The sequence below is a fragment of the Typopeltis vanoorti genome, chromosome 11 (assembly GCF_054136105.1).
Source record: "Typopeltis vanoorti isolate ZY-2024b chromosome 11, IOZ_Tvanoo_1.0, whole genome shotgun sequence".
Classification (NCBI taxonomy): Eukaryota; Metazoa; Arthropoda; class Arachnida; order Uropygi; family Thelyphonidae; genus Typopeltis; species Typopeltis vanoorti.
Window position 1 is genome coordinate 110,023,833 of NC_143559.1, and position 60,948 is coordinate 110,084,780.

The 60,948-nt window shown below is 35.0% G+C and overlaps 2 protein-coding genes and 1 non-coding gene across 3 annotated transcripts in view; 2 read left to right on the top strand and 1 right to left on the bottom strand.

The window, feature by feature from the left end:
• The window catches only part of LOC150101930 (potassium channel subfamily K member 18-like), a 104,055-nt gene extending 85,668 nt beyond the window's left edge, over positions 1–18,387 (top strand). The window contains exon 2 of the mRNA XM_090400449.1: positions 16,587–18,387. Within this exon, the coding sequence (XP_090256575.1) occupies positions 16,587–17,440 (854 nt within the window). The 3' untranslated portion in view covers positions 17,441–18,387. The remainder of the gene's footprint in view (positions 1–16,586) is intronic.
• Positions 12,801–12,882, bottom strand: TRNAS-GCU (transfer RNA serine (anticodon GCU)). Its single transcript has one exon. It is a non-coding gene; the product is annotated as a tRNA-Ser (tRNA).
• Positions 18,388–28,026: 9,639 nt separating the features above from the next.
• On the top strand, positions 28,027–48,498 carry LOC150101932 (potassium channel subfamily K member 18-like). Its single transcript, XM_090401033.1, has 2 exons — positions 28,027–28,660; positions 47,040–48,498. Exons 1-2 carry the CDS (start codon positions 28,228–28,230, stop codon positions 48,035–48,037), a joined length of 1,431 nt encoding a protein of 476 aa, XP_090257159.1. The 5' UTR covers positions 28,027–28,227; the 3' UTR covers positions 48,038–48,498.
• The last annotated feature ends 12,450 nt before the right edge of the window (positions 48,499–60,948 follow it).

The following is a 60,948-nucleotide window of genomic DNA, read 5'->3' on the forward strand; positions in this document are numbered from 1 at the left end:
TTTCACTGTTGGAAGTTCATCAAGTGTACTGCAGTCACCAGCCAACGAAGAACAAAGGACGTCGCCATTTTAAAAGTCGCACTATAGTCGCTAAACGGGAAGAAAGTCTAAAAGTCACCGAGACAGCGAAGGTCGAGCACAATGAGCTGTAACAAGTACAATAAGCCATTAAGAGATGAAGGGGACGGGCCGGATGAAACAAAAAACAACACTTCCACTGTTCAGGGATCTCAGAAAGCACGTGGAAAGCAAAAGGAGTCGCGAAACGGACCGAATGGCATGTCAACTGTGCCGTGAGAAAATGAAGAACAAAGACCAGACACCAAAGAAAAGTAACGATGCACATCAAGGTAAGCCGTTTCCGGATCCTAAAATTACAGATAACTTTGATTCATTTAAACTCATGGTGAAAGACTTGCTAAATACACACACGAAACAAATCAACAAAACATTTGAGGAGTATGAACGTTACATACAGTTCAATAGCGAGACCTCTGAAAAAATGTTAGGAACCGTGAGAGAAATAAAGACAAAATTAACGGTAGCGATAGAAACGCAAGAAACACTCCAGCGCGAAAATCAAGAATTGCGGAAAGAAGTAAACACACTCAAGTGTCAAATGGAGCACATGCTACAAAAAGAAAGAAAAAAATAACTTTTAATTGAGGAAATAACGAAAGAAAATACAGAAGACTTAAGCAACATAATGCAACTGATCGGCAGCAAAATTGGAATTCAAATCGCAACCACTATTAACCGAGACCCACAAAAAAATAAAGAGAGACCGCCACCAATCATCGCTCGTTTTACCAACAGAAGTCTGAGAGACTCCATTCTTGTTGCAAGCAAGAAAACAAGGCCGACAACAACGATCCTAACTGATAAGAAACTCCAACTCTGTATAACGGAACACTGGACTCCATACTTCAAAAATCTTTTATATCAAGCAAGGAAGACAAAAACAGAGAAAAACTACAAGTTCCTGTGGACTAAGAATTCGCAGATATTTATGAGAAACAATGAAAACACTCGAGTATACATAATTGCAAGTGAATCCGACTTACACATCCTACCAATATAAAACACAATTTTTCGCATCTTTAAGAACAAGATTAAAAATCACTTAAAAACTATATAATGGAGATCTCAAACATAGGCGAACATATCCAATCAGACAACATAAACTTCAAGGTCTTTGACTCTTTTGAAGAAATGTCAGACAACATTTCCACCAATCCCAACTTCACTATCGTACACACAAACATAAGAAGTATATATATATATATATATATATATATAAAACTGGCTTACATTGATTACACAGCTCAATTATACCATGATAAACATAGATGCGCTAATACTGACCGACGTTGCAATAAACGACACAGAAATTTACTCATACAACATTAATAATTACCAAACCTACAACTCATGTAGACCAAACAAAAGAGGAGGTGGCATTGTGGCATTTATCAAAGAAAAATACAATGTGACTGAAAAATAAACTCATTTCGAACATGTGGAAACACTAATTTTGAAAATCACAAATAGCCACAATAGCATCAAATACACAATAAACACAATATACAGATCCCCAGATAATAATTCACTCAGTTTTCTTCACGAGTTAGAAACATGGCTAAGCGGCATCGAACCGCGTACAACACACAGGCTCATCCTAATAAGAGACATTAACATAAATACTCTTGACCACGCTTCTTCAACTACTAACACATATCTTGATATACCAAGTCAGTACAACATAAACCCTACCATTAACTCCCCAACAAGAGAAGAAATACTCAATAACTCACTAACACAATCATGCATTGATCATATCAACATACGGGCTCCCATCCATACATATACATCATCAGTAATTAACGTAAAAATTGCCGATCACTACTTTGTCTCAACTTCGTTTTATTAGGTTTCCTACCCCCTCCTCCCCCTAACCACCACAAAAGTCAACAAAACTCGATCATATTAAAGAGTATTGTCGACAACCTTGCAAAAAATACAAACTGAAAAAGTGTACTTAAAATAAACGATCCTGTAACATTATACAAGAATTTTCAAATAAAGTTCACAGAAATATACAAAAAAGCAACAAAACCTACACAAACGAGGCGACAAACAGACAACAATCCATGGATAAATGACGACACACTAAATACTATTACTGTAAAAGAAAATCTATGGAAAAAACTTAAAAAGTCACCCAGTAGCACACATTTACAAACCTTATACAAAAACACAAGAAATAAACTAACAACAAAAATTCGTAGGGCAAAAAGACGCTACTACTTCCAAAAATTCATGGAATATAACGACATTAAGCAAACATGGGCTACACTCAACGAATTAGTAACCCGAAAAAAGAAAACTTCAGCACAAGACTGTATTGCAAAAAGCTTCGGTCAGGACACAAACCAAAAGGAACTAGCAGACTCATTCAACCATGCTTTCACAAACAACATCACACAACTCAAAAAAGACAAACTACTAACGATCAACAAAAAACTACCGACACAAAGTCAACAACAAACGATGTATTTTCCACCCATAACAAAACAGGAACTGAAAGAAGCAATCCTACAACTAAAACCAAAGACCACTCCAGGAATAGACAAAATAAGACTCACAGACCTTATAACACACTTTGAACAAATAAATGCAATACTTTTGAAACTCGTGAACATAATATTCGACACAGGCATTATTTCACAACAACTAAAAACTGCAGTAATTACGCCAATATACAAACACGACAAAAGAAACGATACTCAGAACTACAGACCTATAGCTACCCTACCTGTCATTTCAAAAATTCTAGAAAAAATAACACACAGAACTATTTACAGAAGTACAACATCATCTCGTAAAACCAATCCGGCTTTCAGAAACCAAAAACCACCGTCACTTTATTAGAAGACATCGCCGACACAATAAACAAAGCTCTCGACAAAAACAAGAACGCCGTCCTTATACTGCTGGACCTAACCAAAGCATTTGCTACACTTGAACATGACATACTACTCACCAAACTATGCTCAATAGGTATAAGAGGAACACTGCATACATGGTTCAAGAACTACTACCTTTCAAACAGAACACACGTAACAAAAATAGGTACATGTCACAGTCGGGGTATACAAATAAAACACGGTGTACCTCAAGGTGCCATATTATCACCCACTCTCTTCAACATATACATTAACGATGTTCATAACATATCCATAAGAAGTCAAATATTTCATACGCAGATGACACTGCACTACTAGCAATCCACACAGACATCAACACGGCTCTCTGCAAAGCACAACAAGATCTAAATGAAATCACAACATACTTCCACCAAAACGCAGATGTTGATAATACACAACCCCAGAATCATACGCCCCGCATCACTATCGATACATTTTTACACATACCGCTGCATTAACAACAAAAATACCTGCCAATGTTCCGAAATCAAACAGCACATGCAAAATACCTCGGTCTGTATATTGATTCCCACCTTAAATGGACAAAACATATAGAATACCTAGACACCAAACTCCGGATCATCGCAGCAAAACTCTTCGAAGTTAAAGACATTATTCCATCCAACATAAAAAAAAAAAAACTCCTACCTCACGGTATCTGGGAATCCTTACTCAGATACGGAGTAACAGTCTATGCAAACACATCAAACAGCCACCTAACAAAATTAGAAACACTACACAGGAAAATCGTGTCAACAGTGATCTGGGCACCTTACACGCAACAACTAATATCCGACAAGCACATGGCGATACTCTGAGCATTAAAAAAACTTAAACCCTACATGATAACAAGGAATTACTTCAACATCACCTATCGAAACAACAGAGACACATATCCTATAATACGACCCACAACAACTCTCTACATCCCCACACCCTTCAACAACTGATACGGTCCTTTTGTGAGATCGCATCAGATACCTACGCAACTCAACAACCTACCAAGAAACTTAAAACACATAAATAACTACAGAACATTAAAACACTATCTATCTATCTATCTATCTATCTATCTATTCCCTTCTGCCATACGGCCGGGGGAGGGGTAGCTATATGCTACCATACTAGGGAGATGATTATGCGCAAGGTGGTTCCCGTTGCCTTCCTTGCCGTAAGTATTTATGACTGTAGCCTGTGTGTTCACGGGGCCGGTTTGCCGGCTTGCGGGATGAAAAACCCCAGATAAACTGGCGGAAAAAACCCTACTGTCCACGCCCAAGACCTGCTAACTTGGCTATGGCTGAGGAAGATCCTTAAGCTCCTCACGTCGTGGACGGGAATCGAACCTAGGAAACTCCTTCCCCAGGCATATGGTAGCGAAGCAGAAAGCCACTAGGCTAACCGCGCGACCATTAAAACACTAACTCTGGAAAATATACCAACAAAGTTAATATACCATTAACACTAATATACACATCACAAATCACCAGCATCCAATGCCAACATCCCATACATAAACAGTAGTAACAACATAAATAGTGAAGCCTAAATCACACTCTCTTCACAAAAGCTAACCCAAGCTTCGAAGTAGGTGTGATTAACTCCCCTCACTCAACCGCACGTAATCCTTATAACCAAAGAAGCAGATTATGTAATAAAACAGTTAGTAAAGTATACAACAATAAAGACGATACTGAAGATACTGATTATTATGTGATAATATCATTAATACAATATTCTTATGTATGAAAATGAAAAAATAATGTAATAAATTATTCTTATAATTAAAAAATTACATAAACAAAAAAAAATTATTATACAAAAAATTCTGAATAATCTTCATTGTTAACATTAGAAGAACATGTGTTGTAAATACATAATATAGAGGCAAAAAATACTATTAAAAATTTTAGTTGAAATCAACGTAGAAAATGCAGCACTTAGAGCTGAATTCTGTAAAATTACAAGTTGAAACTTGTAATTTTACAGAATTCAGTAAACTTGATTAAAAAAATTGATTGCTAAAATATTTACACATACAATAGACATCTTGAGTTGTCACTCAAGATGTCTATTGTATGTGTAAATATTTTAGAAATCAATGAATTACTATTACTATTAAAAATTATTATTATTATTATTATTATTATTGTTATTATTATTATTATTATTATTATTATTATTATTATTATTATTATTATTATTTCGTATCATCTTTATGAAGTCCTGTAATTCATTGCAGGAGTGTACTCCATACAACTGCTGTATATACTACTTAATCCACTAAATGCTATGCCATCTACCGCCCGCTAATATTAATTAGTCTGTTTATTATTTGTGTGTACTCTAGTTAATTTGCACTATGATTCTATACTGTTTATTATGTTTCTATTTGAAATAGTTCTTTAAATTCATTAACTGAGGTATAATTTAAATAATTAAAATAATTTACGAAATATAAAAATATATATATGATTACTGAAATTAATTTACTATTCAAAAAGATTTGTTTCCTGTTAGCAGCGTATTTGTGTCTCAACTTATTATAATAGCAATAACAAATGACCTTAATGTAACGAACACATCCTGATAAACAGAGGGGAAAAACTATCCGAGTTTCTAAACATAGATGCACAATATATTTAATTATATTGTTGAAATACGAAGTGCTATTTTTTCACTCTAGGATATCTCAACAAGCATTCTGTCACTTTCGTGTCACTCTTCGCTAGGTTCTGGCGCAAGTTCTCTCACCCTTATTTCGTCGCCTTTGACTTCACCTTGTTGAGAGCAATCAGATAATGGTGAAGTGAGTGTACGCCCCTGTCATTCATTCTGGGTTGTCTTTATTTAAAAGAAGAGACGACCACTATTAGAATACGACTGTAAATGCATTTTAAAAGAAAACATCTTTGTGAAACAAATGTTTAGGACATATTTTTTTCCGAAATAATCATACGTTAATCAAAGATTCACAACAGATTTATGAAATGTAAACTATTGTTTGATCTGAAACGTGTGATCCCATACGAAATATATATTTTTAAAATTTTTATATTTCTATAATCAGCTTATTCTAATAAGTTGTTTACACCATATTTCTAAATGAACTTAAAATGAAAATGGGTTTCATTCAATTCTAAGATATTCGTAACCTTTTCCCACATCTTTTATGGTAAGTCCAATGCCGTGTTACTATACAATAGCTTAGTTCTATTTCTAAATGTCATATTTGTAATCATGGACAGCTAATCGCATCTCCATAGCGTGTTGAACAGGTCTAAATGATGTATCGTGACGTAAACATTCCTAACTTCTCTCTGGTTCTGGATACAGTGTAAGTGTAATTGGTTTTCTTTGAACATGGTTTACGCCTAGAAAGCTTAATCTTCCGATTCTCTCAAAACATAAAAGCTAATTAGTATGTACTGTCCTACCACAGATCCGAGATCCGCGGCTGGCAAAGTGCCAAAAAGAATCAATTCATTTGGAAGGGGAGAAAGAAATAAAGAATGCACGAATTCGTCACCAATACGCGAAATCACGTGATTTTACGTAAAATTTTGCAACTGTTGTACAAGCGAAATAGTTACCACTTAGAAAAGTAGAATTTTCTTGAAAGAAAAGGCTAATTTTCGGACGTATAATAATAAACACTCATCCCACGAAACGCATTGATTACCTTATTATCGGAATGGATTCGCCTTCTTTTGCCATGCGCAAAAGTCTCGAAGGGGTCTCGCATCTGTGGTCGCACAGTAAATACATTTATTTATGATTATTTCGTTAGCATGAGATGTCTTGAAATTTTAAAATTCTTCGGGTTCTCATGTGACTGTCGCTCTTATTTATTCAGTCATGAATAAATATTCCAAATGACCAGTGTATCAGTGATATCCGTGTAACAGCATGTTATGTGAATTATTAGAATAGCCTCACTGCGTGGGACACGACTCCACAGGTATCCTTTCAAGGTGGACATGATGAATTCCATCAGCTGTCATAGCTCTGGGCCCCCTGTTATGAATATTTCTCTTTTACTATATCCTGATGATGCACAATGACTCAATGGAATTGAGATCTAAATTGCTTTATCATTAAGGAAATCTTAAGCTCAATCCCACGTTGCCTAAATAATTATGATAATACCTTTATTTATAGGCAATTCCTTTCAGGAATCATAAATCGAGTTTTTTTTTTTTTTATGGTAATCCCATTCACCAGAGAGTGTTCAGTCTAATACAATCTACAGTGGATGAGCAGAACGGTGAGAGAAAGAAAGAAAGAGAGAGAGAGAGAAAGAGAGAGAGAGAGAGAGAGAGAGCAGAAACTTGTTAATATTGGATTTGCAGAAGCTAAAAGGGCTCTTTAGGAAATACAGAAGAGGGAAGATTGTTTTTTAAATGACAGCAGCGCCAGAAAATATGGAGAAATGAATAGCTGCTGTACGTGTTTTAATATTTTTACAGGAGAGAGAGAGAGAGAGAGAGAGAGAGAGAGAGAGAGAGAGAGAGAGAGAGAGAGAGAGAGAGAGAGAAGAATTATTGATGGCAATTCTGATGAACAATGACTATGGAAATTTTTGTGGGAAATGTTGCCAGCAGCAGAAAATGATCTGTGTGAAAGAGAGTAGAAAGAACTGGTGAGTGATGGGTCATCATTCAACCTAATTGCTCGCTTCTGCACCCCGACAAGCATTTTTAATGCACTCTTAAGGTCACTACCCCAAATGTGAGATAGTATTCAGTGATTAGACAGATTTGTGTGTAGTAAAGAGTTCATAGCTGTTCAGCTTGAAGGAAAGAAAAAAAAAAGCTTTTTTTTTTAAATGCCGAGGAGACAATATTTGCAATATGTGTAAGCTAACACGTAACATATTTAAGTCATTTTCTTCTAGCTGTACTTTTTTGTCAGACTTGGGTTCTTTACTTCTGGTCTATTCGTGAGATATAAACAATATTGTTTTACTGGGATTTAAATGAACAACGTCTTCAGAAACCCATTAAATAATGGCCTGGACGTCAGATTTTAGAATTGTAGAACTTGATGTGCTGAAAGTTTTTGTTATTTGCGTTAAATGGAACAGCGAAGTGTAGTGTATGGGCATCAGCAAAACCTTGTGATGTATCTGTAGTTACTCGGAGAAGATCGCTGAAATACAAAAGGAAAAGAGTAGGTGAGAAAAAAAAACAAAAAAAAAACAGAGCCCTATGGAACACCATCATTACTTTCAGGACAAAGTTCTATTCACCAGCACATGCGATGAAGCGGTAGTTGTTTGGAATTACTTCCGTAGTAACTTAGACTATGAGACCAATATGTTTCAAATTTGATGTTCTGGCTGGTTTGCCGGTTCTGCGGGATGAGCAACCCTAGTTTCCTGGAGAAAAGACTATGTCACTCCTCCATGAGATCGACTAACTCACTTACGTTATACTCCAATGAGTTACATTATATACCAATGGTGTATAACGTAAGGTAGAAAAGAGCAGTTGATCGACAATGGCGGTGTCTATACTGACGATCGTTTATTTGCTGGTAGGATTCAAGGTAGGATAGAAGTTTTTTTTTTTATTACTTTAGAAAGAATTGAAGTGAGATTTATAGTTCATTCTAAATTATTAGACGTTTAGAAAGTGAGATCAGATTTATTGCTTTCCTAAGGAATCGGTTGAGTATAAACCGCCTTCCAGGTTAGATGTTGGTCGAATAGATGAGAATAAAATGGCGACATGGAACAGGATTCGACTCTGGAGCACAAACTTTGAGAACAGTTGGAACAATGGCAGTAGAGTACCAAAAGTTTCGACTTCCTTCTGGCAGGACAGGAAAACAAAAAGATAGCATTGAATGTTTTATGTTTGGAACGGTAGGAGGACATTTAACAAATGCAAGTATAATTTAATCTATAAGAGTGACCTTTCCTGTAGGTAGTAATGCCATCGTATTATCCCGTAGCTTTTGTAACAGACCAACTAACTTGATTTTCATTTGGATACGAAGCAACTTCCTGTTTCAAAATCAGTTTGGAATATGTTAGCCTTTGCTAGCAGTTATTCCAGGCTTTGGGTATAAGCTGTAAGAAGGGGGATAAAAACGAAGACGAGAATATGGATTGAAGATAAGTGCAATGTTTGAGCTCTCACTCTTATTTTTATAATAATAAAAATGGTGAGATATGAATCAAAGGAAGAATGTAAGATGAGCGATACTCACAAGCTAGTGATGAATTTCGTAGTTGGTGTATCAGTTTGACTAGATCGATGATTATTCAGTATATGGGTCACCTTTAATTCCTGCTGTTGCTATGTGGATCTTTTTTTAAGATCCACATAGCAACAGCAATCCGGAGTATCAACTTTGATAGTTGATACTCCGGATTTCACCTCGCAGACATGAAAACAACCTTCAACTCTGGTATTCATTATATTTATATTCAGGAATATAAATGCATGTAGTACATACACGTATAAATATGAATTCGGATAATTTTGAATATGGTAATTGGTGGAGTCTATGCTGTTATCACCTTAGATGGATTTATGTCTCCTTGTTGAAGGTCGAAAATAAATATAATAAAAATAATAATAATAATAATAATAATAATAATAATAATAATAATATAACGTAGACGTCGGTTATAATGAAAAATCTGTACCACAGTCAAGAAATAATGTTATAACCAACTCTTGTTATATACTTTTAACTAAGAGATTGAAAACTAGTCCGCTGAGAATATTTGCTAAAGAACATTAATTTGGCGACTTGGACTGCACAAATGAAAAGAGTACATGTTAATGAACAGTCTCAAATAAACATTTTAAACTTCAGTTAATTAATGTGATCGCGATCAGTGTTCAATTGGTCGCCACTCTCGTATGACTAGTTATCGCAGCTGTGTGTGGTGTGTGTGTGTGTGTGTGTGTGTGTGTGTGTGTGTGTGTGTGTGTGTGTGTGTGTGTGTGTGTGTGTGTGTGTGTGTGTGTGTGTGTGTGTGTGTGTGTGTGTACGCGCTGTAACCTACAACTTTATTTTCACTTTCCTTTTGCAGTATTAGTCACTTGTATTGAAAAATGAATGACGCAAAATTGTGGCGATCACTATTGCGAACCCCAGTAAAGGTACCGGGTTGTCAGTAGAACTGTATACGAGTAGTTTCTCTTGAAATCTCTCCTGTTTGCACAATTTACTTCAATAACTCCATGATCTAGTCAAAACATTGTGTCCAACTCTTTATTTCACAATTAGTCGCTCCACCCCGCCAAATTTCGCTTTTAAAATGGTGAAAGCCAGTATACATGATTCTGGAGGTGTACCTACTGTTCATCACAACTTGCTGATCGACATGGACAAAGGACGTGATCTCTCTGTCTTCAAAACAGCCATGATTGTATTTTCTTCTCTGAAGATGATATTCAAGAATATTGCCATCTTCATACTTGGATTTGCATACTCTCAGTACTTATTCAAGTCCACTCGTTTATTCCATACTTCATCTACGTAAAATGATGGCATATGGAATTCAAGCATATCTGGCTTTAAAAAGAAAAACTCTTTTAAGACGATACTTTCGGGGAAAAAAAAACCTCAGGAAAAGTTCCTCTAGTCCACGACCGTAGCCCAATCTATAACCGTCTTCCTTCTGACGGTAGAATGTTAAAACGTTATCACAAATCATACAACGATGGCAATTATGATGCCATTAATAAAATAAAATTCTAACTCCTGTTCCTAAAGGGAATAAACGAATGTTTTAGTGATAATTCATTCTTGTATTCCCTGATGTGTTGCGATAATAATAATAATAATAATAATAATAATAATAATAATAATAATAATAATAAATCAGCTAATGCCTTTTATTCCTATATAGGGAGTGGGCGAGACCATTTTAGCCCTATTTAACTTTTGGAGATTGAGGGGGAAGTTAAGTCACCACCGGTATCTGACCCAAGACTATCACTAATTATACAAGTGCCACCATCTTGTGGTCCCTAATCCTGACATTATGTTTAATGTATGAAAAATAGCGTGGGTGCTACGGTTAATTTTCTTTAGTTTACTGGACGAAATAATAATAATAATAATAGGAACAGTCTGAGAATATACTGAACATATGGACTGAACATATTTCGAAGTAATGAAACTCTTGGGCTCTATCAATTATTTGATACACAGCTCACAAATTATATGTGACAGAATAAGAATGTCTAGAAAACTTGTCCATGAAGACCAACTCGAAAACTAAATCGGCTGCATCTATCAAGAAGAATGGGTAAACGGGATCTTTTGCAAGCGAGACAAATTATTGAAGAATAAATTATTATTATTATTATTATTATTATTTCCACCATCTCCCCTACCACTTAATTCTACTACACACAGCGAGCATCAACGCCATCTACCGCCCATCCCCACTATTATTATTATTATTATTATTATTATTATTATTATTATTATTATTATTATTATTATTATTACGGGCAACTCCAGGGAGTCATTAGACTCATCGAGGGAGGCCCCAAATCATTTTCATCACAACTATTCGACATTCATACAGTATCTATCATACCTCGCCTTAAACTCATTCACTGTCACAGCATCCACCACAGACTCAGGGAGCGCATTCCACTCATTCACTACTCTAAAAGTAAAGAACCCAGCTCTAACACCTTTACTAACCACACTTTTGCCCAGTTTCCATGGATGTCCCCTAGTCCTCCCACAACCAGCCCTGTTCTCAAAAATATCTTCTGAATTAATTTTATAGAAACCCTTCAGTAATTTGAATGTCTCAATCATATCTCCCCTCCTCCGCCTATCAACCAATTTTTGCAACCCACAAATCCTCAACCTGTTCTCATACGGTTCATTCCACAGACCTGCTATCATCTTGGTCACTCGCCTCTGGATCCTCTCCACCTCCTCCCCATCAAGAAGAAACCTAGGTGACCAAATCTGAGCACAGTAGTCGAGATGAGGTCTTATCAAGGCTCGATACAGAGGAACAATAACCTGCTTGTCTCTGCTTGTCAACGTATTCTTCAGCAACCAAGTGATTTGATGAGCTGATTTGGCCACTTTTGCAATGTGTCCCCTAAATTTCAATTCCTTATCCACCAACACTCCTAAATCTCGTGCCTCATCAATTTCCTGGAGCACGGTTCCACCAATGCAGTAAACTGCCTCCCATCTTTTCACCCCAAAATGCATAACCTTACATTTTGCCACATTAAATTGACATCCATTCTCCCTAGCCCAGACCTCCAATCTATCCAAATCATCCTGCAAAATTTTGACATCATCTGCATTCACTATTGCCCTACCCAACTTCGCATCATCCGCAAACAAATGAACTGTTCCTCTCAGATCCTTTCCTATATCATTTATGAACAAATTAAACAGCAGTGGTCCAAGAACAGATCCTTGTGGTACACCACTAGTCACAGGCCGTCTTGTGGACTCTACTCCTGAGTAAACCACTCTCTGATATCTCTCCGTCAACCACCCTCCTATCCATCTCACCAACCCTATGTCCATTCCCATATGCTGCAATTTACTGATTAGAGTTCCATGTGGTATCCTGTCAAAGGCCTTAGCAAGGTCCAGCAGAATCACTGTAAACCCATTACCCTTATCCAGTTCAGCCGTCACTGTGTTATAATACGTGAGCAAGTTACTGAGGCATGACCTACCCTTCACAAAACCATGCTGTCCCCGATACAGTATCCCATTTTCTTCTATCCAATCTTGTATTTTCCTCTTGACTATTTTCTCTAAGACCTTGATAATGATTCCTGTTAAAAAATATATCGACGAGGATGGGATTCGAACCCACGCGGGGAAACCCCAATGGATTAGCAGTCCATCGCCTTAACCACTCGGCCACCTCGTCACAAATTATATGTGACAGAATAAGAATGTCTAGAAAACTTGTCCATGAAGACCAACTCGAAAACTAAATCGGCTGCATCTATCAAGAAGAATGGGTAAACGGGATCTTTTGCAAGCGAGACAAATTATTGAAGAATAAATTATTATTATTATTATTATTATTATTTCTACCATCTCCCCTACCACTTAATTCTACTACACACAGCGAGCATCAACGCCATCTACCGCCCATCCCCACTATCAACATACTTTTTTTTGTCTGTAAATTTCATGTGTTCTGATGGCCGATTTGTCTGTACGCGAGATGAAAAACCTCAGTTTCCGGCAGAAAAAAAACAAATCCCTACTACCTCCATATGAGATCGGCTAACTCTCCTTCAGTTGAAAAAGTCCATATGAAGATTCTTTTCGTCACGATGAGAAATCCTACCCAGGCCTTTTTCCAATCATAAGAAGCAATATACATCCGTTCTGCGCTATGGAGGTGCTTAAAAAAAAGAGTGAAACTCAATGGGAATATTGTCCATTTTTTAGTACTAAAAGTTTATTCTCTAAAATATTATTTAGAGTACTGAAATTGATTTAAAAAATTACATTGGCATGAGCAAATGCTTCCAGCCATTTCACAAGAAAGCCCTTTAAAAACAATAATCATAATTTGTTCTTTTATTTATTTTTTTTATTTCATTATATAAATTGTGAACCTCCATTTTGGCATCATAGCCCAGAGATCCTCTAAAATATAATGATAGTGAATAAAAAGAAATGGTGAATCAAAACTGAAATATAGGACTTAATATTTGGGGATTTAATATTGTTCGATAACCACTAGATGGCGACACATATTTACTACTTGATATTTAAATATAGCATATGAGGGAAAAGAGACGTTCAGAAAGATTTCTCTTTACTTGTTTGAATAATGGATAAAATTATTTTAGAAATAACTTGTGTTGGTTATGAAAACTTCTAGTTCTGAAATCGTCTCGAATCGGATCAGGACAACTGTATGAATGTATTACTTACTACAGTGTTGTATTTTCGTCTCAATTTGATGCTCACATTGAGACGAAAACGAGGCTTCGTTAAATACACTAACGTGTCTCAAATTCGACATCATCGAAATATAGTTCTTGCTGTTTTTTATGGTGCTTGTTGTTTACACCCGCTGATCTCAATTTCATCATAGTTGTCATCGATAAAAATACGGTTACAGATAACAGTAATGACCGATAAGTAAGCAGATTTGTACGCATATTAGCAGTGCTATAACGACAATGATTCCTGTTATTATTTTACGACGCAATACTGATTAAATGTTTATCACATTGCTGTACTACTGTAATGGCTTATTTTTGGAGGTTCAACAAAGGTTAATGCCATTTATAGTTTTTGCTTTTATCTTAAATTCTCGACAACAGGAGTTCAATGAAAAAAAAAAAGAGTGGATAATATTAAATACGGTCCATGTTTGAAAACTGCAAATGCACCATAACGTTTGTGAAACAGCAGGAGTCAATTTACTCTAAAATAGAGCGAAAATTGTTATGACCACGATTCTGCTGTATATGGATAACAAGCAGTATGAGATGATAAAACACATGTCCTTCTTATACATACGGACGATAGTAGCGACACGCAATTTACGTAGCCTTTCCGACAAATGTTGAGGTGAATGTCTCGATATCCTGTTAGTAAATTTGGATGTTATATATAATATGTGTTTTCAAAAATACTTTTGAGTAATGTTAGTTTTTGGAATGTAGAAAAATTAACAATGGTGTCAACCAAATGACTTGATTTCTAAAGTTCCTTTAATACGATAAGTTGACCCAGTTTTTATATAAATATATGATGTCATGGGCATGGGCGACTCGTGCATAGGCACTGCGAAACTGCAGCACCCTCAATTTTTCTCGATACATAAATATATTTATTAATTTATTTATATCTGCGTGTAATATTTATTTTCATCATCAACAATCCTATACAATTCTCTTATTTTGTATAAAAAAATAATAAAAATCCATCTTGTAGCACTTAGGAGGGCGAAGGACGCTAGCAGCACTGTGATTACCACAGTGTCATATTGCTACGCGCGCATACATATGCACGTCATAGTGAGATACGAGCTATTAGCGTAATGCGGCACTGCCCGTCGCGCAGTTCCACTTTGTTTATATGCAGTCTGCGCCAGCAGTAGAGTGTTCGTAGGGCTTATCGTGTTTACTCCGTCTTTAAATATTTGGACATTGCAATAAAAGGATTTAAATATCCAAAAATTGCAATTTAATCACAATTAAAGGAATGGGTTTTATTTTTAAGTAATTCTGAATTATACTAAATTGTATAATTTTATCGATAATAAACAATAGTTTTTCATGTTTAATTTTTTTCTAATTTTTACCGTAATTTTGATATTTTATCCAAACACGTATACACTGTACTTACAATGCGTATGTATATTTCGAAAGTTGCAGCACTTCCACGATTTCAAGCCACTTTTCATGTGCCAGATGAGGTCAGCATTTATGCATTTTCTTATCTCGACCTGCGGTTGCTTTAGGATGTACGGTATAGCATGTAGAAAGGGTGACAGTTAATGGGGAAAAGTTATCTTGACATATTTTACCGTATATTTTTTAAATTATTTTTATTATACTACTCATTACAATGTTTTATTATTTCTTATGTGGGCTTCCACCCACGAAGGTTGTAAACCTATATAGTTTACAACCTATAGGTTGTAAACCAAAAAAATTTAGTTAATTTTTGTTCTTCAGTATTTACTTACTATTATAATAACGGAATTAACTCACGTAAGATATTCTTTATTAGTAGAATTTTCGCATGAATATCACAGGCATCATCAGTATAAGTACAAAGGCTAATTAAACAATTACTGGTATATTCGCAAAGCGCCACCTAAGGTTAAATTTCCTAAATTTAATTGTTTAATTAGCCTTTGTACTTGTACTGATGATGCCTGTGATACTCATGCGAAAATTCTACTAATAAAGAATATTTTACGTGAGTTAATTCCGGAATTATGAAAGTAAGTAAATACTGAAGAACAAGAATTAACTAAATTTTTTTGAGAAAGATGCGTTGAAAAAATATAACAATTAGCCCCTCTTTTAGCGTATTCTTGCACTCAGCCTTGAGTCGAGTACGCAAAAATGCATGTGAAAGTTGTGACCGACTTGCAGTATAAATTAATTTGGCAATCGTACTTCAGTGGGAAGTACGGATTACACAACACCACCAGTGACTTCTCTTAGGTAGAGTAAAATACTCAGTATACTCATAATATATAGAGTGATAAAAATATACTAAATATGTTGATTTTTGTTAAAGAATTTATATTTAATAAACTTCAATAGTTTTTCTATTGAATGTATAACAAAGTTAACTTATATGTCATATATGCATCTATGTAAATGAGGTCACTTGAGTGTTTCTTACATTATTTATTTATTATTTTTTTTAATAAATTCTTTTATTGTTAAATTAAAATACCAGAAAAAATAGCCGTTTGACTTTTTATTCTTTTATTGTTGTTGTTGTCAGAGACGCATCAAGGAATCTTTTGGATACGGATTTTGTGCTTTGTGGTATCATCGATGTCACTCCTATTTTTTGTTGCGTCTCTGACTGCATTATTAGTGTTTAATAATAATTCTTATTACTGTTTATCTCCCCTAGGCTATGGAAACATCGCTCCCAAGACAGAAACGGGAAAAGTAGTGACTATATTTTACGCCCTTCTAGGGATTCCCTTGATGTTAATGTGCCTTACAAACATTGGGGATCTCCTTGCTCGTTCCTTCAAGTTTACTTATTCTCACGTATGTTTTCTTTTTCGAAGTCCACGTCGACAGCCCAGTCAACGGCATCATGTCATGATATCCCAACAGCTTGAAAAGACTTCTTCATTTTCTCCAGATTTAGCCTTAGAGAAAGATGAAAAATCCATTGTTGCAACTGTAGACATCGTACCGGAGAATGTACATTGCGATGAGACCAAAAACGGAGATGCTCCTTCTCCACCCCACAGTACAGAAAAGACGTTGGATTCCAGCAGTACCACTCCAACAACTCCGACCAGTTTACCATCCTCAACAAAATCTTCGCAACTCAATAACGTGTCTCCTTCCAGGCAGCAAGACGAATTGATCGTGATCGATCAAAATTACTTAACTAAAGATGGTTCACAGGAGAGAGTACCAATGTATATGGTCTTTCTTCTTGTTACAGCTTACATATGCGCAGGCGCCACACTCTTTTCATTGTGGGAAAATTGGAGTTTTTTAAACGGTGCTTATTTTTGCTTTATTACATTGAGTACAATTGGATTTGGGGATCTTGTTCCAGGAACTGCCACTTTTGACACACAGTTTCAATCCGGTCAAGCAAAATTGATTATCTGTTGCTTCTATTTAATCTTGGGGCTATCTGTGATTGCCATGGCTTTTAATCTTGTACAGGAAGAAGTGATCATTAAGTGTAAGAATCTTGGAAGGAATCTTGGTATTCTAGCAGACAATGACGAGAATTAATGAATTAACACGATTATGATAAAAATTGATATCTATGCTGGATATTTTTCAAGTTTAACTGAAGTTAAGGTAATCGTGATTACTGCTATATTAAGCAGCCATTGAGAGTCGACTGTGAATGCTTTCAGATGAGGTATTATAACGTATTGATCAGAAGAAGCGTACCAGGAAGTCTTTCTCGTAAAAATGATGTGCAAATGAACTAAACAACAAAAGAATACCCATCCATAACTCATTATACCTTTAACAAACAAGCCACGTTATTAAAAATAAAGAAAGGTAAAAGCTATTGCAGAAAAAAAGACTAATGTGATCAAATATCAGTCTCAAAGATGGCGACATTTTCTAGACATTCAAAATGGTCACGTATACTGCTGTTGACGAATTCCGTATCGCAGAAATAAACAGCAATGTCCATATACCAAGTTGGTGCTGATAAGTGATGAAAGATTCAAAAAGTGTTTTTTTTTTTTTTTTTTTTTTTAAGATTGAAAGAGGTCTACCAGGGACGCACAACATAGGTTGCTTGCTTCCTATGCATTCCGTTAAATAACACTGATGAGTCAGTCTTGCATTCAGACATTATTTTTGAATGGAGAAAAATACATACTGAAGTTATATATTTAGTTACTTAAGAAAGATAATTCTTCTGACTGTGCTACATGCGAAATAATGAAGAGTGAGTCGGTATGTTCCTGAAGTTGTCTTAATAAAAAAAAATTCAGAACGTGCAACAAGAGAAATTTGTGAAATACAAATTAAAAAAAAAAAAAACTGTCATTGATAGAAAATGTGCTCATTAGGTAATGTTCATTAGATCCAATGATGTTATTAAATTTTCAACATAATGAATTTATAAAAAAAATTATGTAGCGTATTTTGAGACCACAAAATCATGTTTGACATTTTATGGTTTAATAATTGGAACTGTAAGAATAAAGTTAAAAGAGACAAAAATGTTTATACCGACTTTCACTGGAGAAATGAACAAGAAAAAATTTTGTCTATTATTTAAGAGCTATGTTATCTATTCTGAAATCAACAATTACGTAAGTACACGGATTATATTTCATAATTACTTTCATTATTATTTTTTAAAACTTTATTGTGTGAATCTCACCTACACAAGGTCGTAAACCTATCGCACAATTTTACGTACTGTAAATGGGCTAAGATTATATAATCCGTTCTTCTGATCTACGAGATCTCGTAAAGACCTGACGTAGAACTTTTTCAAGCCATTACATGCTTTAAATAAAGCCAGCAGCAACTTCATGATACACAAGGCCTTCTGAATAAATATAGTACTCCAATGCACGATAAATATACAACTTTTCTTGGGTGGGATTCGCACAAACAAATAAATACTTAATGGTTATCAAAAGAAGAATGATTCCAAGAGCTTTTCGATATACCTTCGCATAAATTTGAATCTATAAAGAACATAAAAGGCTCCAGTTTTTATAAATACAGAGTCAAGCAGATCATTAATGTTTACACAGAGAATAAATGTGTAATCAAATATTGATATAAGATATTGAAACAAAGGAATTTGAAAATTTAAAAAAAATGTAAAAGAATTTTACAGTTTTTACAGGGTAATTAAGTCCAATACTGCTGAAGGACAGCTGTGACCCTACCACTTCTAGCAGACTCTCAAAAACCCAATGAGGTATGTTCACTTCCGTACCTCAAAATGACGGCACATGTGAATAACTAACTGGAGTTATATATTTGAGTTCACAGTGACCAATGTGGGATGCGGTTTTTTTCTCTTCACATATATTCCCTAACAGCACAAGGAGCTGTACAAGATCGTCCAGTACAGTCTTTTACAAACTCCGTTCCTAACGCAAATTCAAATTCACAGTACTTGTGTTAAACAGTGTTAGCTTTTACCAAATGAGATACCAAGGCAGGCCTTTGTAGTTCAGTTGGTATTTCTAGAAATATATTTAATAAATGTTAAAAATAACAAGTAATTGCTAACGTAATTTCTTTTTAATTTTAATTAAAATTTTTAATTAATAAAATAAAGTAAAAAAATTAAAACAAATGCGAACTAAAAATAAAATTACATGCGATACCCAAGTATCGCATGACGCCAAATTATAAAAAAATACTCTATTTAAATAAGTATTTTTTAAAAAAAATTAGTAAATCACCGTCAGAATATCCTATTTTTGTCCATCCTGCTTCTTAAGAAGCGGGAAAGTGAAGCAAAAATATTGAAATTTATAATATCACCTTAAAGACAAACGCAAAGACGAAACGCCCATAAAATACCAACACGATGTTAGAACCGAACAAAGATAACTATTTTTATCGTTCACATGCATTAAGAATGCATTTAGAAAATATAGTACATTACCGCACTTTGAAAATAGGTGAAGTAAAGTAAAAACATAGGCATACGATAAGATAAAAGTCGAATAAACATTTTACCGCGGTAGCTGAAATTCAATTTAATCGAGAATGAAAATGAAGGCAACAATTTCGTAAAAGTATTTTGCAAAGAAGAAAAAAAAAATCCATTATCAAAATTACATAAATCGACAAGCATGAACTTAGAAGTCTCAGGAAAGTCCGATAAAAACAACGCGATAATTTTAGTGAACAAGTTATTTATGATTGGCTATTCTTAAGTGTATTTGGTATGACAATTATTTAGTAAACAAGAATAGTTTTTTTTTATTAATAATGATATTATATTTCTACGATTAATATTAATTTATTAAATAAAATATTTATATATTAAAGATATTTGTCTACAAAAATTTATTTTTTAAAAATTAATTGTATACGACTGTATTTGCCCACATATGTCGCTGTTAGCGACCTCTCGTGTGTGAAATATATTTATGAAACAATAAATAATGACAGTAAATATATATTATAATATATATATGGTGATCAAGGAGGTGGAATTTGAAGTTAAATATGGACAAATGTAAGTAGATGCGAAAGGCAATGTGATCAGTTACTTACACTTACTAATATAATCAGTAATCATATTGAGGGGCGAATGCTGGTCTTGAAATTCACGCTTGCTCTTGTTATCATTCAGGGAGCGAGAGGTGTGATTGAAGTCTGACTAGCGGAATAATGAATTACTGACCATTTAAAACTATATATTTAGAAATTTATGTATATTTAATCATACAAATACAACATTTATTTTACAAATGAAATTTTATATTTTTCAATTTAGCTACTTGAATACAAATTCTAACCTACGGTTCTTCTTTATGAACTGGTCAATAACATCGTCATAAAAAGTTGGTGTTGTAACTTAATTTTCCCAAGCAACACGCACACTTGTAAAGGCCGGCTGAAGCTCACTGGCTAGAGCTACGTTGACTGCGTATGGCCTGTGTTTAAGCAATGGAGTGAGACGATGTGAAATGGCTATGCGCGCGCATCAAATCACAGTGCTGCTGCGAGGAGCTGGAAGCTCCTACAACCGAGCAAGCCAAGGTAGCTTTGACTAGACGAGCAAGCTCCATTATTGCCGCGCAAGCTTAAGACGTCTTCTGTCTACAAAAATAAAGCCTAAATGGAATGCTTATAAATGCATGCATTTATTAACAAATAAATATTTCTTCTTTCTCAATTAATGGGCTTGCGCAGCAAGCATAGCAAGCATGGAGAATTCTCCCCTGATCATATTAGTAAAACAACCATTAGAAACAGGAGATCAGCTAATTCACCTCCATTTGAAAATCTCTTAAAGACGATCTTCTAGAAAGTATTTACAACCAAAGGGCATTATTGATATCACGTAAACTGTAGATTCGCTTGATTGTTTTGAGCATCAGTGTCGTGTAATTGGTTTAATTTATAGAATACAAACAGCATTATAAAAGAACACCTATAGAAACAAAGAAACGAAAAAAACATTTTTTGTAATTAGGCAAAATTTTTAGTGAAGATTGAAAATCAGAATAAGCAAATCTGATACAGTGAGCAGTGAACTGAATATGGAATAAGAGAGAGAACTTGATCAAAACACAACCAATTATATACACGACGACAGTGTTCAAAACAGTTTAAACTGATGGATCTGTGAGCTTGGTTAGAATTAAAGGAGTTGATTAAAAACTAATGATCACAGATATAATAGTTCTGAAAAAAATTACAGAAACGAACAGATGCCGTCAGTAGCAAAATCATATTGAACTGAATATATTTGGAAGGAATTTAACATGATATATATCAACTGACCCAAGACTATCACCAATTATAGACTGCACTGGTGGAGAGATGCGGCTGACGAGTGCCGCCATCTTGTGGTCTCCTAATTCTAACACTATGTTTTAATGTCTGAAAATAGTGTGGCTTCTGCGGTCGATTTTTTTTTGCGTTTATGGGAAGAAAAACCCGAGTGTTCGGAATTAAAACCCGCTTGCCAGTGCCAGAGATCGATTAATTCAGGAACTGGTCGAAAAATGGCTTAATAAAGGTTCCTGAAGTCGACAACTAGAATTGAATTTACGATGCTCCCTCTTCTGGCTATCTAACGCTCGTACAATACGTAACCGATATATATATATATAAGGAGCATCTTGCATTCGCAAATTTTTTATTTTGTAGTGACCGATGAGCCTAATATTTGTCAAATAAGTTCAGGCCCTGAAATTGTACATATTCTTCTAAAATGTTTTCCTTACACACACACACACACACACACACACACACACACACACACACACACACACACACACACACACACACACACACACACACACACACACACACACACACACACACACACACACACACACACACACACACACACACACACACACACACACACACACACACACACACACACACACGCACGCACGCACGATATTAATCTGAACGATTCTCTGCAGTAAATTTGTACACTTTTTTTTTTCGTTTTCTTAATAAAACCCGATTCAGAACAATTTAAAACTGAGATGACAGAAATCATTAAGGGACTAAAACCTATCTTTACGAGATTTTTTCAAGATCGCTTTTTTGTATTCACTATAATTGTGAAGCTAATCTTGATTTCGCTTAACAGTTCATAACAATGAGATTAGCATACAATTACCAGAAACGTTATAAAATAATCATTATCACCAACACGAATGAATGCATTTATCGGAACGTATTGAATTATAGTAGGAAACATATCAGTTTTACAAATGAAATATTGTGGGAAGAAACGTCCTTTTTTTTCTTTTTCTTTTTGTGCTGAATTGGAAATGGAAATTTCTTGAAATGAAAACTCCTCGGCATGCAACAGATTTTACTCCCATTTAATTTCTGAGAAACATGATACTGCTTTAGTACACAGAAAAGAAATACCATATACTTAGTATGTGGTATTTCCTTTTTGTATTGGCTCCTATGGTCGTTAATTGCATGTTTTCTGGCCAAATCGGTATGGAGTCGGTTAACTCACCTTCAGTTGAAAAGTCCAGATAAAAGTTCTTCGCGTCTAGTCGAGATTCGAACCTAAGTATTTTCAAACGAAAGACTTCGTCTATATTGAGTGAGTTATGGAGGTTCTTAAGAATCTGGTTCTTTTCCGTTAGCAGATTGTAACGATTTACAGTGGTAACCTTTCTAAGTAAGCTTTATGTTTTTGTAGTGGTCGATTACGACACAAACACAGGAAGCTCACCACAAGGGGGAAGAGAACGCGAACCACTTAATTTTGATAAAAATAATAATAATAACAAAGAATGGAGTTTATCCCTATTACCAAAGTATACCATTTCTGTTAATGTGTGTTCTATCTTGCCAGATTAACCTGTTACTGAAGATTTGGAAAAACCCTCCATTTTACCCACCTGTATATGTATTATATTGCAAGAATGAGGGATAGCTCCTTTTTTATATTATAGGCAGATCTTTGTACAGTGTACTTAGTACTTAGTTTTATGACTAAATCTACATCTGATACAAAGAACTGCACATGCCTTACATTACATTTACATTACAATACTGTGTAATATAAGCAGGTTTACGCATCTTCTATTCACTTGGAAGCAATAGCACCCTTATTTTGTTCATCAGCCGTTATTAATAACAATACGATAAAATAATAGTTATAAATAGTTTATAATTCACAGTAAACAACAAAAACGTAGACAGATGTAACGATCAAAGATGTCGTAAACAAGCAGTTCACGAAAACTGTGCATCGGTCCGTTATGTCATTGGAACAGTCCCGTTAGCGAATGCAACGTCGTTTAAACAGGCTTTGGTCGCAATTGAAAAGCTTCATATGAAGAACAGAATGTCGTAAAATGAAGCGTCGTCGTTGTTACTGATATATATATACACGTTTTTTTTTTTTTTTTCTATCCCTCCATGAAGGGATAGAAGAGCTATGCGCATATTAATGTCATCTAGGGTTGCTATTGATTAGATAATCGAGGCGCCGGTTCTAATATACCAAAGATAGTAATTTTCCAAGCCATTTCTGGTCTCCAATGTGACTATCATCTATCGCCTAAAGGCATTCCTAAGCATCCTTGCCTACATTGGAGTTGGGCCAATTAAACTGGCAAGTTTATTGTCAAAAGTTACATGTTACATAGCGTTGATCCCGTTTTTTGTTTTTCTATTCCAAATATTTTGTTTTGCTTCATTTTTCCACACGAAAGAGCTGAAGATCAACAGAAACCAAAATGTTAACCTTTCACATATTTTAATAAAGATCACCGATATATAATTCATTCACTACTTAAAACTAACGTGGAATTATTAATATCAGTTCGAATGATTTGTCTAATAAACGGGATTTGATTGTCAATAAAACGGAAATGTTTTGACGAACGGTTGTGATGATTTCAATTATCAAGCTTCAATAAAATATGTCCACTCAAAATTGCGGAAAATTTTGAATTAGGGCAGATAAAGTGATCTAATTGATGCCATTTTTTTCTTTATTTTTTATCAGTGGTCCTAACAGGCACTTAAGCGCTCATGACCTTTCCAAGTATTCTTGGACTTCGCAACCGCAACTCGTGGATAAAGTGGTTAGCGCTATGCCTCCCGGTGTGTCCTTTGTCTGTAGAGAAGACCAGAAAAAGATTCCTTACGTCACTGACGGGAATCCAACCTAGGTCTTTCCGACCAAAGAGCTTCATCTATACCGACTGAACTACGAAGACTCAATCGATGCTTATGCATTTCGCAAAAGAATGTGGTTAAAAATAATTGTATTAAAAATTGTGCTACGAATATAAATTAAAAGTATAAATTTCTCCGAAAAAAAAAGCCATCTATTTATGTGCAAAACTGTCATACATTTCGTTGTGTGTGTGTGTGCGTGCGTGCGTGCGTGTACTACACGAAAATCGACAGGTTAGTCGCCACACTATCAATCATATTAAACATTATCATTTGATAATGTTTAATGTGATCGATAGTGTGGGTCAGCTATTTCTGATTGGTGAAGGGTGAAGATTTACTGCCCATTAGGCACCAAAAGTAAAACGGCCTACTCCATTTGGAAAATAAAAGGCCTTAACCACTTTTTTTTTTTTTTTTTTCAAAGCATGCCCAGCATTGGAAAAATGAGGATCATACCAAGACAATGATTTAGTAAAAACCTAATTTCTAAACAAGATTCGAGAGATGTAAGCATTTAGGATACAAATGTTGATGGTAAAATGATTGGCAGTTGAATCTTTGAAATCATCATTAATATAACGTGAAACTGCTGCACTATCACATATTTCAAAACGCTCCCTTTAGCAATTTTAATTTAATGATGTCTTAAGACTGCTGTTAGCAGGATAAACAAAATTAGAAGGATATTAAAAGAAAACAGAAACATTATAATTATTTTATTATACATAAACGCATAGTATTCACTGATACATTTGCTTCATAGTTCATGAAGTAAATGTTCCGTGAACGGTACACACCTTCCACCATGTTGCCCAGACACTTCAATGATGACGTTTGCAAGGAATTTTTGGACTTCATAAATGTGGAACATTCATCAACAATGAATACTACAAATACCTGCAAATTCTTGAGGCGGGCAGCATTTCGTATTCAAAACTCAAAAAGAATACAGAGTTTGTGAAATCTGAGAAGAGTTAGAAAAGTTCTAATGTCCAGAGTAAATGGAGGCAATAACATAACAGTAATCAATACGTGGGAAATTCTGCAAGTACATAGCAGGAATAATTGACTGGTCACATATGGAGGAGCTTGATTATAAAACACTAAAGTTGATGACAAAGAATCATGTCCGGTATCCACGCAGTGTTATAAATGATAACAGAAAATAAATTACATTATTATTTTATTCCTATGCCAATTACAGTTGACTCTTGAACTACATGGGATTAAACTGCGGAGGGGGGGTCCCCTTATATGTGGAATTTTTTCAACAAACGTTTCATACCGAATCGCATAGCCTAAAAATATTATTATTATGTGACACCTCCAGGGAGTCCAAAGACTCATCGAGGGAGAGTGTGCCAACAACATCGAACGACTGATCCCTTCCAACTACTCACCACGTTCAAACTTGCTTAACTTTTTTCGTGAGCCATTAGTAGCAGAGGCTCTGTCAATCGGTCAACCTTGAATAGTCTATTTTAACATTTACTACCAAAGATATACACACAAATCCATTATTAAACGTTAAAATTGATCAAACTTGCGTACGCAAACACTTAGAGACCGTACGTTTTTTTTTTTTTTTTTTTTTTTTAAATAAAGCAAATAGCTGGCTGGTTGGCATTCGTTTTCCAACCAACAAACTGCTGCAGCTTTGAAATCCGCCGTAGGCATGCATGGTTTGGTATATATATATATATATATATATATATATATATATATATATATATATATATATATAGGTATTTAGGATTATGGGGATGTGCTTAACATTAGGGGATAAATGCTAAGGAAAGTGATCGGAGGTTAATCCACCTTTACCACGAGTTGCCTCAGACTTGCACTACGTGTAGACGCAAACTTGACTTACTTGTCTGTTTGCTTACTTGGGAAAAAGGATTAAAAACCAAGTTTATATAAAATTACTTGGTATCTTGAATACATGTAAACAGAAAAAAAGGCTTATGGTACCATATGGCCCACTTATAGTACAAAAGTGATATTTAGGTTTGCACAACTCATTCGTGGGAAGAAGTTACATAAAAATACTAAATATCGCTCTCATTCATTTTGTCAGTCCGTCGGAATGCAGATTATTATGATGTTGCCTTTACTCGGATTTGTTATTAAGAATTCAGAAAGGAGAGAAAAGAAAAACAATAATCGAGCTTCTTCAGTCTTCAATTAGACCAGTTTCAGAGCTACAAAAACCCGCCCCTGAATTAGAAGCCTTTATGTCGATGCACATAAACGCCACTTACGTAGCGAATATGCAGAATACTTAGTCACGTGCGTCATCACGTGTTTTCCAAGCAACTATTTGATAATGTTTCTGTTAGTAATCGCAAAAGTGTCCATCATCATAATAGGAAAAAAAAAAAAACGAACTTTCGGAGTTCGATAAAGGGCTTATTGTGGGTGCCCGAGTGGCTGGAGTCACGATTTTGAAAACAGTAAAGCTGGCTAGTTTCTCAAAAGGATATCCCGGGTGTATAATCAGTGGAAAAATAACCCGCATTGCTTGACTAAGAGTCGTAACTGTATTCCTAAGACAATCTGTCAGGAACGAAATCGCCATCGTCTGAGAAGGCTTGTACGGACAGTGAAGGCTGTTCCCGACTCAAATGCATAGGGAAATGAAGAGAGTCGGGATTGGCAGCAGTATGCCTATACGGAAACCACTGAACAAAATAAAAGTTTCTAATTTAGTGGCTGATATTATTATTATGATTATGTAACCCCTCCAGGGAGTCCAAAGACTGATCGAGGGAGGACATCAACCTACAACTGTCTGTCTCCACCACTCCACCAACCGCAACTACCTTCATCATCTACATCAACGCCATCTACCACCGACCACCACCACTAGTCTTTTAACAGACAATCCTAAACATCCATGCCCACGGTGGAATTCGAACCCGCAGCCTTTTGGTTGGAGAGCGAATACGCTAACCACTCAGCCAACCAGGCTGGCCGAGTGGTTATTTGTCCAGGCAATGTGTGAGATGATATATTACAATAACTTGACTCCAAATCAGAAAATTAGATAATGTGCTTGAGTTAAGAAACGTACAAGAAGATCAGTGTACGTTCAATCTTGGATGCTGTAAGCTCAATTTCATAGGGAAAAAATTGCAAAAAAGTGATATTATTAATCTGTTCTGATTTGATAAAATTTAACCAAAGTTTTTATAAATATCTTTATTAAAAATGTGTCAACTCTGCTTAGTGTCGGACACTTTTTCATACTAAAATCAGACAAAACGAAATCTTTCTTTCTTTCAATTTTTTTCCCCTACAAGAAATACGATTGATGTAAAATGAGCTCTTCTTTAAAAATGTCCAACTGCTTATTTTCCCCACAAGGTGGAGCCACGGATGCATTGTTCAACATAAGAAATAAGCTATCGAGATAAGCACGTTCAATTTTTTCCATTCATAACTGCAATAGTTGTAGCCGCTTCTGGTGCCAAATCTTAGCAACTGGTCTAATGTTTTTTTTTAAAGAAAAAAGGTAAAATTAAAGTTTGTATTTCGCATTGTTTTTTTCTACTAAAGCTTCTGTGAATCGGTGTGGCAGTGTTAACGCGCCTTTTTTCGAACAGTTCGCGTGATGTAGCAAAACTGCTCATTCTCGTATACCGACTGGATTAACAGTAAGAAACAACATGCCCACTTGTCAAGCAGGAAGATCAGCAAAGTGTAAACATTATGGAAAGATGTTTGCAATTTATGCGTTTTTTCTCTTGTTATTATGTGGACTTGTAATTACCTACGGTATCCTTGGAGCGCTGACTTTTGAAGCTCTGGAAGCTAAACACGAAGTCAAGCAACCTTCGACCGTTGTAAATGCATCATCGAAGATTGAAAAGAATCGTCGACGATGCACTAAAGATATTTGGACTGTTACTGTTGAATATAACGTCCTTTACCGAGAAAACTGGACACACCTCGTAGAAAATAGAATCAGGAAGTTTGAACAGGAAATAGTGAATGCTGTTATAAACGAAGGCTATGGGAGAGAAGAGAAAGAAGATGAGGAATTACAGTGGTCGTTTTCTGGCTCTCTACTATATTGTATAAGTGTTATCACTACTACAGGTAAGTAAAGTTCTCTGGCCAGTAAGCATAAAATTGTCTTTATGATGTTGTCTACGTCTATGTCTATTAACATACAATACTTGGAAAGAAGTCAACGGACACACTCATGGGCATCGTGCTATGTAACGCGTCACGTGTTTGTAGCTGGTATGAATTGGAAGAACATGATGCTCATGAACAAGTGCGTGCATCTGTGTCCAGGTGAAATCGCTACGAGAACGAAATCGATGGGATTTGAAAGAGGCGTTGTGATAGGATACCATGTTGCAGCCTGTTCGGTCTGTTCGGCAAATTGTTAACAATTTGGACCATTGCAGATTATCAATCAGTGATATCATACTGCGATGGAAGTGCACGGAGTCAATTGCAAGCGCTACCACCCGCACTGGACGACCCTACACACTCACTGAATGTGATCGTAGGGTGCTACGAACGATAATATGATATTGTCTACGCCATTCCTCGGCAGACACGTTGAATGCAGAGTTCCGGGCATCGAGCGGAACCTGAATCTGTACAAAGAACATTCAGAACCGAGATTCACAACTTAGCTTTCCATGACAAGACCGCAAAATGCAAGCCCCGCATTATCCGTGCCATCATGCAGCGCCATCTTTAGTGGTTCAAAGCTCGTGTACAGTGGGACGTGAGAAGTTGGAAAGCTATGTTGTGGAGCGACAAATCACGCTACCTCCTCTACCAAGCACATGAATGGGTGTGGATGTGGAGACGCCTTGTAAACGTCTCTTACCAGAGTGCATAACCACAACCATGAAATTTGGAGGTGGTAGTGGTGTGATGATATGAACCTGCTTTGCCTCGGACTTGTGTTTGTGGTGTCACGAACATTGAACTCCGAGATGTATCTGAGCATTCTGGACAGTGCAATGCATCGTACTTTGTGGCATTTCTGTGGAACTGACCATTGTTTCTTTCATCCAAAAAAATACACCGTGTCTTAAGGCTGCTGCTTCTGTAACTGCGTGGTTTGTGGACATGGATGTTCATCACACTTGAATAACTTCCACAGAGGGGTGATCACAACCCTATTGAACATCTGTGAAATAAACTAGAGCGCTGGGAGGTCAAGGAACGTCCACTTCGCAACAGTCCAGGACCTCATTACATGACCACAGGAGGAATTGTCCAAAATTCACATTGGTCGCTATCGTATACTTGTGCAAAGTATGCCCCTGTAATCATTACAGAGAAAGGAGGTCCTACATCTTATTAAGGTGGACGGCATGGCTGTTTATGCCTCACACTATGGTATGCGTTGACTTCTTTCCACGTAGTTTATAACACTGTCCTGTATATGATTGAAAAATTTTGAGTACCATTTATTTATTAATTATTTTATGAAGCTGAGCTATAAATCCTCATATTTGAAATCATATATATCTTTGAATTGAAGATCCGTTTATTTATTTATTTTTATTTTTATTTTTTTTGTTATCGGATTAAATACGTTAGATGTAATCAGAGCTCTTCCTTGAACTACCAAATTGCTGAATTTCTCCACGAGGTGGAGCTACTAGAGCACAGTTAATGGAACGAAGACAGCTACCGAGTTAATTACTTTCACTGTTCTTCTATTCACTTTTTCGATATGATGTAATCGATTTTCATGCTCTTCTATGAGGTTGGGTATATTGCAAGGTAGAAATGTCTTGAAGAAGAAATGGCGACCGTGCTCTATACAGAATGTATGCTAATGGTCTTTCTGGATTCCCAGGGAGTGCTGCTAATCCAGTTTAGGAAGAGTGGCGAAAGTCTGAATGCCACATCGAAAACTGTAAAATTTTTATTGAAGCGTTGGGATACAATTCACCAAAAACGTCCAGGCCTACTGACAAGATGACAATGCGAGACCGCATCCAGCTACAAGAACCCAGGAGAAAACTGAAGTACTTCAGATGGTACCTCATTGAATATTTACATTGTAGTCCCAAGCTCCATTCAAGCAATTTTCACCTGTTTGGTCCACTGGAACAGCACCTTCGTGGTAAACATTTTGCTAATGATCAAGAGGTTCGAAGTGAGGATCCGACTTGACTGAGCAACAGAACAAAAAAAGTTCTGTGCTGTTGGCTTTAATGGATGGGATAAAGCGATGAGACGTGTATAAATGTTGAAACGGATTATGTAGATTAACACATGTTTCTTCCGAAGTTCTTATTTCACTGGTTTTGTTTTTATAACCATTTGTAAATGACTTTTCCTCATATTATTGGGAACAGCATTTACGAATGAGCTGCTTTTGTCAAATAAGTCCCATTTATGTAAAACACAATTGCAACATGTTTACAGCTGTAAACATGTCGCAATAAGTCCTTACAGAGGATCCTCGTGCGTCCTAAATTGGATCAATTTCCAGTTGTTGTTTTTTTTTGTCTACGAGTCAGTTTTTTTTTTTTTTTTTTCTCAGAAGCTAATATTGGTCTTTATAATATAAACGTAGGTGTAGGATTTGATTCTTCATAATGTACTTTATATTCTCAAATTCACTTTTCTTCTGTTCAGATGTTTAACGAGTGCAGAAATATGTACTGTAATGTAATATAAATGATTTTAAATTAACAATAAATAAAGAACGAGCGGGACTGAATTACAGAAGTTTTCGCTACATCTGTAGGATGTGGAACAATTTTTCATATACAGGAAAGTAATCAGTGTACAGCGACACAGCGACGGCTTTTAACACAAATATTTATACAGTATTTTCTGATGTGAAACTTAATTATTGGATAAAAATAAATCTCATTGATTTAGTTAGTATAAATCATCCATATTAATTAAAAATGCTGTTCTAGGAAGTACATTTTCATCTCAGTCGGTTGAAAAAAAGCTATCGAAGGATAAAAATTCCGATCGCATCACTTCCGTGGTACAGAAATTGGGATCTGATGTGATGTACGATAGGAATCGGCGAGGCCAAGTGTAGACAAGAGACAAGAGTGTGTGTGTGTGTGTGTGTGTGTGTGTGTGTGTGTGTGTGTGTGTGTGTGTGTGTGTGTGTGTGTGTGTGTGTGTGTGTGTGTGTGTGTGTGTGTGTGTGTGTGTGTGTGTGTGTGTGCGTGCGTGCGTGCACGCGCGCGCGCCCACAAATCTTCTACATTCCATTTTTCGTGCACCTATTCGTTACTTAACTGCAATACCAGTGAATGACAACATATTCAAATTCAGTTTTGTAGTTTTGTAACGAATTACAAAAAAACAGTCCCTTCGCCCACATAAAAATATCTAATAAAAAGCAACAGAAACTCTCAACCAAAAAGAGCATAACAATTAATAATCCTTACAAAGAAAAACCCACTTCACCAACATTTCTTCTATTGTAAGGGTGATAAGTGAAGTCACCAGGATGACATAATATATCAAAGACCTTTTAACCTGGAATTCCCTTCTCCAGTTCCACTGATTAGGCTGGTTTGGATACTAAAATATTTGCCATTGGCAGTGGCCTGTCAATTCCACCTATGAGAATTTATAATTTTCACCATCCTGCTAACATCTTTTCATAACCAATATCCTTCCAAATACATTATAGGCATTACTTCTCCATTTGTTAACTTAGACCATCGACTCATTAGTTTTCTTTATTTTAGAACAACCTTCACAGCGCATTCTCAGTATGTGACCCTTTAAAAGGGCCAAATGGGATGATATCTGTAACTTCTACTCCTTTTTTTCCCCACTGTGTCACATTATGTTTCTGTTTTTCCGATCCAACATCTGCTTAAATCGAATATTTATAGGAATGAAGAACTTCATCGTCCTCCCCAATTTCACCTAAAATTCTCAACCGCATACTAAGCCTTGATATTCTGTTTTCCAACAAATGTGCCCACACAGTTCAAGAAAAAAATTAAGCCTATTACGTGACCGAAAATAAATCAACCTTTACATCAAGCTTGTACCAGAACTCTTGCAACATCTTTAAAAAAAAACGACAATTTTTTTTTTGATTTTGACAGAGTCAAAGGTAGAAAACTTAATGTTTGTTCAAACTGCATCTGAGCGTGATGGTCTCTCACCCAGGTCCTCTTTCGTTCATCTGTGTTTATCTCTCCCACTCACTCACTCACTCACTCACTCACTCATAAATGGAACTATTGTAACCTTACCCCAAAACAAATCTGACCAACTGGCATCATTATTTCCCTCGAACTTCTTCATTGATCACTATGAACAGCTCAGACACACCCCAAGTCATCTGGCTCTGATGGTATTCCTTCTGTTATATTAAAGAACCTTTGCTCCAGAAGTAGCATACATATTCTGTACTGCCTTTTCAAATCATTCGTGCTGGACTGGCATCTAACCTATAATACGGAAATAAGCATATATTCAGTTCATTCCAAAATGATAATAATAATAATAATTTTTTTAACATAATGTTTACTTTATTATAATAACATTTTTATGGTACAGTATCTATTAGCACTATTTTTAGTAGCCATCTTTTTTTTTCTACAAACGTAATCATTATTCGTCCTTTAGCCCTAATAATAATAATAATAATTTTTATTTTTATTTATTTTTTTAACATTTTATTATTTCTCAGATAAATTACATACATTATAGGAACACAATTATGCATAACAAATACTTTCTCGTACATAAAGTTTTTTTAAAATAATAATAATAACAATAACTGTTTACAACATATATTATTATAATATTCATAATGATAATTATTACAGATGTTCTATATATACAATATCAATGGATATAATCACTCTATATTGCATACTTTTGTTACAGTTATTACATACATTACATACATTTGATTACATATGATACATTAATTACATTTGTTTGCTTATGATACTTACATTACATACATTTGTTGACATGTAATACGTACATTACATACTTTGGTTTACATGTGATACGTACATTACATGCACTTGGTTACATATGATACATCTTGGATGAGAACTAATTTCTCCGCTTTCATCCTCGAAGCTTCTATGTAAACTTATCTGAGAATGACACCAGTCGGTTATTATTTATTGGTTATTTTTTTTTTGCTGTGTTGGGAAACTACGAAATCTATGATTGAGAAATTCGCGGACGCGCACGCACGCACGCACACATAATGTTAACATAATGTTTAACACACACACACACACACACACACACACACACACACACACACACACACACACACACACACACACACACACACACACACACACACACACACACACACACACACACACACACACACACACACACACACACACACACACACACACACACACACACACAATTTCAAATGCCGATCAGTTTATATTCTAAAGTCCCAGAAAATTTTTGCTAATTCGTTATCCAATACTGTCTCTCAGGCACTGATCAAATGCTCTACAGTTTCATCTTTCTCATCGCATAATCTGAATTTGCTGTTATTACTGATACTCTAAATTTTTGCTTTGATTATATTAGTTTGTAATGTCTGTTATTCCACGTCTTGGTTAGGTCAATATTTTCCTCTGTGTCTTTAAGAAATTGCAGGTGGAAGGGTTTATTTTTCTAACACACATATCGTTTATTTTGCTGTTCATTTTTGTAGCTGAATTTATTTGCTATTGTGTTTAGAAATCCTTGTGAAATGTCTTGGAGCATCTTTCAGGGCTTTTCTCGATGTAATTTTTAAAACAAACTTCATCTTCTTCTTCTTCCTCCACAGTGTGTCTCACTTGCAGCAGACCCCGTCCATCCACCAGTTATTCTTGGAATGTACAACAGTTCAACATCATTTCGTGGATGCAAAGCATTATGCGTATTCATTAGTTTACGAGTTTTGCGGTCCAATTTGTCCAGGTCTTCTTTTGCCCAATCTATCGAATCACTGGTATAGTCCAAGAGTTCATTGCTCGCATTGTGTTCAATCCATTTAGTTTTGTTTTCAGAATATTTCTAACTCTATTGATGCATTCCGCTGCTGCTTGCTGTTTAACTTTCGAGTGGAGAATATCACTGGCTTCTAATATTCCTAGATATTTATAGTTTTCTTTAGCTAAAACTGATTTTATATATTTCTCCTGATCAAAATTAAAATTGTTAGCGTCATTAATTTTTCCTCGTTTAATGGAAAATAAAATTGTCCATTTATCCAAACCAAATTCCATTTTGATGTCCTGACTGAAAATACGACTGACTGATGTCCTGAATAAAAATACAAAGAGTCTATTTGCTGTGCCGATTTTCCATATAACTTCTAGTTATCCATATACAGCAGTTGAGAAATTTTAATATTATATTTAGGAATTTTATAATCAAGTGTTTTGTTTTCTTCAAAATCAGAGAAAAACGTATCAAAGAAATGTTGAAGGTCAATGGTGACAAGGAATCACCTTGGAAAATTCCTCGTTTAATGCTGATATTTCAAAATCGTTCATTATTGAGTGTTAAAAGTGTTTTCCATGATTTCATAGTAGCAGCCAAAAACGAAAATATGGTTTTGCTAATTCCAAATATTTGTAGTGATTTTAGGACCCAGGAGTGTAGGAGGGAATCGAATGCTTTCTTATAGTCCATCCATGCCATGTTTAAGTTTATTTTTTGTCTTTTTGAATTTCTGAGAATCATTTTATTAATTCTGGTCTTTTGTTCATCTAGATTTTTGAAAATTGCCTTCTTGTTCAATCGGATAAATCTGATTATCCGATAAGTAGTCTTATATAGAATTTGCTATGATTGCAATGAACAGCTTAAGCATAGTTGGTAGGCATGTTATTTGACGATAGTTACTTGGGTCCGCATCCTTATCCTTATCTTTCATGAAGAGAAAAGTACATCCAGATATCATCCAGTCTTCCACAGAGCCTGACTGCAACAAATAATTAAATTGTTCTGCCATTCGATCATGTAGACTGGTTAGATGTTTTAACCAAAATCCATGTAGTTCGTCTTTGCCGGTGCGTTCTAGTTGTTATTTTTTTTTATTTTTTATTTTATTTTATTAGCTTGTGCACTGACCATTACATTAGTAATAATAATAATGATATTTTGCATTTGTTTTTTGTTTCATTTCTGATTCTATTTCCTTAATTCAAGAGGTATCTTTATAATGTTCCATAGGATTGCCCCAGACTACTTCTAAAATTCGAGTGTTTCTTCTTTTTTCTGGCGAGTGATTGTTTGCATTTGTATTTCCTTGCAGAAATTGAAAGAAGTGATGTTGGTTAAGTCGAAATTGAATGTTTTGTATATATTGGTTGATTCTTGCTTCATTTCTTTTACTTTTCTGTGCAGTTCTTTGGTTTAGTTTTCTTCAGTAACTTCAGAAATAGTTTTGTTAACCAAATTATATGTATTGACGAGTTTGTTTCTGATGCTATTATTTTTCAGGAGCCCTTCTTTAAAACTCTTTAAGTTTCAGAAATCAGCGCGAAGTTTATTGAATTTTGTTTTCAACCGGATTTTCCATGGTGTAGATGCATGGTGCGGTTTGCAACCCTGCTTCATTGTAATAATATACGAGCTGTGCTGTGTAGGAACTGATTTATTTCCTTTATACTGTTGAACACAGCATTTGCGTCTAAGAGGAGCTGTTTTAGCTTAGATTTATGTATGGCTTTTATATTGTTGATAGTCTTATACGGTCATTTAGGGAGTTCATATGTTCCAATATCCCCGACTTCATTTTACACTGCACTTCTGTCAAAACATTTGGAGGTGCGTCGTAGATGCTCACCGAGTTGAATTTCAAAGTTAGATATAGCTACCCCGTGATGAGCTGTTGTTACTGGAGTCATTGGTTTATTACTTAACACTCTTGCAGCTCAAGTTTAGTGAATATTTTGTTACGGAAAATTAAATTCTTTTGGCCCATAAATCTTTGTTCTGTTATTGCAGATTCTGGGAATTTTTGTTTCCAAATTAAATGCATGCACTTTCTGAAACCAAATATTTCTGGTGTTTATCTCTAAAACATTTCATAATTTTTCTCTTTTCTTCTACAGTCCATACGTTTGATTTCTTCCAGTCGCTTTTCAGCTTCCTACCCTGATTTCCCAGCAAGGAGAGCTGGGTCCTGTAGTCCACTTGTCACCTGATGCCCTGGATCGCCAACATTGGACGCAGTCCTTGATGACCCGGGTGTCGAGTGATCCAATATAGATTTTCTCTTGCTTTTCACCATGAAAATGTGGGATAGGAGATGGAACACAGATAGTAAGGCTTCTCAGTTGAGATCTATCTGACAAGGGTTGCTCTGCTGGTGTGCTAACACCAGCATAGCTCTTAACTTCGTTGAAGCACGCAAGCCCCCACTCCCTTCTCCACGCAATGCCTTGGGGAATAATAATTTTTTTTTTACATTGTATACATTTGTTACAGTTATTATATACATTATATTCATTTGTTTACATATGATACATTAATTACATTTGTTTACATGTGATATTTACAATACGTACATTGGTTTACATATAATACATACATTGGTTTTCTTGTGATATACATTACATGCATTTGGTTACATATGATACATCTTGGATGAGAACTATTTTTTTTTCCTTTCATCCTCGAAGCTTAAATGTAAGCTTATCTGAGGATGACACCAGTTGGTTATTATGTATTGTTTTTTTTTTTTTTTTGCTGTGTTAGGATGCTACGGAATCTGTGATTGAGAAATTCGCGCGCGCGCACTCACACGCGCACGCACGCTCACACACACGCCCCCCCCTTTCCCCCCACACAATAAATTGGAATGTACTGATGCGTCGCTGAACTGGAAGCCTGAGTGAATATATTGTGTTTCATTAAGTTTGTATGGTATTTTGGGTGCGTGTTTCTTGTTCGTAGTATGTCCTTAGAGCTCTTTTCAGGCTATTGTAGTTTGTAGGGTTTCTGTATTCAAAAGGTAATTTGTTTATCATGTCTGGGATGTAGAAGTTTCGCGTGGCCTTTCCGTAGTGATTATTGTATTTATATGTGATATAATTAGTAGTCTGAGGTCTTGTTATACGGTATGTATTTCTAACTGTCCTGTATAATAATAATAATAATAATAATAATAATAATAATAATAATAATAATAATAATAATAATAATAATAATAATAATTACTATTATTATTATTATTATTATTATTATTATTATTATTATTATTATTATTATTATTATTATTATTATTATTATTATTATTATTATTCTCTCTCTGAAACAGACGTGTGATTTTCTGCTTCTATTCAAGTGGTAATTTTTAGTAAAACATTTATAGCATAAAATTAATACTTTGGTGCAAAAGGTGCTCCAATTATCTTCCCGAAGCTTGGAAATATCAATATTTGATATAAAAAATAGTATTTTTCATACTTGTTGAGAGTAATATTGAGAACATATGCAACAGCGTGAATGGAATGCTCATAATCCAAAGAAACATTACCACGTAATTGTGAAGGATATTTCGTCAATGTCAGGGTTGGCTGGAGAACACACTTTACGTACTTGAGCTTGTCAGAGGTCACCTCGAAGACCAAGTCCAATACGTGCAGATCACAGTAGCGATGTAGCGTATGAGGCAATGGAATGAAATCGATTTGATTACACAATCAGACACATGAGACACCAAAACAAAGAATGTAAATAACATGCTGGAAATTGGTTGCAATAAATTTCAACGTATAAAAAAAGGACATGTTTAAAAATTCAATGAACATTTAAAAAAATAATAATTATAATTATAAAGATTACATCCGATGCAAATAATAGCCTTGAGGGAATTCTGGACTGTTAGGGAGATCAAGATCATTTATAATGCATTTGCTGAAGAAAACAAATTACATAGGAAAGTGAATATTTTTAAATTAGCAATTTTAAAATAATAATGGATTAGGAAAGTAATTAGAAACTGTGGGTACTGAAGCAGTCGACTAAATAAAAATATGTAAATCGAAAAAGTTAAAAATGAGATGTCGTCATTCCAATTGCGATGCTTAACACTAAACATCCATAAAGACGCTCGTGTTATTCTTGGAATATTTAATAGACAAAATATTGCAAAGTAACATCAACTTATTTGAATCGTAAATGCAGTGGCGTAGCTAGAGGAGGGCAGAAGAGGCAATTCGCCCGGGGCAGCACCTTGAACCTTTTTGAACTTTTGCAGTTAATTCTAAAATACAGTCTCGAGAACTCAGTTCCAAATATTGTGATACTACTGCGAATTTTCCCCACAATTGCAGTAAGTGTTGTTAGTTGTGAGAGGAATTTTTCCAAATTAAAATTGATTAAGAATTACCCACGTTACTATGAAATAGACTTCGACAATGTCATCGACGATACCCACTGAATCATCATTGGAAGTTGCTGAGCTCTTTCTACGATATGAATACTATAAGTACAATATATAAAATACACGAGCAATATGCAACAGACAAATACAGAAAGTACACAAATATTTTAGTTAATTAATAAAGAAAACAAAGTGAAATTTTTTCATTAGGAAGATCGGTGCTGCATCTCAGCAGTTAGTTATTATATATTTGATTTCATTTCTTAGAATTAAATCGAGGTCAGAATTGTATGGTACATGAGAAGTCGACAGCCTTCTCAGGCTGCTCTTTAGTTGCGCAACGCACGAAGCTTCCGGCTATTTAAGGCGCAGTCCGTATGTCTAATTTGTTTGCGTAAAATGACCTCATCCTGTCTGTCAGTTGCGAAATCCCCCAGAGACTGTAATCATAAGCAGATGTCTTCACGCTCTTCCCACGAATCAAGTTAAGGGTTCCCAACTTAATTTTGAACAGTTTTCAAATTATTTCTTAAAAAATCATTTTAAAACTTTATTGAAAATCTGTTAAGAAAAAAATATTTATTTAATTAAACGTTCACGGACCACTCAGTAGGTGTCGCATATTCTCAACTATCGGCAGGCTACAGATTAAGAAACCCTGACATAAATATCACGCACGTTTACTCAGGTTTTATTTCATCCCCCCCCGCCCCTATTTAGTTATGCTTTTTCTTTTCCTTTGTGCTTCTGCCGCTTGATTGTTGTGTCGATCATCATCATTATCTTTTAAATCTTGCCATTGCTTGCTGCATCGATTAAGTGGAGGATGTAATATATACGTAAATACATTCCCATTATGATTATGTCTTCCTAGAAATGATTTAAAAAAAAGTTGCGGAGTAAACAATAACTTCACTTTCCACACTACATCATATTCCTCAGGTAAACTGCAAGACAATAAAATGTTTATTATTATTATTATTATTATTATTATTATTATTATTATTAACCGGTGGTGATTGAACTGTCCCTCAGTCTCCAAAAAGTTAGATATGGATAAAAGCCTCGCCTACTTCCTATTAATATTTTTTTTTTAATGTTCAGTCCACAGTATTCGCGTTTATAATATTCGTGTGATGAAGAAGCATTCGATTTGAAGGAAAATGTTTAACCAAAATATGAGAAAAATACCTTTTTAATTCCCTAAGTTTTATGTAAATTGTTTCAAAATTTACTCAAAATGACTAATCTCAGGTGGTATGGTCACTTAAACAGAATGGGAGAGGAAAGATTAGCAAAACAAGTGTTCTCTGCGAAGTTAGTAGGAAAAAGACCAAGATATATAGGTGGATTGATACAGTAAAAAAATCCCTTAGAAGACAGAAATATAAGTTCTGATAATATTGTAGTCTTGAAAGAAATAGATTAATTTGAAGGGAAATTGCAGATAGGAAGTTAGTGGCGATGTAAGTTTTTCATGTAGTACTATCATATCCTGTACACCCCTTGAGGGTACATGGCAGGAATTTGATGATGATGATGTTTCTCTGGTAACCTGCAAATATGCTACCACGCATGCGCCATCCCTCTCCCATATCTTATGTGGCGGCAAACTCTAAACGGACGTTACTTTCTGGAGGCACCTCGTATCTTTTATTTGATTTTCATATCAGTATTTGTACCATCTGGGAGTGTTCATTACTAATACAAATATTTTCAAATAAATAAATTTTTTAAAAAAATCGATTTTGCCACTCAAGACATTACTTCGCACCTGCACAACTCCTAACACGATATCAATGTGCAGTCAACTGTGCCTTACAGCATTGTTCTCCTATTTCTGGTTGTGTACCGACACTTCAAAATTCCTCATGCTTCAAAATTCCTCATCTACAAGAGGGTGATTTCATTGATTTGCCATCCTTCTTTCACAGACTAACCGCAATCAATTTCTCTTAGATATTCTACTTTTTTTTTCTTTCCTTCCCTTATGCGTCTTCTTCTATTGGTATTTTCAAGGACTGCCATATTATGCAACAATGACTGCCAGTATTCCTGCACTTTCTCTCAATCCATAACGAATGCATTGAGCAAAGGTCTCCATTTTGAATGCAGTTCAGGTAGCAAATGCCTGCAGAAGAAAAATCTCACATTTTCTCTAATTCTTTCTTAGTTAATCTTACTTACTACTACTACTACTACTAATAATAATAATAACAATGCATCGCACCTACACACCTTTAATGTCCACGATTGGCTGTTGTGATAATCGGATAATATCGTGCAGTAATAGGACCCCTAGAGACCACCATGTATGTGTGTGTGTGTGTGTATACATCTATATGTGTGTATATGTGTATATGTATATATGGTGGGGTAGTCCGAATATACTGAATAAGGATTCGTGGACCAACGGAGCCATAAGGAGCAATAATCTTGATTATAAGGGAAGTGGCACTCCCATGGACCCTTAGCTGGATCTATCCTCTTCTTCTACTTTGAGGAAGATCCACTCACTTTAATCTTTCCTATAAGGCCTTATCAGTCAACTCTTCTTATTTTATGACCCTTATGTTATTAGAGTACTCGAGGATCATGTGGTCTTTCCATTTCTGGCCTTACAACTGTGTCCCCTCTATAAACATTTACTATAATTCTACTCTATTCTACTATAATCTACTCTCTCCCCTTCAATATACACTATTCCTCTTATGGGTTTAAATATCGAAGAAGGCTAGTTCAGAAGCCTTAAGGTAGCAGCCCTACCATTGAACTATTCCATTGTCAGGCTAGTCACCTGACATGGAGAACATAATTCTACTTGTAAGCTGACAGAAAAAGATAATCGGATTGAATCTATGGAAAACGACCCTGGAATGGAAAAGGTAAAACAAAAATGGAAACGACAAAATATAATACACATAGCAAACTGGAATGTAAGAGGAATAGCATATAAAGAAATAGAATTAGACCAAATTTTAAATGAAAGAAATTTTAAAATAGTAGTAATCACTGAAACAAAAAAGAAATTAAAAGAACCCATGAGAACCAAAAATTTTAATGTGATATACAGTGGAGTTGACAGAGACCAAAGAGCACAAGCAGGAGTCAGGATTTGGATTCATAACTCCCTTTCAAAACAGTTAAAACATTGTAAATTATGGAATGAAAGAATAATAGAAGCTAGAATAAAAATAGATAGAGGTTATTTAACAATAATTGGCTTATATGCCCCAGAAGAAGGAAGAGAACATGATAATATTGAATTTTATAATCAGCTACAAAATATATATAATAAAATAAATAAAAATGATTATGTAATTTTAGCAGGAGACTTAAATGCAAGAATTGGAAACACGAAAATTAATAATAATATAGGAATCTGTGGAGAACATACTCTAAACAGGAATGGTAAAAAATTGATTTAGTTTATGATAACTTAAAAATAATGAATTTCTTCTGTAAACATAAAGACATACATAAATATACTTGGCAGCAAGAGGATGGAATTCAATATTAGATTATTTTATCTTAAATGAAAAGACATCAAAGTTTTCGTTAGATGTTAGAGTTCACAGAGGATATGAAATAAGCAGTGATCACTTCCTTGTTAAAATAAAATTAAGATTACCACCTAAATGACTACAAGTAACAAGAATAAAAAAAAAATCCAAAACATTTGTTTATAAAACTAGACTATTAAATGACACAAATATACAATGTTTATATGAACAAAGAATTAACCAATATCTAAATAAAATAAAACAAAATGAAGAAATAAAAATAGAATGGCTTAATATAAAAACGATACTAAATGCAGCAGCAAATAAAAGCTTAGGAAAGACCAAAAAATTCAATAAAAGGAAAAAACTGAAGATATGGGATGATGCAATCAAAGAACTAATCAAAATGAAAAAAGAAGCCTATCACAAATGGCTAATTAGTAAAAGATTAGAAGATGAAATAGAATATAAAAGAATAAGAGCCATAGCTAAAGAGAAGTCAGAAAAAGACATAGAGAATCATGGAACAAATTTGTTTCTAATTTAGAACATGACTTATATAAAATAAGACCCAATGTATATAAGATTTTGAAACACTTAAATGCAGATACTAAAGAAAACATAAAATTAAAACACCAAATTGAAATTAGAAGAATTTCTAAATTTCTAAACAGAATTGAGGACAGATAAATATTTTTAAAAAGACAACTGGCAAATATTTAATGAAAATGAAAAGGAAATAACTAAAGAAGAATTAGAAATCAGCCTGAAAGAAACAAAAAACGGAAAATCACCTGGAGTAGATAAGCTAGGTTCAGAACTATATAAATATGCAGGAACAAGATTCAAAGAAAGACTCCTATTATTTTTAAATAAAATTTATCCAACTGGTAACCCCCCACCCCCAATAGAATGGAAAAAAGCAATTATGATTCCTATCTTTAAAAAATGTAGTAGAGATGACCCTAAAAACTATAAAGGTATCAGTATACTAAATTCCTGTTACAAAATATATAGCAGAATTTTAAATAGCAAACTAATGAAATATTCCGAAAACTTTATTTTATAAGTACAGAAAGAATTTAGAAAAGATGATCATGTAGAGACCCGGCCTTTTACCTAAAATTAATAATAGAGAAAAAAAGAGAATACAATTTAGAAACACATATTGCATTTATTGACTTTGAAAAAGCATTTGACAAAGTTAAAAGAAACATATTATTTAACATATTAAAAGAAAGACAAATACCAAATAATATCCTAAAAGCTATCACAAGTATATATATGAAAATAATCAAATACAAATAAGATTAAATCATGAGCTATCATATACGAGAGAGATAAACCAAGGGGTCCGACAGGGATGTCCCCTCTCAGCAACTCTTTTTAATATTTACCTAAATGAAATAATAATAAAATGGAATAAAAATTTCCATCAAGGTATTAAACTTTCTCCTATTGTGAACTTAAACACTCTCCTTTTTGCCGACGACCAAATAATAATTACAAATTCTGAAGATAACTTACAGAAAGCTATTTTAGATATAAATGAGACAGCCAAAGATAATATCAACAGAAAAAAAAGAAAACTAGATAACAAGATAAGAAGATCTTAGAACAGGTGAATTCATTTAACTACCTAGGATGTATGATCACATATGAAAATGAAAAAGATATAAACGTAAAAATTGCAAAATATTTAAAAATAACAGCTGTGATTAACTCTTATATTTAAACCTAACCTAGTTCAAAAACAAACCAGACTAAAAGTATACAATACATTAGTCCTACCAGTCTTATTGTATGGAAGTGAAATCTGCACAATAAAACAAAAAGACAAACTTAAATTAATAACCGCTGAAATGAAGTTTATGAGAAAAACTGCAAAGTATACTCTAGTTGATCACAAAAGAAACGAAGAAATTATGAAAGAATTAAACCAGGAATCAGTAATTGAAAAAATTAAAAATATAAACATAAATGGATGGAACACGTTTAAAGAATGAAAATAGAAAGATTATCAAAACAAGCATTCAAGTACAAGCCATCAGGAAAAAGAAAACCAGGACATCCTCTTAAACGATGACTTCTAAGGCCGGAAGAGGCCACGCTAGGCCTAAATCTTTGATATGCATTATGACGATGATGAATAGTGTTATATATATATATATATATGGCAGGAATGCTACTAATATGAACAACACCGCTCGTATACGCAGTGATATATTACCTCTTCTTGATCGAACTTTGATATTTTTCATGGATTTTATTTCTCTTTGTCAAAAGTTGTTTTTTAAACTTTAATAAGTTAACGCATTGTATTATAAACAGTAGTATCTCGCTAATCCGAACTAAATCGTAAAAACCGTAATCGTTTTGAGTAGGAAAAGTTCGGATTAGCGAATTTCTCCCCAAGAGACAACAATAACTTGTGTTTAAGACAAAAATAATCAGATTCTAATGATACGTCAATTTAATTATGTAAATAAATGAAGTAACTAATAGAAAGAAAGCTACTGTACTGTAACGTAAAAAATTTAGTTTGTATGTACTGTATTGTTGAGGATTCTGATTTAATAAAATTGCATAGTTTAGTACATAACTTAATTTGCGTAAAAATTATCACTTTCTTGTACACAACACAAAAAACGTTTCACAAAATTTAAATAAATTTTTTTTTTATTTATTTGTAAAAAAGTCACTGATTTTCTTTTGCTTCTTTGAAGTTAAACTTTTTTCGAATGCTTCTTCTCGTAACTGCATTAGCAACAAAATTTTGTGGAATGGCGTATCATTCTGCTCAGCCCATTCTATGCACATATTAAAACTGTCAGCTGCCTCTTCATGTTTTACTTTTTTTTTCCCTCGAGTTCTTCATCGTCATCATCGTCTTCTAATTCATTCTGTAGCGTCATATTTATAATGTCATCATCTGATTTGATTTCGAATTCACTTTCGGTTCTACCTGTAATTCATTCCACATCTGTTGGTGAAATTTCAACACCTGGATTTATATTTTTAACCAAATTATGCACGTTTTGAATTTCCTCTTTTTGTGTATATTTGTGATTCATGCGAACAATACAGTACGTAATGTACAGTATAAAAAAGCAGACGTGAATACACAATACATCAAAATAGGCCTCAACCGTATAATCGACAGTACGAAAAAAAATACTGTACTGTAATAATAATAAAGTAAATAATGATAGTTAAAATAATAATTATTAAATAAAAATAATACTACACAAAATAATAATACGTAATAAATAAAACTTTTTTCTTTCAAACCGCAGTTCGGATTACTGGAGGGTTCGGACTAAAGAGGTTCGGATTAGCGAGATACCACTGTATTGTATACTCTTAATACTGAATTACAAAAAAAAATTACTTGTCAAAATCTAATTATATATATATATATTATATCTAGCAATAACATAACTGCTATATACATCGTGTGTATATTTCGTGTGTATTATAATATATAATACACACATGAAGATGATTTGGATAGCTTGGAGGACTGGGCTAAGGAGAATGAATGTCAATTTAATGTGGCAAAGTGTAAGGTTATGCATTTTGGGGTGAAAAGATTAGCAGCAGTATATCACATCGGTGGAACCGCTCCAGGAGATTGACAAAGCCAGGGATTTCGGAGTGTTGATGGATAGGGAGTTAAAGTTTAGGGGGCACATCGCAAAAGTGGCTAAATCAGCTCACCAAATAACTTGGTTGCTGAAAAATACTTTAACAAGCAGAGACAAACAGGTTATTGTACCTCTGTATCGAGCCTTGATAAGACCCCGTCTAGACTACTGTGCTCAGATTTCGGCGCCAAGGTTTCTTCTTGTTGGGGAGAGGAGGTGGAGAGGATCCAGAGACGAGTGACCAAGATGATAGCAGGTCTATGGAATGAACCTTATGAGAACAGGTTGAGGATTTGTGGGTTGCAGAAATTGGTTGATAGGCGGAAAAGGGGTGATATGATTGATACATTCAAATTACTGAAGGCTTTCTATAAGATTGATTCAGAAGATGTTTTTGAGAATAGGACTGGTGGCGGGAGGACTAAGGGCCATACACGGAAGCTGGATGTGGTTAGCATGGGTGTTAGAGTTAGGTTTTTTAATTGGTGGTGAATGAGTGGAATAAACTGCCAGAGTCTGTTGTGAGTGCCATGACTGTGAATGAGTTCAAGGTGAAGTATGATAGATACTGTGTGAATGTCGAATAGTTGTTCTTGACATGATGATCCTCTCGCGATGAGTCTAAGGACTCCTTGGAGTTGCCCGTAATAATAATAATAATAATAATAATAATAATAATAATAATAATAATAATAATTTTTCCACTTCTTTTTGTTCATATGATTATTAATACAATACGTTTCATGTAAGTTATTCCGTAGTTAGTAATTTTTATCTCATTATTTTATTATTATCATTTTTGTTGTTGTCAGAAGTGCAATAAGGAATTATTGTCCTCCAAACCAAGTCAAAAAAAATTTTTTTTGACACTTCCTGGAATAGCCGATGTATCCCCCCACCAATTTTTTTTTATTTCATTTCTTCGATGAGAGTATTATTTGTGTTTATTAACAATTCTCATTACTGTTTTCCTCCCGCAGGTTATGGTAACATCGCTCCGAAGACAGAAGCAGGAAGAATAGTGACTATCTTATATGCCATTCTAGGGATTCCCTTGATGTTCACGTGTCTTAAAATAATTGGAGAACTTCTTGCTCGCTCCTTGAAGTTCATTATTTCTCACACGTGTTGTCGACGTCGACAACCCGGTCAAATGTTGAATGTCATAATGCTCCAACAGCTGGATAACGCTTCTTCATATCCTCCCGATTTAGCTTCACAGAAGGCTGAAGAAACCACTAATGTATCAGCTGTCAACATTCTAACAGAGAACGTGCGTTGTGATGACACCGTAAATGCAGATGCTTCTCCTCCACTTCATAATACACAGAAGACTTTTAACTCCAGCAACCCAACTTCAACAACTCCAATCAATTTCCCATCCTCATCCAAATCTTCACAACTTAACAACGTACCACCTTCTGAAGAGTTGATAGTAGAAGATGAAAAGGCCTTAGTTGAAGAAGATTCTTCATCACCCCATAGCACAGAAAAGGCATTGGACTACAGTAGTACTGCTCCGAAAAATCCAACCAATTTACCATTCTCATCAATATCACCAATAAGAAATGTACCTCCTAACCATCATGGTCAGTTAATTACAGGAGATCCAAATTACATAGCTGAAGAAGATTCTACATCAAAGATAGTAGCAGCATGCATTGCCATTCTTCTTGTTCCCATTTACATATCTGCAGGTGCAATCCTCTTTTCAATATGGCAAAAGTGGAGTTTTGCAAAGAGTGTTTATTTTTGCTTCATTACAATGACTACGATTGGATTTGGAGATCTTGCTCCAGGAACGTCTAACCCCCAGTTTCAGTTATGTCCAGCAACTTTGATTATCTGCTGTTTCTATTTGATCTTTGGCCTATCTGTGATTGCCATGACTTTAAGCCTTATAATGGAAACGATTCTCGTTATATTTAAGAAACTTGGAAGGATTTTTGATGACTTTTTACACAAATTCACCAATTAATTACTAAGACAAAAGAGCCTGTGTAACTCAGTGAAAATGACGCTTGCATCCTCTTCTCTAGGCTATCCTGAAGATAGACTTAAGTTCAAGTCTAACCGCTGACTGGAGGGACTTTTTAGAAGCCTTTCTTCAACCTGTTTCTGAGTTAGTCGATCTCTGGAATGGCAAACCGTTTTTTCTCTCGCTAAAGGGTGTTTTTCATCCCATATACTCAAGATAATCGACTGTAAAACCCATATGATTCCAGACAATAAAATATCCTGTTAGGTACCAAGAGATGGTAACACGTGTTTTCCCATCTCTTCATCTGTTGCCGCTTATAATTAGTGATAATCTTGGGTCAGCTATTTCTGATTGGCTACTGGTGCAAATTTTAACTGTCCACTCATTTTTGAAAAGCTAGATAAGGTTAAAAGGCCTCCCCCTACTATCTATAAGGGAATAAAAAGCGTTAAGTCAGTATTATTTTATTTATTTATTTAATAAGACAAAATTAACTTATCGTCTGGATTATCAACTTGTGATTGCGATGTTATACCAAACAATTAGGTCTTGAGCTTTTCTTGATCCAGGGAAAGATAACACAAACTGTTCCATAAAAATAATACAGCCAAACAATAAAAGAATACTCATCTATGGCTTATTATGCATGTGATGAACCCAGTTTTATTATTACAGTAAAGACTAGTGTGATAATATGAATAACTGTTAAAGGTTGCAACGTTAGTTTACAATTATATATAATTGCAAAGTAACGAAGGATAATTTCCGTTTAAGTGGTCTCATTAAATAATTTACAACAGACTAATACTGAAATTAAGTCGTTTGGCATCCATAAGCAAAGTTGAGACACTATTTTTCACTCAATATATAAATTATACATTTTTTGAACTAAATATTCTAGAAATATTGAATTAAATAAATAAGAAATAAAGTCCCAAACGTATTTTCCTTCTAAAACGACAGCAGATGGCACTGTCTCTGCTCTAACGTGTTGGAAATAGGTATTTAGAGGTGCTTTTCAATCGAGTCTATTTCAGTTGTAAGCGCTGTGAAATGCAACATTCCTAAGCTAATTCAACGATCAATTTAGCTGAATTACAGAGTGCAAAAACATCTGGAGGCAAAAAATAACTTATTTATATATGCTAAAGAGGAATTTTTCCAATCAGTTAATGGATATTTAAAATAATATAATTTTTTGTTAATGTACTTTTTTTAAATTTTCATATGTAGCATTATGAATACGAAACTATGCATTATTTACAATACTGACTATTCTTAAGTATTATAAATTAAAAACTTTAATCATTATTATAAAAATGTTAATTAAAATAATTAAAATGATTTAATTAAATTTAATTAAATAAAAATAATTTTAAAATTATATTAAATGATATTTTTTTGCAGTAATATACTAGTTTAGAGAGCAGTTTTTGACACCTTTAATAATATTTGGTACTGTAAGCTTTCCAATTATCATTATAATGACATACACATACCTTACCATTAGACAATGATGGAACTGCACTAGTGTCCAAAAGCTAAGGATGAACTACATTTTTACCTGTATATGAAAAACGTTTCATACAACCAAATATGGACATAAATTTATTGCCATCATATTAATGAAATACATTACACAAAAGTGTGCTATAAATTTCGTACAAATTAAATTGCATTCCAATTTTTGGCAAAAGTCGACAAATTTCTTAAGGGCGTAATTAAGGAATTAATGTACAGTACGTACAGAAAACAACTGCGGACAGACATTTCAGTATGGAATATGTACATCCCGAACTGCGATGCACTCTCACAACGTCGTACTATGATTAGCACCAAGTGATTCAGAAGTTCTTGAGGCAAACTGGCACACTTCTCCTGAAGAGTAAAGGATAAGGCCTTGTTTTTTTCTGGAGGAGGAACTTCGAGCAACAATGCGTCTCCCTATCGTGTCCTAAATGTGTCTATGGGGTTGAGATCTGGGAAGTGTGGGCCACTCGATTCGATTAATATCCTCGGTCTCTAAATGTACCTCAACTGCTCGAGTACGATGTCATCCGTCATCCACAAAAATAAATTCTTCGCCTACAGCACCACGGAACAAACGAACATGACGTTGAAGAACTTCGTTGCAACATCATTCACCAGTCATAGTATCTTTTTTCCACCACTTGTAGCTGATTCGCACACTACAGGTATTTGAGAGTGTATATGCCTACTTGTTGCAGACGACTTGCCACAGTTTGTGTGATATCCGCGTATATGTGCTTGAATGAAGCCGACTTGCAAACTGACCTGTCGTGGTGTGTCGATTATGTTTTGCTGTTATAACCAAAAATCTGTCTTTATGCTGCGGGGTGGAGCAAGGGTGACCACTGAACAAAGGTCTGGAACATATTCCATGGATTTGAAATGCTGCCCAGAGCTTGGATTCAATGCTATATGAGATCCCAAATTCTCCGGCGATATCACTAATTCTGCAGCCTTACTCAAGCTTTCCAATAATTCTTCCCCACGTGAAATGCTCTAGATGATGTCTTTGAGACATGACAAGACCTTCAAGTTCACAACTTTATTCCTTCACGAAAAGAGCTTCCTTCAAACACAATTCGCTTAGCGCAGCCTTTTGTCTTTTATCTTGTTGAGTGTTTATATTTAGAAATAGTGCTTGCCCTTAGGGTTTGGACACCAGTGTACATATATATTAAAAAAAATCTGCTAACGTTATTTATTCTCTATAGTGAGTACTCGAGGAAGTTTCAGTCCTATCTAACGTTTGCAGACTAAGTTCAATCTCCAATGACAGCCAATCAGAGATAGCTGGCCTAAGACTATCACAAAGTATAAACGGTATCCGATGAAGACACAGCATACACGTACCGCCATCTAATGGTAGCTAACCATAACATAGTCTATTATACTATGTATCTGGAATAGTGTATGTTCTGCGGTCGATTGTTTTGAGTTTTCAAACGAAATATACGAGTTTTCGGAAGAAGAAACCGGCTTGGTGATGTCAAAGATCGAGAAGTGGTCGAAGAGAAGATTCGAAAAAATTCCTGTAGTCGGTGAACAGAATGACTTTCTTTGGTCGACCTAGAGTTAGTTGTTATAGTCTCATTTTGTTTAAAATCTATATAAGAGAATCATTTATGTTGTAAATATTTTTAAAGTCGTAAAATCATAGCTCTATAATAAAGTAGTTTATTTCATGAAAGAAAAGTTAAATTATTAAAACACCTGATGCAGTGAAATTTCTAAAATTTAAAATAAGCACCCTTAACCAGCTTTGTGGCAATGTTGCTCATTCTATAATGGATGTCCGAAAGAAGAAAGATCATCATAGTTTCAAGCCGACTAGAAGGGCTTTTTTTCAGGCATTTATTCTTCCTCTTTTTGAGTTATTCGATGTTGAGAACAAGTAAGTTTTTATTCTATTTTCTTAACAAAAATGCATAGACCGTGACATGGAGGAACCTGGACGAGAGTACGGCCAAAGTAAAAAATTATCGTAGCACTGAAATCAGCAAATGGTGATGTTTAAGAGTGGAGTTCTGCTAGCTAGCAATTTCCAAAAGCGTTTTGCATACTTCCTTTATATGAAGGAAGTATGCAAAATTATGCAAATATCAAATTTCGAATGCCTAAATTAGTTCACATCAGTAATAATTTATGTGATTTAATCTGGCATTCTTTTCACTATTTCTTTATTTTTATTTTATTTCAATTAATTAATATTTTTATGACGGAAAATAATATTATAGAAACAATCTAACATGAAGAATTATGAAAATGATTCAGTGGCATGTAAGTTTTTAATGTAACAAATACTTAATCTCAGTAACACGACTATATTCTTTCCTATAAAAATGTCGAAGTTCAAACTTAAGAAAGTACATTAATCGTAGATTAGTGTACTTTCCCTTTCAATCTTCACTTTAGGTATTCATTCCGATTTAGAAGGTGTGATTTAAATAATTTATTTTGCATATTGTACACAAATATGATTAAGATGATTTGATTGGGGAAAAAAAAAGGGAATGATTCAATTAATAGAAAGCTCACAGAAATGCTAACCGAATTTTATAAATACTTTAATTAAACAATTTGATCGTTTAGCACTCCGAAATTACAACAGAATCTAAAATACAGCAATGTTTACAGTCAACTGAACACTATGCAATTCGGGCTTTAAGATCACACAGATAGTAATGACATACCAGAAAAGCTGTATTTTTATTTTATTTTTTCTATTCTTGGGATACTGTTATTAAATTTATTTTCAATATTTCAAATGTTCTTGAGAAATGAAGTTTTAATTAGATGAAACATGAATTACAATTTTCCATACGTACTTCTTTCAAAGAGTGCCATGCATTTCCTCAAAATTCATATTTAAAGCATTTTTATAGGAGTGCCTTCCGTCAAAGGAATAGCTTCTCTAAAGGTAATACGTAAAGATAAAAACGGATTACGTTCCAGTAACCGTTACAAAATGGAAAGATGCTGATGAAACCTATTTTTCGCAACTCAAACATCGTAAAGAAGATCTTTTAAAAAAAAATGCTGTGACTCTTTGTTTCCATCGGGAGTGGGTGAACTCCTTCAATCTTAATTGACTTTTGTCCGTCTTCGTAATCACTAATAGCTGACACTAAAGCTATCAATGATTTCAAAAGCATCAGAGAGAGAGAGAGAGAGAGAGGAGTATGGAAACAGCTGCCGAGATCTCTCACTAGATGGTGGCAGTTGTTACCGTGCTCTAAGATGTAAATATTATTGCCTAAAAGTTTCGTTTGTGGTCTTTTTTTTTGCGTATGTGTGTGTTAAAGTTCGACTGACTTGGTAACTGTCTGGGAAATAATAATAATAATAATAATAATAATAATAAAGATACAGTAAAAGTTTTTTTTTTTTTCAGTCTGCGTGTAGAGTTGAATCTGTAATAGTGCTTCATCTGAGAATCCAGCACTGCAAAAGTCTGAAATTACATGAAACTTTGAATCCAACTTCTCACGTTGTCTAATCCCGTGTTTTTTGTTTTGTTTTGTTTTGTCTTTTTCTCTCTCTTTTCTTTCTAACTCTGATTGTGATTCTTGTAAAGCGGCGTCGTTCCAAATTAAATGGCATATTTCAGTAAAACAAAGAATATTCTGCAGATGAACTTTCAGATATTATTAAGATTCAAATAGGAAATTTTAGAAAAGCGTCATGCCTAAAAATCAGAAATTGAGATTCGTATAACATAATATTAATAAAATCCAAATTTCATTAACGTCAAGTCTTCTTTCTCTCTCAATAAATAAACATCAGAAACAAAGTGGCTGAGTTCGTTGCTTTATTGAATACTATGAAGTCTAGATCGGTGGCATTAGTGAAACCTGGCCATCAGAATCAGATATTGTAATGGGCATACTATATTTATAAATGAGCGAAGAGATAGGAGAGGAGGAGGAACCACTACTAAATGATATCAGACGACTTATTAAGTCCAGTTAGGGTAGAAACGCAAGAAAACAATGTCCCATATAGCGGCGAGTTTGACGCTATCTGTCTGGTGTGAAGTGGAGACTTCTTTGAGTGTCATCTCCAATTGGAGGTCGGCGACCAGCTTGACAAATTTTGAGCGATCCTCGGCCACTCTGAACAGTCCCTCTGAGCTCATGCCACTGTCTGATGTCTGTCAACCAAGATTTTCTTCGTCCTCCGTATCCCCTTCTTTCGCTCATCTTCCCTGTTATAATCAATTGAAGTATCTTATAATTTTCATTATGAAGTACGTGACCAAGATATGCAGTTTTTCTTCTTTTTATGGTATTGGACGTTTTTGCTGTCCATCCACATCTCAAAGGCTTCAAGTGTTTATTTATTTATTTATTTTTTATCGACATTGTCCTATCGAAGGTCCAAGTTTCTGCACCGTAGAGTAGTACAAACCATACATGTGGAGGCTAAAAAAATGAAGTATATGAATAGGGTGTTGCTACAGACCTGGTGGCTAAGTTGCAAGGGACGAAGAAATTCATTGCCAATTTATCCTTATGGGTACTAAACGAGTAATCATTATGAGTGACTTTAATTATCCAAACATTGAGTGGGGTAGAAGAGAAATCTCATGATAGGAACGAAGGGGAATTTATTGAATTGTTCAGCGACAATTTTCTCAAGCAGCATGCGAAAGAAGAACCTCGAGGTCAATGAGTGTTAGATTTGTTCTTAGTGTCAGAAGAGATCTCAGTTAAGAATATGACTATTTTACCATCACTTGGTGACAGTGATCAAGCAGTGATTTCTTGGGAGTCCCATTAGAACAAATTACATGCTGAACTAGAAAGCTAAAAATTATGATCAACTTAAGAGAATACTATCTTTGGTCCCATGACATCAGTTACTGAATGGGACAAATGTCAGCAATGCATGGGAATCTTTAAAAAAGTGCTTATTTGAAGCGGTATCTGAATATATCCCTAGTGTTCGAAGAATAAATAGGATGGGAGTGTAATGGATGTGCAACCTTATAAGTTAGGCAAGAGATCCACTAGAAGAAGATAATGTGGAAAGAATGTCGTCAGAATAAGAGTGAGAGGAGTTAGGAAATATATAAAGCTCAGGCCAGAAAAGTAACGAGTATTGCGAGGAAAGCTAAAACGGAGTACGAAAAGAAATTGGCCAATGCAAGCCAAAGGCAACCCAAAAGAATTTTATCGTTATGCCGTATGTAAAAGAAAGAATGAATGTGAAAGAATAACTTTATTGAATGCAGATGGTACTCGAGTGTCGGAAGCTAATGAGATTGTTCAGTTAATGAGTGCTCACTTTACTAAGATATATCAACAAGGTATATGTAACATGGTTAGGCTGACCAAAATGACCAAAACATGTGGGTTTCTGTATAATATGATGTTCGTTAGTTTTGCTATTAAAAACCTTCATAAAATATTCGTATTTAAATATTTACTTTGTGTTGGTTGTTGTTAATGAATTATTTAGTGAAATGCAATTGCATTCGATTTTATTATTGAATTACATCATATAATTTCGAAGTGAACCTATATTATTTTCGTATTTGGAAACGGGAACTCTGCACATGTCAATAGCTAAAGCGGCTTGTAATTGGGAGAAGAGTTTGAGAAGTTTCTCGCACATGCGCGAGTTGGAAAAACAAGGATTTCACGAAGGCGGAAGGAAGTTGGGGCTCGCACATGCGCGAGATGAAAAATCACTATTTTCACAACGCCATAGCAACAGCTATGAGCTTTCGAGAAGATGCCGTTTAAAACAATTGCAATAATAATAAAATAAAACGTTATATGTAAATATAAGATAGTGTGACCACACGTACCGTTTTTAAAGAGACAAAACGTTTTTTTTTTTTTTTTTTTTCATTTTTCCCGGCAGTCCCATTGTTTTAATAAGATGTCGATTTTGTCCAATTTTTAATAAAAACTATAAATATATTTTAATAATGGTCAGTCATAAATTATCATTAATAACCTATAATCGTATATCGATATCAAGGACACCAGTAATTTGTTTAACAATGGAGTCGCATTGTTCGATACTAAATACCGATATCCGCCGTAATTTATTCAGAGAAAATAAAAAATAAAAAATAAAAAAAATACATGCTGGCAACACTTGCGCGTTCCAGACGCTGCATCTGTTATACTGTAGCTCCAGGGTGTCAAACTCGCGGCCCTCGGGCAGCATGTGGCCCCCAAACCAATTTCTTGCGACCCGTGACACCTCAAGGAAAGATACAGAAAAAAGTATGATTGCTTTTTATAATAAAACAGAAATATCGATTTAAGCATTTGATTTATTCGTTTTCATATGACATTTATAGTTACAATATAAATGCAACTACCTGCTATAAAATAATATAATTGTGATAAAAACATTTATATCGCAATTTCAAAACTCTATCCAGACATTCCCAAACTGCAATCTTTATACTGCATTATTCATCAGCAGGTCCTGTGCTCCAAAGCATTAGAAATGAGAGGTGTACTCAATCCTGACAAATACTGTGAACTTCATCCGATCCAGAGGCCTCAATCACCGCCAGATTGCACAATTTCTTAATGATTTGGATCGTGAATTTGAAGGACTACCTTATTACACATATTCGTTGGTTATCTTGCCATAAAGTTCTAAAAAGCTTTTTTTTATTTATTTATTTACTTTTAGAGGAGATAAAATTGTTTCTAGAAATGAAAAATCATGATGTCGCATTTCTTAACGATCAGACATGGGTACAAGATCTAGCATTCTTAGTTGATATTACAGGACATTTGAATGATTTAAATGTCAAACTTCAGGGGAAAGATCAGTTAATAACACGCATATGATGCACTGGCAATTGATTTATTTAAATTGGTTTTGTTTCAAGTCATCTAAAAGAGAATATTCTAAATTACTTTTCTATGTGTGAACAGCTGAACAATAAGAATCAAAATTTTACCTTCTCTCAATATTGTCCCAAACTAGAAAACATTAAAGAAGAATTTGATAGGTGATTTAAAGATTTTAAGGAGAAAATAAGTTTTTTTTTCGCTTTTTACAGGTACGTTCTTTAATTTCGAAAAAGCTCCTATTTCGGAAATAAAAAAAGTTTGCAGCAAATATTCTATGTTATTTTGGAAGCACCTATTTATGCAAAGAATTATTCTTGTGTATGAAAGGTAACAAAACATCCCACAGATCAAGACTAACTGACATCAGTAGTAGGGTAGGCACTTCTGACCACATCAAGATCAAGATAATATAAGGAATAGTGACGTCAATGGTTGATAAGAAGATGACGTCGTTGTGTGTGTGATGTCATGAGTTTGGAATTTCCCTGGTGGCATATGTGTCAATGGGTTCAGTTCTTGTGTTTTGGTTCGCGTATTGAATTATGGGTGAAGGTAGAGATAAGGATTCGTGTCGTGATTGGTGGGACACTTCTGACCAGATCAAGATCAAGATAAGATAAGGAATTGTGTCGTGGGTGTGTGTTGTTTTCAGATGTAGATAAGTGACGTCATTTGTTGTTGTCAATAATTGACGTAATTTGTTAGTTGTAAATAAGTGACGTTATTGTTTTGAATGGAAAAGTAAGATATATTCGTGGATAAGGATTCGTATCGTGATTGGTGGGACACTTCTGACAAGATCAAGATAAGATAAGGAATCGTGACGTGAATGCTTGTTATTATCAGATGAAGATAAGTGACATCATTTATTAATTGTAAATAAGTGACATAATTTGTTATTTGTAAATTAGTGACATTATTGTTTTGAATGGAAAAGGGAGATATATTAGTGGATAAGGATTCGTGTTGTGATTGGTGGGACACTTTTAACCAGATCAAGATCAAGATAAGATAAGGAATAGTGACGTGGGTGGGTGTCATTATCAGATGAAGAGGATAAGGTTTCGTGTCGTGATTGGTGGGATACAATGAACAAAATAGGGGTAGGGTGAATGAGGAAGCGACATCAGTGTCCTGGATGTGTGTTGTTATGAGTTGTTAATAAGTAAATGGTTTGCGTATGGAATTGTGGGTGATGGATAATGATAAGATAAAGTTTGGAATGTTTGGAATTTCACTGGGGGACCCTCATCTGTCAGGGACATCACATGGTGTGTTTGGTTCGCGTAACGCATTGTGGGTTTTATTTAGAGATAAGGAATCGTGACGTTATGTGTTAGGAAATTTCTGGGGAACATATGTCTCTCTCTGTGATATCACATGGTGTTTTGGTTTGCCTATGGAATTGTGGGCGATGTTATTGAGATAAGATATCTTGGAATTTTCCCAGTGTGACATGCATCCGTCATTGTCGTCATGTTTTGTCTTTGGTTGTCTATAGATGGCTGTACTAATTTTCCAATACAGTTTGGAGTATTTATTTCCTGTTAAAGGTGGGAAATCTTGGAGGAGAGTCGTGTTGGCGGCAGTGGTTATTTCTGAATAATTTAATTATATGCTGGTGTCCCTCAAACACACGCTTTATCCCCCAAAGCTGATACATATTCTATATTCATATTCTTTCTATTTATATTTATTCTGTATATCAACTCAACTCTACTCTACTCTAAGAATTCCCATAGTCTTTAGAATATGAATATAGAATAAAATATGTATGCGCTATGAAAAAAAAGAAAGAAAGGCCTTGATAAGACCACTCCTGAACTATTGTGCACAGATTTCGTCTCCCAGGTTCCAGCGCTTTTTTATTCCAAGGGAATAAAGAAGCTCTGGAAAGGGTGCAAAGAAGAGCTACAAAGATTATATCTGAATTATAGGATTAAAATTATCAGGATAGATTGCAAACATGTAAATAAGACTGCAGTTAAAAGGAGAAAGAGGGGTAATATGATGGTGGTCTATAAACATTTGAATGGAGGAGTTGGCTGTTGATGACTTTCTCTGTAATGTTGGATATGACTGAGAAGAATGCAATTGGTCTGTAGAGTGACGCTAGATTCAACACATACTGGCCACTGAATTAGAACCTTTTATTTAATACCATGTTGGACATCTGTTAGCGACTTCCATTCCCGATCCTCTTCACTTCCCTGTGGATAGTTTGGTGAGATATGGGCGGGAACAACTTCCAACTTCTTTTAAATGATTTGGTCAATTCTGCACACAGGAAGTTTGTTTTTTTTCCATGCAAGCTCTCTCGATCGACAGCGATCTCGTTCGTAACAGACTCCCTTAGGACCACAGCTATGCCTCTTAGACAAGCAATGTGGGCTATTTTTCTACAGATTAAACACCCAGAATATCTCACCTTTCGAGAAACCAGTCAGCTCTGCTGTTTTCAAAATCGTGGCTCCAGCGAGACAGACACTCACAATAAACTCTTTATCGAATTCCACTAGATCCCTTGTTTTTCCCATTGTGATCAATATTATTGACAATTACTGACAAGTGGCATTCCAAAATAGTTGTCTAGAATATGTATGACCCACGTGTGCAAAAATTTTGCATGTGTACGCATAAGTGATGTTTAGGTGCATTACATACAGGTTTCTAATTCAGTGGCCATTCCGTGTATCACATTTTTTTAGAATAGGATTGATATTCAAATTGCTTCCATGCATTGGTATAAATATCAGATATGTATAATAGCTTATAGAGATGATGCAGGACGAGTGTTAATTCTGGAGCACAGTGCTTGACAACAATTGGAGAGATGCTATCATAACCAGAAGACTTTTTATTATTCAAGTTATCTAGTAATTTTCTAATTTCTTTTTGTTGAAAAACTAAAGTAGGCATAAGGTGCTTGGATTCCTGTAAGGTACGACATCATTTCCTTGATCATGTATGCAGGATTTTGAGGAAAAGAGTGGTGATAGGTGGTCAGCTTTATCTTAGTGCGAAGTAACAGTATCTCTCTTCCTAATGATATTAGGATGAGAGAGAGAGAGAGAGAGAGAGAGAGAGAGAGAGAGAGAGAAAGAGAGAGAGAGAGGGGTGGATGTGTAGGAAAACAGAAGTTGCGTCCAACAGTCTTAGCAAGAGACCAGAAGGCACTGCTTCCATTTGACAGGAGGCAAGTTTTTTACTGTTGTCCTTTATGAAATCAGATTTGGATCTGCTGATGACTTCTTTGCATATGTTGCATGCTTTGGTATAAGCAGAGTAATCCTCATACGCTTTCCAAATCAGGACTTGGAAAGCGTATGAGGATTATTGGTTGAATCAGGAATGAAGGTCTTTATGCCAGTGTGATAATTTCGGTAACTCGTTCGCATCAGGTCGAGGGTCAGATGAGTGGAAACAATAGCCAGACCAAGAAAAGGTGGAGAAGAAATTCCCCAAGTCATCGAAGTGTTTCTCCTTTTTAGTGGCAGAGGACGTGAGGTTGGGATTGGTTGAGAAAGGGGCATTCTTTAAGACAGGAGACGTGGTTCGAGTTGTCAATAGGAGACGTGACCTCTACGGTGTATCTGGAAGGCAAACTGGTCAAAAAGAGTTCCAGAGTATTTGGAGAGTGAAGCTGGTTATCAGGAATTCTAGTAAGTAGATGTCCTATTTGCTAGGTCGGTATTTATGGCAAAAACTTGCTTCAAGTCCAACTTGGTCGATCGTGTTGGAATAGGAGAGCCAGTTTGAATTGTGGACGTTGAGGTCTTGCAGGAAGATGACCTTACTATTTAAATAGCTGTATTGGTGGGCAAGTTTCATGACAAGGAATGTGAATAGATCTCAGTGGTTATTAGTGTTGGAATACCGGTAAATGCAACAAATGGGGCAAGAAAACTTTGAGCCAGTCAAAGTCTAAAGCAGGGAATTATGAATTAGCAATTTTATGGCAAGCTACATCAGATTTCACAAAGGTGCAAGTGCTGCCTCTGTTGTGAGTATATAAGTGCACACAATCATTCCCCAGAAAAAGTATAAACTTGAATTTTCGAACAATCCTATGGAACATTGGGCCCATGTAGCTCAGTGTAAGTGACACTTGAATTTTCTGCGCTTGGCTGCTTGAAGTTAGACCCAGGTTCTAGTCTAGTCGCTGACTGGAGGAACTTTTTCTAAGCCTATCTTCGACCGGTTCCCAAGTTGGTCGATCTCTGGCACAGGCAAGTGGGTTTTTCGTCCCGTAAACTCAAGAAAATCGACCGTAGTACCCACATTATTTCAGACAGTGACATATCTTGTTAGGGTTAGGTACCAAGAGATGGCAGCACTTGTTTGCCAGCCTCTTCATCAGTGGCTGCTATAATTAGAGATAGATATGGGCCAGCTATCTCTGATTGGCTACTGGTGGAGATTGAACTTCCCACTCAGTCTCCAAAAGCTAGATAGGGTTTAAAGGCCTCGCCTACTCCCTATTAGGGAATAAAACGCATTAGTTGATATTTTTTATTCCTATGGAACATAATAATGATGCCTCATGAATTA

What these genes read in the sequence shown, in the direction of transcription:
- LOC150101932 (XM_090401033.1), top strand. Translation starts at nt 28,228, where the DNA reads ATGCCCACTTGTCAAGCAGGAAGATCAGCAAAGTGTAAACATTATGGA. An exon ending in AAGTGTTATCACTACTACAG is followed by an intron (nt 28,661 to 47,039) that starts GTAAGTAAAGTT and finishes TTCCTCCCGCAG; the next exon opens with GTTATGGTAACATCGCTCCG.